We start from the raw sequence: 72,089 nt of genomic DNA on the forward strand, positions 1-72,089 counted from the left end.
AATATCTACAGCACCATGTATATCAACATGGAAATATCTACACCGCCATCTGTATAAGCATGGAAATATCTACAAAACCATCTGTAGAAAGATGTAAATATCTACACCGCAATCTTTGTAAACATGGAAATATCTACAACAATATCTGTAAAAACATGGAAATATCTACACCGCCATCTGTATAAACATGGAAATATCTACAATGCCATCTGTAGAAAGATGGAAATATCTACACCGCAATCTGTGTAAATATGGAAATATCTACACCAATGTCTGTAAAAACATGGAAATATCTACACCGCTATCTGTATAAACATGGAAATATCTACACCGCGATCTGCATAAACATGGAAATATCTACACCGCGATCTGTATAAACATGGAAATATCTACACCGCTATCTATAGAAACATGGAAATATCTACACCACGATCTGCATAAACATGGAAATATCTACACCGCGATCTGTATAAACTTGGAAATATCTACACCACTATCTGTAGAAACATGGAAATATCTACACAGCTATCTCTATAAACATGGAAATATCTACACCGCCATCTGTATAAACATGGAAATACCAACAAGTCATCTGTATAAACATGGAAATATCTACACAGCCATCTATATAAACATGGAAATATCTACACAGCCATGTGTACATATATGGAAATATCTACACCGCTCTCTATATAAACATGGAAATAACTACACCGCTATCTGTATATACATGGAAATATCTACACCGCCATCGAAATATCCATAGAAATATCTGCGCCACCATCTGTATAAACATGGAAATATCTACACGGTCATCTGTGTGTAGATGGAAATATCAACACCGCCATCTGTACAAACATGGAAATATCTGCACCGCTATATGTATAAACATGGAAATATCTACACTGTGGTCTGTATAAACATGGAAATATCTACACCGCTATCTGTATAAACATGGAAATATATACACCGCCATCTCTATAAACATGGAAATATCTACACCGTGATCTGTATAAACATGGAAATATTTACGATATCTGTATAAACATGGACATATCTACACCGCCATCTCTATAAACATGGAAATATATACACCGCCATCTGTATAAACATGGAAATATCTACACCGCTATCTGTATAAACCTGGAAATATCTACACCGTTATCTGTATAAACATGGTAATATCTACACCACCATCTATATAAACATGGAAATATCTACACCGCCATCTGTATAAACATGGAAATATCTACAATGCCATCTGTAGAAAGATGGAAATGTCTACACCGCAATCTGTGTAAACATGGAAATGTCTACACCAAAATCTGTAAAAACATGGAAATATCAACACCGCGATCTGCATAAACATGGAAATATCTACACCGCGATCTGTATAAACATGGAAATATCTACACCGCTATCTGTAGAAACATGGAAATATCTACACCGCGATCTGCATAAACATGGAAATATCTACACCGCGATCTGTATAAACATGGAAATATCTACACCGCTATCTGTAGAAACATGGAAATATCTACACAGCTATCTCTATAAACATGGAAATATCTACACCGCCATCTGTATAAACATGGAAATACCTACAAGTCATCTGCATAAACATGGAAATATCTACACAGCCATCTGTATAAACATGGAAATATCTACACAGCCATTTGTATATACATGGAAATATCTACACCGCTATCTGTATAAACATGGAAATAAGTACACCGCTATTTGTATAAACAAGGAAATATCTACACCGTGATCTGTATAAACATGGAAATATCTACACTGCTATTTGTATAAACAAGGAAATATCTACACCGCCATCTGTATAAACATGGAAATAACTACACCGCTATTTGCGTAAACAAGGAAATATCAACACCGTGATCTGTATAAACATGGAAATATCTACAACGCCATCTCTATAAACATGGAAATATCTACACCCCTATCTGTATAAACATGGAAATATCCAAATCGCTATCTCTATAAACATGGAAATAACTACACCGCGATCAGTTTAAACGTGGAAATATCTACACCGCTATCTCTATAAACATGGAAATATCTCCACTGCTATCTCTATAAACATCGAAATATCTACACAGCCATCTGTATAAACCTGGAAATATCTACACAGCCTTCTGTATATACATGGAAATATCTACACCGCTATCTGTATAAACATGGAAATAACGACACCGCTATTTGTATAAACAAGGAAATATCTACACTGTGATCTGTATAAACATGGAAATATCTACTCTGCTATTTGTATAAACGAGGAAATATCTACACCGCTATCTGTATAAACATGGAAATACCTACACCGCTATTTGCATAAACAAGGAAATATCTACACCGTGATCTGTATAAACATGGAAATATCTACAACGTCATCTCTATAAACATGGAAATATCTGCACCCCTATCTGTATAAACATGGAAATATCCACACCGCTATCTCTAGAAACGTGGAAATAACTACACCGCGATCAGTATTAACGTGGAAATATCTGCACCGCTATCTCTATAAACATGGAAATATCTCCACAGCTATCTCTATAAACATGGAAATATCTACACCGCCATCTGTATAAACATGGAAATATCTACACAGCCATGTGTACATATATGGAAATATCTACACCGCTCTCTATATAAACATGGAAATAACTACACGGCTATCTGTATATACATGGAAATATCTACACCGCCATCGAAATATCCATAGAAATATCTGCGCCACCATCTGTATAAACATGGAAATATCTACACGGTCATCTGTGTATAGATGGAAATATCAACACCGCCATCTTTACAAACATGGAAATATCTGCACCGCTATCTGTATAAACATGGAAATATCTACACCGTGGTCTGTATAAACATGGAAATACCTACACCGCTATCTGTATAAACATGGAAATATATACACCGCTATCTCTATAAACATGGAAGTATCTACACCGTGATCTGTATAAACATGGAAATATTTACAAAGATATCTGTATAAACATGGAAATATCTACACTGCCATCTCTATAAACATGGAAATATCTACACCGCCATCTGTATAAACATGGAAATATCTACAAGTCATCTGTATAACCATGGAAATATCTACACAGCCATCTGTATAATCATGGAAATATCTACACAGCCATCTGTATATACAAGGAAATATCTACAGCGCTATCTGTATAAACATGGAAATAACTACACCGCGATCAGTACAAACGTGAAAATATCTACACCGCTATCTCTATAAACATGAAAATATCTCCAATGCTATCTCTATAAACATCGAAATATCTACACCGCCATCTGTATAAACAAGGAAATACTTACGAAGTTATCTGTATAAACATGGAAATATCTACAACGCCATCTGTATAAACATGGAAATATCTACACGGTCATCTGTGTATAGATGGAAATATCAACACCGCCATCTGTACAAACATGTAAATATCTGCACCGCTATCTGTATAAACATGGAAATATCTACACCGTGGTCTGTATAAACATAGAAATATCTACACCGCTATCTGTATAAACATGGAAATATATGCACCGCTATCTGTATAAACCTGGAAATATCTACACCACTGTCTGTATAAGCATGGTAGTATCTACACCACCATCTATATAAACATGGAAATATCTACACCGCCATCTGTATAAACATGGAAATATCTACAATGCCATCTGTAGAAAGATGGAAATATCTACACCGCAATCTGTGTAAATATGGAAATATCTACACCAATGTCTGTAAAAACATGGAAATATCTACACCGCTATCTGTATAAACATGGAAATATCTACACCGCGATCTGCATAAACATGGAAATATCTACACCGCGATCTGTATAAACATGGAAATATCTACACCGCTATCTGTAGAAACATGGAAATATCTACACCACGATCTGCATAAACATGGAAATATCTACACCGCGATCTGTATAAACTTGGAAATATCTACACCACTATCTGTAGAAACATGGAAATATCTACACAGCTATCTCTATAAACATGGAAATATCTACACCGCCATCTGTATAAACATGGAAATACCAACAAGTCATCTGTATATACATGGAAATATCTACACAGCCATCTATATAAACATGGAAATATCTACACAGCCATGTGTACATATATGGAAATATCTACACCGCTCTCTATATAAACATGGAAATAAATACACCGCTATCTGTATATACATGGAAATATCTACACCACCATCGAAATATCCATAGAAATATCTGCGCCACCATCTGTATAAACATGGAAATATCTACACGGTCATCTGTGTATAGATGGAAATATCAACACCGCCATCTTTACAAACATGGAAATATCTGCACCGCTATCTGTATAAACATGGAAATATCTACACCGTGGTCTGTATAAACATGGAAATACCTACACCGCTATCTGTATAAACATGGAAATATATACACCGCTATCTCTATAAACTTGGAAGTATCTACACCGTGATCTGTATAAACATGGAAATATTTACAAAGATATCTGTATAAACATGGAAATATCTACACTGCCATCTCTATTAACATGGAAATATCTACACCGCCATCTGTATAAACATGGAAATATCTACACCGCTATCTGTATAAACCTGGAAATATCTACACCGCTCTCTGTATAAACATGGTAATATCTACACCACCATCTATATAAACATGGAAATATCTACATCGCCATCTGTATAAACATGGAAATATCTACAATGCCTTCTGTAGAAAGATGGAAATAGGTACACCGCAATCTGTGTAAACATGGAAATATCTACACCAAAATCTGCAAAACATGGAAATATCAACACCGCTATCTGTATAAACATGGAAATATCTACACCGCGATCTGCATAAACATGGAAATATCTACACCGCGATCTGTATAAACATGGAAATATCTACACCTCTATCTGTAGAAACATGGAAATATCTACACCGCGATGTGCATAAACATGGAAATATCTACACCGCGATCTGTATAAACATGGAAATATCTACACCGCTATCTGTAGAAACATGGAAATATCTACACAGCTATCTCTATTAACATGGAAATATCTACACCGCCATCAGTATAAACATGGAAATACCTATAAGTCATCTGTATAAACATGGAAATATCTACACAGCCATCTGTATAATCAAGGAAATATCTACACAGCCATCTGTATATACATGGAAATAGCTACACCGCTATCTGTATAAACATGGAAATATCTACACCGCCATCTGTATAAACATGGAAATATCTACACGGTCATCTGTGTATACATGGAAATATCAACACCGCCATCTGTACAAACATGTAAATATCTGCACCGCTATCTGTATAAACATGGAAATATCTACACCGTGGTCTGTATAAACATGGAAATATCTACACCGCTATCTGTATAAACATGGAAATATATGCACCGCTATCTGTATAAACCTGGAAATATCTACACCACTGTCTGTATAACCATGGTAGTATCTACACCACCATCTATATAAACATGGAAATATCTACACCGCCATCTGTATAAACATGGAAATATCTACAATGCCATCTGTAGAAAGATGGAAATATCTACACCGCAATCTGTGTAAACATGGAAATATCTACACCAATGTCTGTAAAAACATGGAAATATCTACACCGCTATCTGTATAAACATGGAAATATCTACACCGCGATCTGCATAAACATGGAAATATCTACACCGCAATCTGTATAAACATGGAAATATCTACACCGCTATCTGTAGAAACATGGAAATATCTACACCGCGATCTGCATAAACATGGAAATATCTACACCGTGATCTGTATAAACTTGGAAATATCTACACCACTATCTGTAGAAACATGGAAATATCTACACAGCTATCTCTATAAACATGGAAATATCTACACCGCCATCTGTATAAACATGGAAATAGCAACAAGTCATCTGTATAAACATGGAAATATCTACACAGCCATCTATATAAACATGGAAATATCTACACAGCCATCTGTATATACATGGAAATATCTACACCGCTAACTGTATAAACATGGAAATAACTACACCGCTATTTGTATAAACAAGGAAATAACTACACCGTGATCTGTATAAACATGGAAATATCTACAATGCTATTTGTATAAACAAGGAAATATCTACACCGCTATCTGTATAAAAATGGAAATTACTACACCGCTATTTGCATAAACAAGGAAATATCTACACCGTGATATGTATAAACATGGAAATATCTACAACGCCATTTCTATAAACATGGAAATATCTACACCCGTATCTGTATAAACATGGAAATATCCACACCGCTATCTCTATAAACATGGAAATAACTACACCGCGATCAGTATAAACGTGGAAATATCTACACCGCTATCTCTATAAACATGAAAATATCTCCACTGCTATCTCTATAAACATCGAAATATCTACACCGCCATCTGTGTAAAGATGGAAATACTTACAAAGTTATCTGTATAAACATGGAAATATCTACACCGCCATCTGTATAAACATGGAAATATCTACACAGCCTTGTGTACATATATGGAAATATCTTCACCGCTCTCAATATAAACATGGAAATAACTACACCACTATCTGTATATACATGGAAATATCTACACCGCCATCTACATATCCATAGAAATATCTGCGCCGCCATCTGTATAAACATGGAAATATCTACACGGTCATCTGTGTATACATGGAAACATCAACACCACCATCTGTACAAACATGGAAATATCTGCACCGCTATCTGTATAAACATGGAAATATCTACACCGTAGTCTGTATAAACATGGAAATATCTACACTGCTATCTGCATAAACATGGAAATATATACACCGCTATCTCTATAAACATGGAAATATCTACACCGTGATCTGTATAAACATGGAAATATTTACAACGATATCTGTATAAACATGGAAATATCTACACCGCCATCTCTATAAACATGGAAATATCTACACCGCCATCTGTATAAACATGGAAATATCTACACCGCTATCTGTATAAACATGGAAATATCTACAATGCCATGTGTAGAAAGATGGAAATATCTCTACCGCAATCTGTGTAAACATGGAAATATCTACACCAATATCTGTAAAAACATGGAAATATCTACACCGCTATCTGTATAAACATGGAAATATCTACACCGCGATCTGCATAAACATGGAAATATCTACACCGCGATCTTTACAAACATGGAAATATCTACACCGCTATCTGTAGAAACATGGAAATATCTACACAGCTATCTCTATAAACATGGAAATATCTACACCACCATCTGTATAAACATGGAAATACCTACAAGTCATCTGTATAATCATGGAAATATCTACACCGCGATCTGTATAAACATGGAAATATCTACACAGCCATCTGTATATACATGGAAATATCTACACCGCTATCTGTATAAACTTGGAAATAAGTACACCGCTATTTGTATAAACAAGGAAATATCTACACCGTGATCTGTATAAACATGGAAATATCTACACTGCTATTTGTATAAACAAGGAAATATCTACACCGCCATCTGTATAAACATGGAAATAACTACACCGCTATTTGCATAAACAAGGAAATATCAACACCGTGATCTGTATAAACATGGAAATATCTACAACGCCATCTCTATAAACATGGAAATATCTACACCGCTATGTGTATAAACATGGAAATATCCACACCGCTATCTCTATAAACATGGAAATAACTACACCGCGATCAGTTTAAACGTGGAAATATCTACATCGCTATCTCTATAAACATGGAAATATCTCCAATGCTATCTCTATAAACATCGAAATATCTACACAGCCATCTGTATAAACATGAAAATATCTACACAGTCATCTGTATATACATGGAAATATCTACACCGCTATCTGTATAAACATGGAAATAACTACGCCGCTATTTGTATAAACAAGGAAATATCTACACTGTGATCTGTATAAACATGGAAATATCTACTCTGCTATTTGTATAAACAAGGAAATATCTACACCGCTATCTGTATAAACATGGAAATAACTACACCGCTATTTGCATAAACAAGGAAATATCTACACCGTGATCTGTATAAACATGGAAATATCTACAACGCCATCTCTATAAACATGGAAATATCTACACCCCTATCTGTATAAACATGGAAATATCCACACGGCTATCTCTATAAACATGGAAATAACTACACCGCGATCAGTATAAACGTGGAAATATCTACACCGCTATCCCTATAAACATGGAAATATTTCCACAGCTATCTCTACAAACATCGAAATATCTACACCGCCATCTGTATAAACATGGAAATATTACAAAGTTATCTGTATAAACTTGGAAATATCTACACCGCCATCTGTATAAACATGGAAATATCTACACAGCCATGTGTACATATATGGAAATATCTACACCGCTCTCTATATAAACATGGAAATAACTACACCGCTATCTGTATATACATGGAAATATCTACACCACCATCTACATATCCATAGAAATATCTGCGCCGCCATCTGTATAAACATGGAAATATCTACACGGTCATCTGTGTGTAGATGGAAATATCAACACCGCCATCTGTACAAACATGGAAATATCTGCACCGCCATCTGTATAAACATGGAAATACCTACAAGTCATCTGTATAAACATGGAAATATCTACACCGCGATCTGTATAAAATTTAAATATCTACACAGCCATCTGTATATACATGGAAATATCTACACCGCTATCTGTATAAACATGGAAATAAGTTCACCGCTATTTGTATAAACAAGGAAATATCTACACCGTGATCTGTATAAACATGGAAATATCTACACTGCTATTTGTATAAACAAGGAAATATCTACACCGCCATTTGTATAAACATGGAAATAACTACACCGTTATTTGCATAAACAAGGAAATATCAACACCGTGATCTGTATAAACATGGAAATATCTACAATGCCATCTCTATAAACATGGAAATATCTACACCCCTATCAGAATAAACATGGAAATATCCACATCCCTATCTGTATAAACATGGAAATATCCACACCGCTATCTCTATAAACATGGAAATAACTACACCGCGATGAGTTTAAACGTGGAAATATCTACATCGCTATCTCTATAACCATGGAAATATCTCCACTGCTATCTCTATAAACATCGAAATATCTACACAGCCATCTGTATAAACATGGAAATATCTACACAGCCATCTGTATATACATGGAAATATCTACACCGCTATCTGTATAAACATGGAAATAACTACTCCGCTATTTGTATAAACAAGGAAATATCTACACTGTGATCTGTATAAACATGGAAATATCTACTCTGCTATTTGTATAAACAAGGAAATATCTACACCGCTATCTGTATAAACATGGAAATAACTACACCGCTATTTGCATAAACAAGGAAATATCTACACCGTGATCTGTATAAACATGGAAATATCTACAACGCCATCTCTATAAACATGGAAATATCTACACCCCTATCTGTATAAACATGGAAATATCCACACCGCTATCTCTATAAACATGGAAATAACTACACCGCGATCAGTATAAACGTGGAAATATCTACACCGCTATCTCTATAAACATGGAAATATCTCCACAGCTATCTCTACAAACATCGAAATATCTACACCGCCATCTGTATAAACATGGAAATACTTACAAAGTTATCTGTATAAACATGGAAATATCTACACCGCCATCTGTATAAACATGGAAATATCTACACAGCCATGTGCACTTATATGGAAATATCTACACCGCTCTCTATATAAACATGGAAATAACTACACCGCTATCTGTATATACATGGAAATATCTACACCGACATCTACATATCCATAGAAATATCTGCGCCACCATCTGTATAAACATGGAAATATCTACACGGTCATCTGTGTGTAGATGGAAATATCAACACCGCCATCTGTACAAACATGGAAATATCTGCACCGCTATATGTATCAACATGGAAATATCTACACTGTGGTCTGTATAAACATGGAAATATCTACACCGCTATCTGTATAAACATGGAAATATATACACCGCCATCTCTATAAACATGGAAATATCTACACCGTGATCTCTATAAACATGGAAATATTTACAACGATATCTGTATAAACATGGACATATCTACACCGCCATCTCTATAAACATGGAAATATATACACCGCCATCTGTATAAACATGGAAATATCTACACCGCTATCTGTATAAACGTGGAAATATCTACACCGTTATCTGTATAAACATGGTAATATCTACACCACCATCTATATAAACATGGAAATATCTACACCGCCATCTGTATAAACATGGAAATATCTACAATGCCATCTGTAGAAAGATGGAAATGTCTACACCGCAATCTGTGTAAACATGGAAATGTCTACACCAAAATCTGTAAAAACATGGAAATATCAACACCGCGATCTGCATAAACATGGAAATATCTACACCGCGATCTGTATAAACATGGAAATATCTACACCGCTATCTGTAGAAACATGGAAATATCTACACCGCGATCTGCATAAACATGGAAATATCTACACCGCGATCTGTATAAACATGGAAATATCTACACCGCTATCTGTAGAAACATGGAAATATCTACACAGCTATCTCTATAAACATGGAAATATCTACACCGCCATCTGTATAAACATGGAAATACCTACAAGTCATCTGTATAATCATGGAAATATCTACACCGCGATCTGTATAAACATGGAAATATCTACACAGCCATCTGTATATACATGGAAATATCTACACCGCTATCTGTATAAACATGGAAATAAGTACACCGCTATTTGTATAAACAAGGAAATATCTACACCGTGATCTGTATAAACATGGAAATATCTACACTGCTATTTGTATACACAAGGAAATATCTACACCGCCATCTGTATAAACATGGAAATAACTACACCGCTATTTGCATAAACAAGGAAATATCAACACCGTTATCTGTATAAACATGGAAATATCTACAACGCCATCTCTATAAACATGGAAATATCTACACCGCTATGTGTATAAACATGGAAATATCCACACCGCTATCTCTATAAACATGGAAATAACTACACCGCGATCAGTTTAAACGTGGAAATATCTACATCGCTATCTCTATAAACATGGAAATATCTCCACTGCTATCTCTATAAACATCGAAATATCTACACAGCCATCTGTATAAACATGGAAATATCTACACAGCCATCTGTATATACATGGAAATATCTACACCGCTATCTGTATAAACATGGAAATAACTACGCCGCTATTTGTATAAACAAGGAAATATCTACACTGTGATCTGTATAAACATGGAAATATCTACTCTGCTATTTGTATAAACAAGGAAATATCTACACCGCTATCTGTATAAACATGGAAATAACTACACCGCTATTTGCATAAACAAGGAAATATCTACACCGTGATCTGTATAAAGATGGAAATATCTACATCGCCATCTCTATAAACATGGAAATATCTACACCCCTATCTGTATAAACATGGAAATATCCACACCGCTATCTCTATAAACATGGAAATAACTACACCGCGATCAGTATAAACGTGGAAATATCTACACCGCTATCCCTATAAACATGGAAATATTTCCACAGCTATCTCTACAAACATCGAAATATCTACACCGCCATCTGTATAAACATGGAAATATTACAAAGTTATCTGTATAAACTTGGAAATATCTACACCGCCATCTGTATAAACATGGAAATATCTACACAGCCATGTGTACATATATGGAAATATCTACACCGCTCTCTATATAAACATGGAAATAACTACACCGCTATCTGTATATACATGGAAATATCTACACCACCATCTACATATCCATAGAAATATCTGCGCCGCCATCTGTATAAACAGGGAAATATCTACACGGTCATCTGTGTGTAGATGGAAATATCAACACTGCCATCTGTGCAAACATGGAAATATCTGCACCGCCATCTGTATAAACATGGAAATACCTACAAGTCATCTGTATAAACATGGAAATATCTACACCGCGATCTGTATAAAATTTAAATATCTACACAGCCATCTGTATATACATGGAAATATCTACACCGCTATCAGTATAAACATGGAAATAAGTTCACCGCTATTTGTATAAACAAGGAAATATCTACACCGTGATCTGTATAAACATGGAAATATCTACACTGCTATTTGTATAAACAAGGAAATATCTACACCGCCATTTGTATAAACATGGAAATAACTACACCGCTATTTGCATAAACAAGGAAATATCAACACCGTGATCTGTATAAACATGGAAATATCTACAATGCCATCTCTATAAACATGGAAATATCTACACCCCTATCAGAATAAACATGGAAATATCCACATCCCTATCTGTATAAACATGGAAATATCCACACCGCTATCTCTATAAACATGGAAATAACTACACCGCGATGAGTTTAAACGTGGAAATATCTACATCGCTATCTGTATAACCATGGAAATATCTCCACTGCTATCTCTATAAACATCGAAATATCTACACAGCCATCTGTATAAACATGGAAATATCTACACAGCCGTCTGTATATACATGGAAATATCTACACCGCTATCTGTATAAACATGGAAATAACTACTCCGCTATTTGTATAAACAAGGAAATATCTACACTGTGATCTGTATAAACATGGAAATATCTACTCTGCTATTTGTATAAACAAGGCAATATCTCCACCGCTATCTGTATAAACATGGAAATAACTACACCGCTATTTGCATAAACAAGGAAATATCTACACCGTGATCTGTATAAACATGGAAATATCTACAACGCCATCTCTATAAACATGGAAATATCTACACCCCTATCTGTATAAACATGGAAATATCCACACCGCTATCTCTATAAACATGGAAATAACTACACCGCGATCAGTATAAACGTGGAAATATCTACACCGCTATCTCTATAAACATGGAAATATCTCCACAGCTATCTCTACAAACATCGAAATATCTACACCGCCATCTGTATAAACCTGGAAATACTTACAAAGTTATCTGTATAAACATGGAAATATCTACACCGCCATCTGTATAAACATGGAAATATCTACACAGCCATGTGCACATATATGGAAATATCTACACCGCTCTCTATATAAACATGGAAATAACTACACCGCTATCTGTATATACATGGAAATATCTACACCGCCATCGAAATATCCATAGAAATATCTGCGCCACCATCTGTATAAACATGGAAATATCTACACGGTCATCTGTGTGTAGATGGAAATATCAACACCGCCATCTGTACAAACATGGAAATATCTGCACCGCTATATGTATAAACATGGAAATATCTACACTGTGGTCTGTATAAACATGGAAATATCTACACCGCTATCTGTATAAACATGGAAATATATACACCGCCATCTCTATAAACATGGAAATATCTACACCGTGATCTGTATAAACATGGAAATATTTACAACGATATCTGTATAAACATGGACATATCTACACCGCCATCTCTATAAACATGGAAATATATACACCGCCATCTGTATAAACATGGAAATATCTACACCGCTATCTGTATAAACCTGGAAATATCTACACCGTTATCTGTATAAACATGGTAATATCTACACCACCATCTATATAAACATGGAAATATCTACACCGCCATCTGTATAAACATGGAAATATCTACAATGCCATCTGTAGAAAGATGGAAATGTCTACACCGCAATCTGTGTAAACATGGAAATGTCTACACCAAAATCTGTAAAAACATGGAAATATCAACACCGCTATCTGTATAAACATGGAAATATCTACACCGCGATCTGCATAAACATGGAAATATCTACACCGCGATCTGTATAAACATGGAAATATCTACACCGCTATCTGTAGAAACATGGAAATATCTACACCGCGATGTGCATAAACATGGAAATATCTACACCGCGATCTGTATAAACATGGATATATCTACACCGCTATCTATAGAAACATGGAAATATCTGCACAGCTATCTCTATAAACATGGAAATATCTACACCGATATCAGTATAAACATGGAAATACCTACAAGTCATCTGTATAAACATGGAAATATCTACACAGCCATCTGTATAATCATGGAAATATCTACACAGCCATCTGTATATACATGGAAATATCTACACCGCTATCTGTATAAACATGGAAATAACTACACCGCGATCAGTATAAACGTGAAAATATCTACACCGCTACCTCTATAAACATGAAAATATCTCCAATGCTATCTCTATAAACATCGAAATATCTACACCGCCATCTGTATAAACATGGAAATACTTACAAAGTTATCTGTATAAACATGGAAATATCTACACCGCCATCTGTATAAACATGGAAATATCTACACCGTGGTCTGTATAAACATGGAAATATCTACACCGTTATCTGTATAAACATGGAAATATATACACCGCTATCTCTATAAACATGGAAATATCTACACCGTGATCTGTGTAAACATGGAAATATTTACAACGATATCTGTATAAACATGGAAATATCTACACCGCCATCTCTATAAACATGGAAATATCTACATCGCCATCTGTATAAACATGGAAATATCTACACCGCTATCTGTATAAACCTGGAAATATCTACACCACTGTCTGTATAAGCATAGTAGTATCTACACCACCATCTATATAAACATGGAAATATCTACACCGCCATCTGTATAAACATGGAAATATCTACAATGCCATCTGTAGAAAGATGGAACTATCTCCACCGCAATCTGTGTAAACATGGAAATATCTACACCTATATCTGTAAAAACATGGAAATATCTACACCGCTATCTGTATAAACATGGAAATATCTACACCGCGATCTGCATAAACATGGAAATATCTACACCGCGATCTGTATAAACTTGGAAATATCTACACCGCTATCTGTAGAAATATGGAAATATCTACACAGCTATCTCTATAAACATGGAAATATCTACACCGCCATCTGTATACACATGGAAATACCTACAAGTCATCTGTATAAACATGGAAATATCTACACCGCGATCTGTATAAACATGGATATATCTACACAGCCATCTGTATATACATGGAAATATCTACACCGCTATCTGTATAAACATGGAAATAAGTACACCGGTATTTGTATATACAAGGAAATATCTACACCGTGATCTGTATAAACATGGAAATATCTACACTGCTATTTGTATAAACAAGGAAATATCTACACCGCCATCTGTATAAACATGGAAATAACTACACCGCTCTTTGCAATAAACAAGGAAATATCTACACCGCTATCTGTATAAACATGGAAATAACTACACCGCTATTTGCATAAACAAGGAAATATCTACACCGTGATCTGTATAAACATGGAAATATCTACAACGCCATCTCTATAAACATGGAAATATCTACACACCTATCTGTATAAACATGGAAATATCCACACCGCTATCTCTATAAACTTGGAAATAACTACACCGCGATCAGTATAAACGTGGAAATATCTACACCGCTATCGCTATAAACATGGAAATATCTCCACAGCTATCTCTACAAACATCGAAATATCTACACCGCCATCTGTATAAACATGGAAATAATTACAAAGTTATCTGTATAAACATGGAAATACCTACACCGCCATCTGTATAAACATGGAAATATCTACACAGCCATGTGTACATATATGGAAATATCTACACCGCTCTCTATATAAACATGGAAATAACTACACCGCTATTTGTATATACATGGAAATATCTACACCGCCATCGAAATATCCATAGAAATGTCTGCGCCGCCATCTGTATAAACATGGAAATATCTACACGGTCATCTGTGTATAGATGGAAATATCAACCCCGCCATCTGTACAAACATGGAAATATCTGCACCGCTATCTGTATAAACATGGAAATATCTACACCGTGGTCTGTATAAACATGGAAATATCTACACCGCTATCTGTATAAACATGGAAATATATACACCGCTATCTCTATAAACATGGAAATATTTACACCGTGATCTGTATAAACATGGAAATATTTACAACGATATCTGTATAAACATGGAAATATCTACACCGCCATCTCTATAAACATGGAAATATCTGCACCGCCATCTGTATAAACATGGAAATATCTACACCGCTATCTGTATAAACCTGGAAATATCTACACCGCTATCTGTGTAAACATGGTAATATCTACACCACCATCTACATAAACATGGAAATATCTACACCGCCATCTGTATAAACATGGAAATATCTACACCGCGATCTGTGTAAACATGGAAATATCTACACCAATATCTGTAAAAACATGGAAATATCTACACCGCTATCTGTATAAACATGGAAATATCTACACCGCGATCTGCATAAACATGGAAATATCTAAACCGCGATCTGTATAAACATGGAAATATCTACACCACTATCTGTAGAAACATGGAAATATCTACACAGCTATCTCTATAAACATGGAAATATCTACACCGCCATCTGTATAAACATGGAAATACCTACAAGTCATCTGCATAAACATGGAAATATCTACACAGCCATCTGTATAAACATGGAAATATCTACACACCATCTGTGTATACATGGAAATATCTACACCGCTATCTGTATAAACCTGGAAATATCTACACCGCTATCTGTATAAATATGGAAATATCTACACCGTGGTCTGTATAAACATGGTAATATCTACAGCACCATGTATATCAACATGGAAATATCTACACCGCCATCTGTATAAGCATGGAAATATCTACAAAACCATCTGTAGAAAGATGTAAATATCTACACCGCAATCTGTGTAAACATGGAAATATCTACAATATCTGTAAAAACATGGAAATATCTACACCGCTACCTGTAGAAACATGGAAATATCTACACCACGATCTGCATAAACATGGAAATATATGCACCGTGATCTGTATAAACATGGAAATATCTACACCGCTTTCTGTAGAAACATGGAATTATCTACACAGCTATCTCTATAAACAGGGAAATATCTACACCACCATCTGTATAAACATGGAAATACCTACAAGTCATCTGTATAAACATGGAAATATCTACACAGCCATCTGTATAAACATGGAAATATCTACACAGCCATCTGTATATACATGGAAATATCTACACCGCTGTCTGTATAAACATGGAAATAACTACACCGCTATTTGTATAAACAAGGAAATATCTACACCGTGATCTGTATAAACATGGAAATATCTACACTGTTATTTGTATAAACAAGGAAATATCTACACCGCTCTCTCTTTAAACATGGAAATATCTACACCGCCATCTGTATAAACATGGAAATATCTACACCGCTATCTGTATAAACCTGGAAATATCTACACCGCTATCTGTATAAACATGGTAGTATCTACACCACCATCTATATAAACATGGAAATATCTACACCGCCATCTGTATAAACATGGAAATATCTACAATGCCATCTGTAGAAAGATGGAAATGTCTACACCGCAATCTGTGTAAACATGGAAATGTCTACACCAAAATCTGTAAAAACATGGAAATATCAACACCGCTATCTGTATAAACATGGAAATATCTACACCGCGATCAGTATAAACATGGAAATATGTACACCGCGATCTGTATAAACATGGTAATATCTACACCGCTATCTGTAGAAACATGGAAATATCTACACCGCGATGTGCATAAACATGGAAATATCTACACCGCGATCTGTAGAAACATGGAAATATCTACACCGCTATCTGTAGAAACATGGAAATATCTACACAGCTATCTCTATAAACATGGAAATATCTACAACGCCGTCAGTATAAACATGGAAATACCTTCAAGTCATCTGTATAAACATGGAAATATCTACACCGCGATCTGTATAAACATGGAAATATCTACACCGCTATCTGTAGAAACATGGAAATATCTACACAGCTATCTCTATAAACATGGAAATATCTACACCGCCATCTGTATAAACATGGAAATACCTACAAGTCATCTGTATAAACATGGAAATATCTACACAGCCATCTGTATAAACATGGAAATATCTACACAGCCATCTGTATATACATGGAAATATCTGCACCGCTATCTGTATAAACATGGAAATAACTACACCACTATTTGTATAAACAAGGAAATATCTACACTGTGATCTGCATAAACATGGAAATATCTACTCTGCTATTTCTATAAACAAGGAAATATCTACACCGCTCTCTGTATAAACATGGAAATAACTACACCGCTATTTGCATAAACGAGGAAATATCTACACCGTGATCTGTATAAACATGGAAATATCTACACCGCTATCTGTATAAACATGGAAATATATACACCGCCATCTCTATAAACATGGAAATATCTACACCGTGATCTGTATAAACATGGAAATATTTACAACGATATCTGTATAAACATGGACATATCTACACCGCCATCTCTATAAACATGGAAATATATACACCGCCATCTGTATAAACATGGAAATATCTACACCGCTATCTGTATAAACCTGGAAATATCTACACCGTTATCTGTATAAACATGGTAATATCTACACCACCATCTATATAAACATGGAAATATCTACACCGCCATCTGTATAAACATGGAAATATCTACAATGCCATCTGTAGAAAGATGGAAATGTCTACACCGCAATCTGTGTAAACATGGAAATGTCTACACCAAAATCTGTAAAAACATGGAAATATCAACACCGCTATCTGTATAAACATGGAAATATCTACACCGCGATCTGCATAAACATGGAAATATCTACACTGCGATCTGTATAAACATGGAAATATCTACACCGCTATCTGTGGAAACATGGAAATATCTACACCGCGATGTGCATAAACATGGAAATATCTACACCGCGATCTGTAGAAACATGGAAATATCTACACCGCTATCTGTAGAAACACGGAAATATCTACACAGCTATCTCTATAAACATGGAAATATCTACACCGCCATCAGTATAAACATGGAAACACCTACAAGTCATCTGTATAAACATGGAAATATCTACACAGCCATCTGTGTAATCATGGAAATATCTACACAGCCATCTGAATATACATGGAAATATCTACACCGCTATCTGTATAAACATGGAAATAACTACACCGCGATCAGTATAAACGTGAAAATATCTACACTGCTATCTCCATAAACATGAAAATATCTCCAATGCTATCTCTATAAACATCGAAATATCTACACCGCCATCTGTATAAACATGGAAATACTTACAAAGTTATCTGTATAAACATGGAAATATCTACACCGCCATCTGTATAAACATGGAAATATCTACACGGTCATCTGTGTATAGATGGAAATATCAACACGCACATCTGTACAAACATGGAAATATCTGCACCGCTATCTGTATAAACATGGAAATATCTACACAGCCATGTGTACATATATGGAAATATCTACACCGCTCTCTATATAAACATGGAAATAACTACACCGCTATCTGTATATACATGGAAATATCTACACCGCCATCGAAATATCCATAGAAATATCTGCGCCGCCATCTGTATAAACATGGAAATATCTACACGGTCATCTGTGTATAGATGGAAATATCAACCCCGCCATCTGTACAAACATGGAAATATCTGCACCGCTATCTGTATAAACATGGAAATATCTACACCGTGGTCTGTATAAACATGGAAATATCTACACCGCTATCTGTATAAACATGGAAATATATACACCGCTATCTCTATAAACATGGAAATATCTACACCGTGATCTGTATAAACATGGAAATATTTACAACGATATCTGTATAAACATAGAAATATCTACACCACCATCTCTATAAACATGGAAATATCTGCACCGCCATCTGTATAAACATGGAAATATCTACACCGCTATCTGTATAAACCTGGAAATATCTACACCGCTATCTGTGTAAACATGGTAATATCTACACCACCACCTACATAAACATGGAAATAGCTACACCGCCATCTGTATAAACATGGAAATATCTACACCGCGATCTGTGTAAACATGGAAATATCTACACCAATATATGTAAAAACATGGAAATATCTACACCGCTATCTGTATAAACATGGAAATATCTACACCGCGATCTGCATAAACATGGAAATATCTATACCGCGATCTGTATAAACATGGAAATATCTACACCGCCATCTGTATAAACATGGAAATACCTACAAGTCATCTGCATAAACATGGAAATATCTACACAGCCATCTGTATAAACATGGAAATATCTACACACCATCTGTATATACATGGAAATATATACACCGCTATCTGTATAAACATGGAAATAAGTACACCGTTATTTGTATAAACAAGGAAATATCTACACCGTGATCTGTATAAACATGGAAATATCTACACTGCTATTTGTATAAACAAGGAAATATCTACACCGCCATCTGTATAAACATGGAAATAACTACACCGCTATTTGCATAAACAAGGAAATATCAACACCGTGATCTGTATAAACATGGAAATATCTACAACGCCATCTCTATAAACATGGAAATATCTACACCCCTATCTGTATAAACATGGAAATATCCACACCGCTGTCTCTATAAACATGGAAATAACTACACCGCGATCAGTTTATACGTGGAAATATCTACACCGCTATCTCTATAAACATGGAAATATCTCCACTGCTATCTCTATAAACATCGAAATATCTACACAGCCATCTGCATAAACCTGGAAATATCTACACAGCCATCTGTATATACATGGAAATATCTACACCGCTATCTGTATAAACATGGAAATAACTACACCGCTATTTGTATAAACAAGGAAATATCTACACCGCTCTCTGTATAAACATGGAAATAACTACACCGCTATTTGCATAAACAAGGAAATATCTACACCGTGATCTGTATAAACATGGAAATATCTACAACGCCATCTCTATAAACATGGAAATATCTACACCCCTATCTGTATAAACATGGAAATATCCACACCGCTATCTCTAGAAACGTGGAAATAACTACACCGCGATCAGTGTTAACGTGGAAATATCTACACCGCTATCTCTATAAAAATGGAAATATCTCCACAGCTATCTCTATAAACATCGAAATATCTACACCGCCATCTGTATAAACATGGAAATACTTACAAAGTTATCTGTATAAACATGGAAATATCTACACCGCCATCTGTATAAACATGGAAATATCTACACAGCCATGTGTACATATATGGAAATATCTACACCGTTCTCTATATAAACATGGAAATAACTACACCGCTATCTGTATATACATGGAAATATCTACACCACCATCGAAATATCCATAGAAATATCTGCGCCGCCATCTGTATAAACATGGAAATATCTACACGGTCATCTGTGTATAGATGGAAATATCAACACCGCCATCTTTACAAACATGGAAATATCTGCACCGCTATCTGTATAAACATGGAAATATCTACACCGTGGTCTGTATAAACATGGAAATATCTACACCGCTATCTGTATAAACATGGAAATATATACACCGATATCACTATAAACATGGAAGTATCTACACCGTGATCTGTATAAACATGGAAATATTTACAACAATATCTGTATAAACATGGAAATATCTACACCGCCATCTCTATAAACATGGAAATATCTACACCGCCATCTGTATAAACATGGAAATATCTACACCGCTATCTGTATAAACCTGGAAATATCTACACCGTTATCTGTATAAACATGGTAATATCTACACCACCATCTATATAAACATGGAAATATCTACACCGCCATCTGTATAAACATGGAAATATCTACAATGCCATCTGTAGAAAGATGGAAATATGTACACCGCAATCTGTGTAAACATGGAAATATCTACACCAAAATCTCTAAAAACATGGAAATATCAACACCGCTATCTGTATAAACATGGAAATATCTACACCGCGATCTGCATAAACATGGAAATATCTACACCGCGATCTGTATAAACATGGAAATATCTACACCGCTATCTGTAGAAACATGGAAATATCTACACCGCGATGTGCATAAACATGGAAATATCTACACCGCGATCTGTATAAACATGGAAATATCTACACCGCTATCTGTAGAAACATGGAAATATCTGCACAGCTATCTCTATAAACATGGAAATATCTACACCGCCATCAGTATAAACATGGAAATACCTACAAGTCATCTGTATAAACATGGAAATATCTACACAGCCATCTGTATAATCATGGAAATATCTACACAGCCATCTGTATATACATGGAAATATCTACACCGCTATCTGTATAAACATGGAAATAACTACACCGCGATCAGTATAAACGTGAAAATATCTACACCGCTACCTCTATAAACATGAAAATATCTCCAATGCTATCTCTATAAACATCGAAATATCTACACCGCCATCTGTATAAACATGCAAATACTTACAAAGTTATCTGTATAAACATGGAAATATCTACACCGCCATCTGTATAAACATGGAAATATCTACACCGTGGTCTGTATAAACATGGAAATATCTACACCGTTATCTGTATAAACATGGAAATATATACACCGCTATCTCTATAAACATGGAAATATCTACACCGTGATCTGTGTAAACATGGAAATATTTACAACGATATCTGTATAAACATGGAAATATCTACACCGCCATCTCTATAAACATGGAAATATCTACATCGCCATCTGTATAAACATGGAAATATCTACACCGCTATCTGTATAAACCTGGAAATATCTACACCACTGTCTGTATAAGCATAGTAGTATCTACACCACCATCTATATAAACATGGAAATATCTACACCGCCATCTGTATAAACATGGAAATATCTACAATGCCATCTGTAGAAAGATGGAACTATCTCCACCGCAATCTGTGTAAACATGGAAATATCTACACCTATATCTGTAAAAACATGGAAATATCTACACCGCTATCTGTATAAACATGGAAATATCTACACCGCGATCTGCATAAACATGGAAATATCTACACCGCGATCTGTATAAACATGGAAATATCTACACCGCTATCTGTAGAAATATGGAAATATCTACACAGCTATCTCTATAAACATGGAAATATCTACACCGCCATCTGTATACACATGGAAATACCTACAAGTCATCTGTATAAACATGGAAATATCTACACCGCGATCTGTATAAACATGGATATATCTACACAGCCATCTGTATATACATGGAAATATCTACACCGCTATCTGTATAAACATGGAAATAAGTACACCGGTATTTGTATAAACAAGGAAATATCTACACCGTGATCTGTATAAACATGGAAATATCTACACTGCTATTTATATAAACAAGGAAATATCTACACCGCCATCTGTATAAACATGGAAATAACTACACCGCTCTTTGCAATAAACAAGGAAATATCTACACCGCTATCTGTATAAACATGGAAATAACTACACCGCTATTTGCATAAACAAGGAAATATCTACACCGTGATCTGTATAAACATGGAAATATCTACAACGCCATCTCTATAAACATGGAAATATCTACACACCTATCTGTATAAACATGGAAATATCCACACCGCTATCTCTATAAACTTGGAAATAACTACACCGCGATCAGTATAAACGTGGAAATATCTACACCGCTATCGCTATAAACATGGAAATATCTCCACAGCTATCTCTACAAACATCGAAATATCTACACCGCCATCTGTATAAACATGGAAATAATTACAAAGTTATCTGTATAAACATGGAAATACCTACACCGCCATCTGTATAAACATGGAAATATCTACACAGCCATGTGTACATATATGGAAATATCTACACCGCTCTCTATATAAACATGGAAATAACTACACCGCTATCTGTATATACATGGAAATATCTACACCGCCATCGAAATATCCATAGAAATGTCTGCGCCGCCATCTGTATAAACATGGAAATATCTACACGGTCATCTGTGTATAGATGGAAATATCAACACCGCCATCTGTACAAACATGGAAATATCTGCACCGCTATCTGTATAAACATGGAAATATCTACACCGTGGTCTGTATAAACATGGAAATATCTACACCGCTATCTGTATAAACATGGAAATATACACACCGCTATCTCTATAAACATGGAAATATCTACACCGTGATCTGTATAAACATGGAAATATTTACAACGATATCTGTATAAACATGGAAATATCTACACCGCCATCTCTATAAACATGGAAATATCTGCACCGCCATCTGTATAAACATGGAAATATCTACACTGCTATCTGTATAAACTTGGAAATATCTACACCGCTATCTGTGTAAACATGGTAATATCTACACCACCATCTACATAAACATGGAAATATCTACACCGCGATCTGTATAAACATGGAAATATCTACACCGCGATCTGTGTAAACATGGAAATATCTACACCAATATCTGTAAAAACATGGAAATATCTACACCGCTATCTGTATAAACATGGAAATATCTACACCGCGATCTGCATAAACATGGAAATATCTAAACCGCGATCTGTATAAACATGGAAATATCTACACCACTATCTGTAGAAACATGGAAATATCTACACAGCTATCTCTATAAACATGGAAATATCTACACCGCCATCTGTATAAACATGGAAATACCTACAAGTCATCTGCATAAACATGGAAATATCTACACAGCCATCTGTATAAACATGGAAATATCTACACACCATCTGTGTATACATGGAAATATCTACACCGCTATCTGTATAAACCTGGAAATATGTACACCGCTCTCTGTATAAACATGGTAATATCTACACCGACATCTATATAAACATGGAAATATCTACACCGCCACCTGTATAAACATGGAAATATCTACAATGCCATCTGTAGAAAGATGGAAATGTCTACACCGCAATCTGTGTAAACATGGAAATGTCTACACCAAAATCTGTAAAAACATGGAAATATCAACACCGCTATCTGTATAAACATGGAAATATCTACACCGCGATCAGTATAAACATGGAAATATCTACACCGCGATCTGTATAAACATGGAAATATCTACACCGCTATCTGTAGAAACATGGAAATATCTACACCGCGATGTGCATAAACATGGAAATATCTACACCGCGATCTGTAGAAAGATAGAAATATCTACACCGCTATCTGTAGAAACATGGAAATATCTACACAGCTATCTCTATAAACATGGAAATATCTACACCGCCATCAGTATAAACATGGAAATACCTACAAGTCATCTGTATAAACATGGAAATATCAACAAAGCCATCTGTATAATCAAGGAAATATCTACACAGCCATCTGTATATACATGGAAATATCTACAACGCTATCTGTATAAACATGGAAATAACTACACCGCGATCAGTATAAACGTGAAAATATCTACACCGCTATCTCTATAAACATGAAAATATCTCCAATGCTATCTCTATAAACATCGAAATATCTACACCGCCAACTGTATAAACATGGAAATACTTACAAAGTTATCTGTATAAACATGGAAATATCTACACCGCTATGTGTATAAACATGGAAATATCTACACGGTCATCTGTGTATAGATGGAAATATCAACACCGCCATCTGTACAAACATGGAAATATCTGCACCGCTATCTGTAAAAACATGGAAATATCTACACCGTGGTCTGTATAAACATGGAAATATGTACACCGCTATGTGTATAAACATGGAAATATATACACCGCTATCTCTATAAACATGGAAATATCTTCACCGTGATCTGCATAAACATGGAAATATTTACGATATCTGTATAAACATGGAAATATCTCCACCGCCATATCTATAAACATGGAAATATCTACACCGCCATCTGTATAAACATGGAAATATCTACACCGCTATCTGTATAAATATGGAAATATCTACACCGAGGTCTGTATAAACATGGTAATATCTACAGCACCATGTATATCAACATGGAAATATCTACACCGCCATCTGTATAAGCATGGAAATATCTACAAAACCATCTGTAGAAAGATGTAAATATCTACACCGCAATCTGTGTAAACATGGAAATATCTACAACAATATCTGTAAAAACATGGAAATATCTACACCGCTACCTGTAGAAACATGGAAATATCTACACCACGATCTGCATAAACATGGAAATATATGCACCGTGATCTGTATAAACATGGAAATATCTACACCGCTTTCTGTAGAAACATGGAATTATCTACACAGCTACCTCTATAAACAGGGAAATATCTACACCACCATCTGTATAAACATGGAAATACCTACAAGTCATCTGTATAAACATGGAAATATCTACACAGCCATCTGTATAAACATGGAAATATCTACACAGCCATCTGAATATACATGGAAATATCTACACCGCTGTCTGTATAAACATGGAAATAACTACACCGCTATTTGTATAAACAAGGAAATATCTACACCGTGATCTGTATAAACATGGAAATATCTACACTGTTATTTGTATAAACAAGGAAATATCTACACCGCTATCTCTTTAAACATGGAAATATCTACACCGCCATCTCTATAAACATGGAAATATCTACACCGCCATCTGTATAAACATGGAAATATCTACACCGCTATCTGTATAAACCTGGAAATATCTACACCGCTATCTGTATAAACATGGTAGTATCTACACCACCATCTATAGAAACATGGAAATATCTACACCGCCATCTGTATAAACATGGAAATATCTACAATGCCATCTGTAGAAAGATGGAAATGTCTACACCGCAATCTGTGTAAACATGGAAATGTCTACACCAAAATCTGTAAAAACATGGAAATATCAACACCGCTATCTGTATAAACATGGAAATATCTACACCGCGATCAGTATAAACATGGAAATATCTACACTGCGATCTGTATAAACATGGTAATATCTACACCGCTATCTGTAGAAACATGGAAATATCTACACCGCGATGTGCATAAACATGGAAATATTTACACCGCGATCTGTAGAAACATGGAAATATCTACACCGCTATCTGTAGAAACATGGAAATATCTACACAGCTATCTCTATAAACATGGAAATATCTACACCGCCGTCAGTATAAACATGGAAATACCTTCAAGTCATCTGTATAAACATGGAAATATCTACACCGCGATCTGTATAAACATGGAAATATCTACACCGCTATCTGTAGAAACATGGAAATATCTACACAGCTATCTCTATAAACATGGAAATATCTACACCGCCATCTGTATAAACATGGAAATACCTACAAGTCAACTGTATAAACATGGAAATATCTACACAGCCATCTGTATAAACATGGAAATATCTACACATCCATCTGTATATACATGGAAATATCTACACCGCTATCTGTATAAACATGGAAATAACTACACCACTATTTGTATAAACAAGGAAATATCTACATTGTGATCTGCATAAACATGGAAATATCTACTCTGCTATTTCTATAAACAAGGAAATATCTACACCGCTCTCTGTATAAACATGGAAATAACTACACCGCTATTTGCATAAACGAGGAAATATCTACACCGTGATCTGTATAAACATGGAAATATCTACAACGCCATCTCTATAAACATGGAAATATCTACACCCCTATATGTATAACATGGAAATATCCACACCGCTATGTCTAGAAACATGGAAATAACTACACCGCGATCAGTATAAACGTGGAAATATCTACACCGCTATCTGTATAAACATGGAAATATCTCCACTGCTATCTCTATAAACATCGAAATATCTACACAGCCATCTGTATAAACATGAAAATACTTACAAAGTTATCTGTATAAACATGGAAATATCTACACCGCCATCTGCATAAACATGGAAATATCTACACTGCCATGTGTATATACATGGAAATATCTACACCGCTATCTATATAATCATGGAAATAACTACACAGCTATCTGTATAAACATGGAAATATCTACACAGCCATCTACATATCTATGGAAATATCTGCGCCACCATCTGTTTAAACATGGAAATATCTACACGGTCATCTGTGTATAGATGGAAATATCAACACCGCCATCTGTACAAACATGGAAATATCTGTGCCGCAATCTGTATAAACATGGAAATATCAACAGCGTGGTCTGTATAAACATGGAAATATCTACACCGCTATCTCTATAAACATGGAAATATCTACACGGTGATCTGTATAAACATGGAAATATTTACACCGCCATCTGTATAAACATGGAAATATCTACACCGTTATCTTTATAAACATGGAAATACCTACAACGCCATCTGTAGAAACATGGAAATATCTACACCACCATCTGTATAAACATGGAAATATCTACAATGCCATCTGTATACACTTGGAAATACCTACACGGCAATCTGTGTATAGATGGAAACATCAACACCGCCATCTGTACAGACATGGAAATATCTACACCGGTATCTGTATAAACATGGAAATATCTACACCGCTATCTCTATAAACATTTAAATATCTACACCGCCATCTCTATAAACATGGAAATATCTACACCGCCATCTGTATAAACATGGAAATATCTACAGCGCTATCTATATAAACATGGAAATATCTACACCACGATCTGTATAAACATGGAAATATTTACACTGCTATCTGTGAAAACATGGAAATATCTACACCGCTATCTCTATAAACAAGGAAATACCTGCAAATCCATCTGCATAAACATGGAAATAACTACACAGTCATGTGTAGGAACATGGAAATATCTCCACTGCCATCTGAATAAACATGGAAATATCTACACAGCCCTCTGTATAAATATGGAAATATCTGCGTAGGCATCTGTATAAACATGGAAATATCTGGACCGCTATCTGTATAAACATGGAAATACCTACAACGCTGTCTCTATAAACATGGAAATGTGTACACCGCTATGAGTATAAACATGGAAATATCTCCACTGCTGTCTGTATAAACATGGAAATATCTACACCGCGCTCTGTATAAACATGGAAATATCTACACCGCCATCTGTATTAACATGGAAAAACCTGCAATGCCATCTGTAGAAAGATGGAAATATGTACACTGCAAACTGTGTAAACATGGAAATATCTACACTGATATCTGCAAAAACATGGAAATATCTACACCGCTATTTGTATAAACATGGAAATATCTACACCACGATCTGTATTAACATGGAAATATCTACACCGCATTCTGTATAAACGTGAAAATATCTACACCGCTATCTGTATAAACATGGAAATGTCTACACAGATATCTCTATAAACATGGAAATATCTACAGCGCCCTTTGTGAAAACATGGAAATACCTACGAAGTCATCTGTATAAACACGGAAATATCTACACAGCCATCTGTATATACATGGAAATATCTACACTGCGATCTGTAAAAACATGGAAATAACTACACCGCTATTTGTATAAACAAGGAAATATCTACACCGTGATCTGTATAAACATGGAAATATCTACACCGCCATCTCTATAAACACGGAAATATCTACACCCCTATCTGTATAAACATGGAAATATCCACACCGCTATCTCTATAAACATGGAAAAATCAACACCGCTATCTCTATTAACATGGAAATATCAACACCGCCATCTCTATAAACATGGAAATATCTACACCACGATCAGTATAAACATGGAAATATCTAAACTGCTATCTGTGTAAACATGGAAATATCTCCACTGCTATCTCTATAAACATCGAAATATCTACACCGCTATCTGTATAACTATGGAAATATCTACACCGCTATCTCTATAAACATGGAAATGTCTACACCGCTGTCTGCATAAACATGGAAATATCTTCATGGCTATCTCTCTGAACATGGAAATACCTACACAGTCATCTGTATAAACATGGAAATATCTACCCCACTATCTGTATAAACATGGAAATATCTACACTGCAATCTGTATAAACATGGAAATAACTATACAAAAATCTCTATTAACATGGATATATCTACATCGCTATCTGTATAAGCATGGAAATATCCACACCGCTATCTGCGTAACATGGAAATATTTACACCGCCATCTGTAAAAAACATGGAAATATCTACACATTCATCTGTATAAACATGGAAATATCTACACTGCCACCTGTATACACATGGAAATATCTACACAGCCATCTGTATAAACATGGAAATATCTACACCGCTATCTCTATAAACATGGAAATATCTGCAATGCTATCTGTATAAACACGGAAATATCTACACCACTATCTGTATATACTTGGAAATATCTACACCGCCATCACTATAAACATGAAAATACGTCCACCGCTATCTGTATAAACGTGAAAATAACTCCACCGCTATCTGTATAAACATGGAAATATCTACACCGCTATCTGTATAAACATGGAAATATCTAGACCGCTATCTGTATAAACATTCAAATATCTACATTGCTATCTGTATAAATATGGAAATATCTCCACCGCTATCTGTATAAACTTGGAAATATCTACACCGCTATATATATAAACCTGGAAATATCTACACTGCAATCTCTATAAACATGGAAATACCTACAACAATATCTGTGTAAACAGGGAAATACCTACAAAGCTGTCTGTGTAAACATGGAAATATGTACATCGCAATCTGTGTGAAGATGGAAATATCTACACCTCTGTCTCTGTAAACATGGAAATATCTACACCACTATGTGTATAACCATGGAAATATCTACGCCGCTATCTATATAAACATGAAAATACAACACAGTCTGTGTAAACATGGATATATCTACACAGCTATCTGTATAAACATGGAAATATCTACACTGCTATCTGTATAAACATGGAAATGTCTACTCCGCTATCTGTATAAATATGGAAATATCTACACCACAATCTCTATAAACATGGAAATGACAACACCGCTGTCTGTATATACATGGAAATATCTACATGGCTATCACTAAAAACATGGAAATATCTTCACCGTATACAGATCTACAATGCTATCTGTATGAACATGGAAAAAGCTACACCGCGATCTCTATAAACATGGATATGTCTACACCGCTATTTTTATAAACATGGAAATATCTACACTCCCATCTGTATAAACATGGATATACCTACACTGCCATCTGTATACACATGGAAATATCTACACAACCATCTGTATAATCATGGAAATATCTACACCATTATCTCTATAAACATGGAGATAACTGCACCACTATCTGTATAAACATGGAAATATCTACACTGCCATTTACATAAACATGGAACTATGTACACCACCATCTGTATAAACATGGAAATATCTACACCACTATCAGTATACACATGGAAACACCTACAACGCCATCGGTATAAACATGGAAATATCTACACAGCCATCTGTATAAACATGGAAATATCTATTCAGCCATCTCTATAAACATGGAAATATCTACACCACCATCAGCATAAACATGGAAATAACTACACCGCCATCTGTATAAACATGAAAATATCTTCACCACCAACTCAATAAACATAGAAACATCTACACTGTCATCTGTAGAAAGACGGAAATATCTACACAGACATCTGCATAAACATGGAAATATCTACATCTCTATCTGTATAAACTTGGAAATATCTACACCACAATCTGTATAAACATGGAAATATCTACACTGCAGTCTGTATAAACATGGAAATATCTACACAGCTGTCTCCATAAACATGGAAATATTTACACTGCTATCTCTATAAACATGGAAATATCTGCACTGCCATCTGTATATACATGGAAATATTTTAACTGCCATCTCTATACACATGGAAATACCTACACAGCTATATGTATAAGCATGGAAATATCTACACCGCTGTCTCTATTAACATGGAATTAGCTACACAGCAATCTGTATAAACATGGAAATATCTACACCCTTCTCTGTATAAACATGGAAATAAGTACACCGCTGTCTGTATAAACATGGAAATATCTACACCGCTATCTTTATAAACATGAAAATATCTTCACCGTTATCTGTATAAATATGGAAATGTCTACAACAATATCTGTGTAAACATGGAAATATCTACACAGCTATCTGTGTAGACATGGAAATATGTACAATGCTATCTGTGTAAAGATGAAAATACGTACACCCCAATCTGTGCAAATATCAAAATATCTACACCGCTATCTCTGTAAACATGGAAATATCTACCCCATTATCTGTATAAACATGGAAATATCTACACCGCTATCAGTATAAACATGGAAATATCTACACGGTCATCTGTGTATAGATGGAAATATCAACACCTTCATCTGTACACACATGGAAATATCTGCTCCGCTATATCTATCAACATGGAAATATCTACACCGCGGTCTGTATAAACATGGAAATATATATAACCGCTATCTGTATAAACTTGGAAATATCTACATTGCCATCTGTACAAAGCTGGAAATATCCACACCGCAATCTGTGTAAACATGGAAATATCTACACCGATTTCTGTAAAAACATGGAAATATCTACACTGCTATCTGTATAAACATGGTAATATTTGCACCACCATCTATATAAACATGGAAATATCTACACCGCCATCTGTATAAACATGAAAATATCTGCAATGCCATCTGTAGAAAGATGGAAATATCTACACTGCAATCTGTGTAAACATGGAAATATCTACACCGATATCTGTAAAAACATGGAAATGTCTACACCGCTATCTGTATAAACATGGAAATATCTACACCGCGATCTGTATAAACATGGAAATATCTACACCGCGATCTGTATAAACATGGAAATATCTACACCGCTATCTGTATAAACATGGAAATATCTACACAGCTGTCTGTATAAACATGGAAATATCTCCACCTTTATCTGTATGAACCTGGAAATATCTACAGCGCCATCTCTATAAACATTGTAATATCTACACTGCCATCTGTAAAAACATGGAAATACCTACACAGTCATCCGAATAAACATGAAAATATCTGCACCACCATCTGTATAAACATGGAAATACCTACAATACCATCTGTATACACATGGAAATATCTACACAGACATCTGTATAAATAAGGAAATATCTACACCGCCATCTGTATAAACATGGAAATATCTACACCACGATCAGTATAAACATGGAAATATCTACACCGCTATCTGTGTAAACATGGAAATATCTCCACTGCTATCTGTATAAACATCGAAATATCTACACCGCCATCTGTATAAACATGGAAATACAAAGTTATCTGTATAAACATGGAAATATCTACACCGCCATCTGTATAAACATGGAAATATCTACACAGCCATGTGTATATACATGGAAATATCTACACCGCCATCTGTATAAACATGGAAATATCTACACAGCCATGTGTATATACATGGAAATATCTACACCGCTATCTGTATAAACATAGAAATAACTACACCGCCATCTGTATAAACATGGAAATATCTACACAGCCATGTGTATATACATGGAAATATCTACACCAGTATCTGTAAAAACATGGAAATATTTACACCGCCATCTGCATGTCCGTGGAAATATCTACGCCGACATCTGTATAAACATGGAAATATCTACATCGCTATCTGTATAAACGTGGAAATACCAACACAGCTATCGGTATAAACATGGAAATATCTACGACGCCATCTATATATACATGGAAATATCTACACCACTATGTCTATAAACATGGAAATACCTACACCACTATCTGTATAAACATGGAAATATCTGCACCGCTATCTGTATAAACATGGAAATATCTACACCGCTATCTGTATAAACATGGAAATATCTACTCCGCGATCTGTATAAACATGGAAATATCTACACCGCGATCTGTATAAACATGGAAATATCTAGACAGCTATCTCTATAAACATGGAAATAGCTACACTGCTATCTGTATAAACATAGAAATAGCGACAACGCTACCTCTATAAACATGGAAATATCTACTCCGCCATCTGTAAAAACATGAAGATATCTACAGAGTCATCTGTATAAACATGGAAATAACTGCAACGCTATCTGTATAAACATGGAAATATCTACACAGCCGTCTACATATCCATAGAAATATCTGTGCCGCCATCTGTATAGACATGGAAATATCTACACGGTAATCTGTGTATAGATGGAAATATCAAAACCGCCATCTGTACAAACATGGAAATACCTGCACCGCTATCTGTATAAACATGGAAATATCTACACCGCAGTCTGTATAAACATGGAAATATCTACACCGCTATCTGTATAAACACGGAAATATCTACACTGCTATCTCTATAAACCTGGAAATATCTACACCATGATCTGTATAAACATGGAAATATTTACACCGCTATCTGTATAAACATGGAAATATCTACACTGTTATCTGTATAAATATGGAAATATCTACTCCGCTATCTCTATAAATATGGAAATATCTACACCGCCATCTGTATAAACATGGAAATATCTACACAGCTATCTCTATAAACATGGAAATCTCTACAATGCCATCTGTAAAAACATGGAATACCTATAGAGTCATCTGTATAAACATGGAAATATCTACACCACCATCTGTATAAACATGGAGATATCTACAATGCCATCTGTATACACATGGAAATACCTAGACGGCAATCTGTGTATAGTTGGAAACATCAACACCGCCATCTGTACAAACATGGAAATATCTACACCGCTATCTTTATAAACATGGAAACACCTACACTGCGGTCTGCATAAACATGAAAATACCTACACCGGTATCTGTATAAACATGGAAATATCTACACCACGATCTGTATAAACAAGGAAATATTTACACCGCTATCTGTTTAAACATGGAAGAATCTGCACCGCTATCTCTATAAACATGGAAATATCTACAAAGCCATCTGTATAAACATGGAAATACCTACACAGCCATGTGTATAAACATGGAAATATCTACACTGCAATCAGTATAAACATGGAAATATCTACACCGCTATTTGTATATATATGAAATATCTAAACCGTTATCTCTATAAAAATGGAAATATCTACACTGCTATCTGTATAAACATGGAAATATCCTCACTGCTATCTCTATGAACATGGATATATCTACACCGCCATCTCTATAAACATGGAAATATCTACACCGCCATCTCTATAAACATGGAAATATCTATACCGCCATCCATATAAACATGGAAATATCTACATCGCTATCTGTATAAACATGGAAATATCTACACCGTGATCTCTATAAACATGGAAATAACTTCACCACGATCTGTATAAACATGGAAATATCTACACCGCTATCTGTATAAACATGGTAATATCTACACCACCATCTATATAAACATGGAAATATCTACAATGCCATCTGTGGAAAGATGGAAATATCTACACCGCAATCTGTGTAAAAATGGAAATATCTACACCGATATCTGTAAAAACATGGAAATATCTACACCGCTATCTGTATAAACATGGAAATGTCTACACCGCGATCTGTATAAACATGGAAATATCTACAAAGCCGTCTGTATAAACACGGAAATATCTACAATGCCATCTGTAGAAAGATGGAAATATCTCCACCGCCATCTGTGCAAACATGGAAATATCTACACCGATATCTGTAAAAACATGGAAATATCTACACCGTTATGTGTATAAACATGGAAACATATACACCGCGATCTGTATGAACATGGAAATATCTACACTGCGATCTGTATGAACATCGAAATATCTACACAGCTATCTCCATAAACATGGAAATATCTACACCGCCATCTGTATAAACATGGAAATACTTACAGAGTCATCGGTATAAACATGGAAATATCTACACAGCCATCTGTATAAACATGGAAATATCTACACAGCTATCTGTATATACATGGAAATATCTACACCGCTATCTGTATAAACATGGAAATTACACCGCTAGTTGTATAAACAAGGAAATATCTACACCGTGATCTGTATAAACATGGATATTGCACCGCTATTTGTATAAACAAGGAAATATGTACACCGTGGTCTGTATAAACATGGAAATATCTACACCGCCATCTCTATAAACATGGAAATATCCACATCCTTATCTGTATAAACATGGAAATATCCACACCGCTATCTCTATAAACATGGAAAAATCAACACCGCTATCTCTATGAACATGGAAATGTCTACACCGATATCTGTAAAAACTTGGAAATATCTACACCGCTATCTGTATAAACATGGAAATATCTCCACTGCTATTACTATAAATATCGAAATATCTACACCGCCATCTGTATAAACTTGGAAATACTTACAAATTTATCTGTATAAACATAGAAATACCTACACCGCCATCTGTATAAACATGGAAATATCTACACAGCCATGTGTACATACATGGAAATATGTACACCGCTATCTATATAAACATGGAAATAAATACACCGCTATCTGTATAAACGTGGAAATATCTGCACCGCAATCTACATATCCATGGAAATATCAACGCCGCCATCTGTATAAACTTGGAAATATCTACACGGTCATCTGTGCATAGATGGAAATATCAACACCGCCATCTGTACAAACATGGAAATATCTGCACCGCTATCTGTATAAACATGGAAATATCTACACCGTGGTCTGTATAAACATGGAAATATCTACACCGCTATCTGTATAAACATGGAAATATCTACACCGCTATCTCTATAAACATGGAAATATCTACACCATGATCTGTATAAACATGGAAATATTTACACCGCTATCTGTATAAACATGGAAACTTCTACACCGTTATGGGTAGAAATTTGGAAATATCCACACAGCTATCTCTATAAACTTGGAAATATCTACACCGCCATCTGTATAAACATGGAAATAGCTATACAGTCAGCTGTGTAAACATGGAAATATCTACACCACCATCTGTATAAACTTGGAAATATCTACAATGCCATCTGTATACACATGGAAATACCTACACGGCAATCAGTGTATAGATGGAAACATCAACACCGCCACCTGTACAAACATGGAAATATCTACACTGCTATCTCTATAAACATGGAAATATCTACACTGCGGTCTGTATAAACATGGAAATATCTACACCGGTATCTGTTTAAACATGGAAATATCTACAGCGCCATCTCTATTAACATTGAAATATCTACACTGCCATCTGTAAAAACATGGAAATATATACACAGTCATCTGAATAAACACGGAAATATCTACACCACCATCTGTATAAACATGGAAATTCCTACAATACCATCTGTATACACATGGAAATATCTACACAGACATCTGTATAAATATGGAAATATCTACACGGCCATCTGTATAAACATGGAAATATCTACACTGCCATCTGTAGAAAGATGGAAATATCTACACCGCTATCTCTATAAATATGGAAATATCTACACCGCCATCTCTATAAACATGAAAATATCTACACTGCCATCTCCATAAAGATGGAAGTATCTACTCCGCCATGTGTATAAACACGGAAATATCTGCACCACCATCTGCGTAAACGTTGAAATATCTACACCGTTATCTGTATAAACATGGAAATATCTACACCGCCATCTGCATGTCCATGGAAATGTCTACACCGCCATCTGTATAAACATGGAAATATCTACACTGCTATCTCAATAAACATGGAAATATCTACACCGCCATCTCTATAAACATGAAAATATCTACACTACCAACTCCATAAACATGGAACTAACTACTTCGCCATCTGTATAAACATGGAAATAACTACACCGCTATTTGTATAAACAAGGAAATATCTACACCGTGATCTGTATAAACATGGAAATATCTACACCGCCATCTCTATAAACATGGAAATATCCAAAACCCTACCTGTATAAATATGGAAATATCCACACCGCTATCTGTATAAACATGGAAAAATGAACAATGCTATCTCTATAAACATCGAAATATCTACACCGCCATCTGTATAAACATGGAAATACCTACAAAGTCATCTGTATAAACATGGAAATATCTACACCGCTATCTGTATAAACATGGAAATATCTACACCGCCATCTGCATGTCCATGGATATATCTACGCCACCATCTGTATAAACATGGAAATATCTACACGGCCATCTGTGTATATATGGAAATATCAACTCCGCCATCTGTACAAACATGGAAATATCTACACCGCTATCTCTATAAAGATGGAAATATCTGCACTGCCTTCTGTAAAAACTTGGAAATACCTATACAGTCATCTCTATAAACATGGAAATATCTACAATGCCATCTGTATACACATGGAAATATCTACACAGCCATCTGTATAAACATGTAAATATCTACACTGCTATCTCTATAAACATGGAAATATCTACACCGCTATCTGTATAAACATGGAAATATCTACACCGACATCTGTTTAAACATGGAAATATCTGCACCGCAATCTGTATAAACATGGAAATATCTACACAGCTATCTCTATAAACATGGAAATATCTACACGTCTATCTGTATAAACATGGAAATATCTACAACGCCATCTATATAAACATGGAAATATCTACACCACTATGTCTATAAACACGGAAATACCTACACCGCTATCTCTATAAACATGGAAATATCTACACCGCTATCTGTATAAACATGGAAATATCTACACCGCTATCTGTATAAACATGGAAATATCTACACCGTGATGTGTATAAACATGGAGATATCTACACCACGATCTGTATAAACATGGAAATAACTTCACCACGATCTGTATATACATGGAAATATCTACACCGTTATCTGTACAGACATGGTAATATCTACACCACCATCTATATAAACATGGAAATATCTACACCGCCATCTATATAAACATGGAAATATCTACAATGCCATCTGTAGAAAGATGGAAATATCTACACCGCAATCTGTGTAAACATGGAAATATCTACACCGATATCTGTAAAAACATGGAAGTATCTACACCGCTATCTGTATAAACATGGAAATATATTCACCGTGATCTGTATAAACATGGAAACATCTACAACTCGATCTGTATAAACATGGATATATCTACACAGCTATCTCTATAAACACGGAAATATCTTCACCACCATCTGTATAAACATGGAAATACCTACAAAGTCATCTGTATAAACATGGAAATATCTACACAGCCATCTTTATAAACATGGAAATATCTACACAGCCTTCTGTATATACATGGAAATATCTACACTGCTATCTGTATAAACATGGAAATATCTCCACTGCAATCTCTATAAACATCGAATTATCTACACCACAATCTCTATAAACATGGAAATTCTTACAAAGTTTTCTGTATAAACATGGAAATATCTGCAAAGCCATCTGTATAAACATGGAATTATCTACACAGCCATATGTACATACATGGAAATATCTACACCGCTATCTATATAAGCATGGAAATAACTACACCGCTATCTGTATAAACATGGAAATATCTACACCGCCATCTACATATCCATGGAAATATCTGTGCCGGCATCTGTATAAACTTGGAAATATCTACACGGTCATCTGTGTAAAGATGGAAATAACACCGCCATCTGTACAAACATGGAAATATCTGCACCGCTATCTGTATAAACATGGAAATATCTACACCGCTATCTGTATAAACATGGAAATATCTACACCGCTATCTCTATAAACATGGAAATACCTACACCGTGATCTGTATAAACATGGATATATTTACACCACTATCTGTATAAACATGGAATCTTCTACACCGTTATCTGTATGAATATGGGAATATCTACACCGCTATCTCTATAAACTTGGAAATATCTACACCGCAATCTGTAAAAACATGGAAATACCTACACAGTCATCTGAATCAACATGGAAATATATACGCCACCATCTGTATATACATGGAAATACCAACAATACCATCTGTATACACATGGAAATATCCACACAGACATCTGTATAAATATGGAAGTATCTACACGGCCATCTGTATAAACATGGAAATATCTACACTGCCATCTGTAGAAAGATGGAATTAACTACACCGCTATCTCTATACATATGGAAATATCTACACCGCCATCTCTATAAACATGAAAATATCTACACTGCCATCTCCATAAAGATGGAAGTATCTACTCCGCCATGTGTATAAACACGGAAATATCTACACCACCATCTGTGTAAACATGGAAATATCTACACCGCTATCTGTATAAACATGGAAATATCTACACCGCCATCTGCATGTCCATGGAAATATCTACACAGCCATCTGCATTGACATGGAAATATCCTCACCGCCATCTCTATAAACACGGAAATACCTACACCGCTATCTCTATAAACATGGAAATATCTACACCGCCATCTCTATATACGTTGAAACATCTACACCGTTATCTCTATAAACCTGAAAATATCTGCACCGTGATATCCATAAACATGGAAATATCTACACCACCATCTGTATAAACACGGAAGTGTCTACACTGCTATCTGTAAAAACATGGAATTATCAACACTGCCATCTCTACAAATATGGAAATAACAACAACACGAGCTGTATAAACATGGAAATATCTACAATGCTAGTTGTATAAACATGGAAGTACCAACACCACTATCTGTATAAACATGGAAATAGCCACACCGCTATCTGCACAAACATGGAAATATCTACACTGCCATCTGTAAACACATGGAAATATCTACACAGTCATCTGTATAAAGATGGAAATATCTACACCGTTATCTGTATAAACATGGAAATATCTACACCACTATCTGTATAAAGGTGGAAATACCTACACCACAATCTGTTTAAATATAGAAATATGTACACATCTATCTCTGTAAATATGGAAATATCTACTCCGCTATCTATATAAACATGGAAATATCTACACCGCTGTCTGTATAAACACGGAAATATCTACACCATGATCTGTATAAACATGGATATATCTACACCGCTATCTGTATAAACATGGAAACATCTACACCGCTATCTGTATAAACATGGAAATATCTACACCGCTATCTGTATAAACATGGAAATATCTTCATGGCTATTTCTATAAATATGGAAATATCTACACCGCCATTTGTATTAACATGGAAATAGCTTCACAGTCATCTGTATAAACATAGAAATATCCACATCACTATCTGTATAAACACGGAAATATCTACACTGCCATCTGTATAAACATGGAAATATCTACACAGCCACCTCTATAAACATGGAAATATCTACATCGCTATCTGAATAAACATGGAAATAGCTAAACCGCTATCTGTATAAACCTGGAATTATCTACACCGCCATCTGTAAAAATATGGATATATCTACACAGTCGTCTGTATACACATGGAAATATCTCCACTGCTATCTGTATAAACATGGAAATATCTACACCGCTATCTGTATAAAAATGGAAATATCTACACCGCTATCTGTATAGACATGGAAATATCTACACCGCAATCTGTACAAACATGGAAATATCTACACTGCTATCTGTATAAATATGGATATATCTACACCGCTATCTCTATAAACATGGAAATATCTACATCGCCATCGGTATAAACATGGAAATATGTACACAGTCATCTGTATAAACATGGAAATAACTACACCACTATCTGTATAAACATGGAATTACCTACACCGCTATCCGTATAAACATGGAAATATCTACACCGCTATCTGTATTAATATTGAAATATCCACACCGCTATCCCTATGAACATGGAAATGTCTACACTGCTATCTGTATAAACATGGAAATATCTACATGGCAATCTCTATAAACATGGAAATATCAACACCGCTATCTGCATAAACACGGAAATATCTACACCGCTATATGCATAGACATGGAAAAATCTACTTCGTTATCTGTACAAACATGGAAATATCTCCTTCGCTATCTCTATGAACATGGAAATATCTCCACCGCTATGTCTATAAACTTGGAAATATCTTCACTGCTATCTTTAAAACCATGCAAATATCTACTCCACTATCTGTATAAACATGGATATATCTACATTGCCATCTCTATAAACATGGTAATAGCCACACCGCTATCTGTATAAACATGGAAATATCTACACCACCATCTGAATAAACATACAAATATCTAAACCGCTCTCTGTATAAATATGGAAATATCTACACGGCTATCTCTGTAAACTTGGAAATATCTACAGCGCTACCTGTATAAACATGGACATATCTACATTGCTATCTCTATAAACATGGAAATATCTGCACCGCTACCTGCATAAACTTGGAAATATCTACACCACCATCTCTAGAAACATGGAAATATCTCCTCCACTCTCCGTATAATCATGGAAATATCTACAACGCTGCCTATATAAACATGGAAATATCTACACCGCTATCTGAATAAACATGGAAATATCTACACCACTATCTTTATAAACATGTAAATATCTACACCGCAATCTGTATAAACATGGAAATATCTACAACACTATCTGTATAAACAAGGAAATATCTACTCCGCTATCTGTATAAACATGGAAATATCTACATGACCATCTCCATAAACATGGAACTATCTCCACCGACATCTGTATAAACATGGAAATACCTACACCACTATCTGAATAAACATGGAAATATCTACACCACTGTCATTATAAACATGGAAACACCTAAACCACCATTTCTATACACATGGAAATATTTACACCGCTATCTCTATAAACATATAAATATCAACACCGCCATCTCTGTAATCATGGATATATCTATACCGCCTTCTGAATGAACATGGAAATATCTACACCGCCATCTGTATAAACATGGAAATATCTAAACTGCCATCTGAGGAAAATGGAAATATCTACCATACCATCTTTATAAACATGGAAATATGAACACCGCTACCTGTATAAACATGGAAATATCTACACGGCTCTCTGCATAAACATAGAAACATCCACAACACGATCTCTATAAACAAGGAAATATCTCCACCGCTATCCGTATAAACATGGAAATATCTACACCGACATCTGTATAAACATGGAAATATCTACACAGTCATCTCTATAAAAATGGAAATATCTACACCACCATCTCTATAAAAATGAAATTACCTACACCGTCATCTCCATAAAGATGGTACTATCTACACCGCTATCTGTATAAACATTGAAATAACAACACAGCTATCTGTATACATGGAAATACCTAAACCACTATCTCTATAAACATGGCAATATCTATAATGCTATCTGTGTAAACATGGAAATGTCTACAGAGCTATCTGTGTAAACATAGAAACATCTACAACGCTATCTGAATAAACATGGAAATATCCACACCGCAATCTGTTCAAAGATGGAAATATCTACACCGCTATCTGTGTAAACATGGTAATATCTACACCGCTATCTGTATAAACATGGAAATATCTACACCGATATCTGTATAAACATGGAAATATCTACACTGCAATCTGTATAAACATAGAAATATCTACAAAGCTATCTTTATAAATATGGAAATATATGCACCGCTATCTCTATAAACATGGAAATACCTACACCGCTATCTGTATAAACATGGAAATATCTACACCACTATGTCTATAAACATGGAAATACCTACACCACCATCTGTATAAACATGGAAATATCAACACAGTCATCTCTATAAACATGGAAATATCAACACCAACATCTGCTTAAACATGGAAATATCTACACTGCCATCTGTATGCACATGGAAATATCTACACAGCCATCTGCACTGATATGGAAAAATCCCAACGCCATCTCTCTAAACACGGAAATACCTACACCGCTATCTGTATAAACATGGAAATATCTACACTGCCATCTCTATATACGTGGAAATATCTACACCGCCATCTCTATAAACGTCAAAATATCTGCACCGTGATCTCCATAAACATGGAAATATCTACACCACCATCTGTATAAACACGGAAGTATCTACACTGCCGTCTGTAAAAACATGGAATTATCTACACTGCCATCTCTATAAAGATGGAAATAACAACACCGCGAGCTGTATAAACATGGAAATATCTACAATGCTAGTTTTATAAACATGGAAATACCATCACCACTATCTGTATAAACATGGAAATATCTACACCGCTATCTGTATAAACATGGATATATCTACACCGTTATCTCTATAAACATGGAAATATCTACAACGCTATCTTTATAAATATGGAAATATCTCCACCGCTATCCGTATAAACATGGATATATCTACACTGCCTTCTGTATAAGCATGGATATATCTACACCGCCATCTGTATAAACATGGAAATATCTACACCGCTATCTGTATAAACATGGAAATATCTACACCGCCATCTCTATAAACTTCAAAATATCTACACGGCCATCTCCATAAACATGAAACTATCTACACCGCCCTGTGTATAAACATGGAAATAACTTCTACGCCATCTGAATAAACATGGAAATATCTACACCACTATCTCTATAAACATGGAAATACCTACACCACTATCTCTATACACATGGAAATACCTACACCGCTATCTCTATAAACATACAAATATCTAAACCGCCATCTCTGTAAACATGGAAATATCTACACCGCCTTCTGAATGAACATGGAAATATCTACACCGCTGTCTGTATAAACATGGAAATTTCTACACATCCATCTGTATAAACATGGAAATATCGAAACTGCCATCTGAGGAAAATGGAAATATCTACACAACGATCTGTATAAACATGGATATATTTACACTGCTACCTGTATAAACATGGAAATATCTACACGGCTGTCTTTATAAACATAGAAATATCTACACGATGATCTGTATAAACAAGGAAATATCTCCACCTTTATCTGTATAAACATGGAAATATCTACACCACCATCTCTGTATACATGAAAATATTTACATCGCCATCTCCATAAATGTGGAACAATCTACACCGCTATCTGTATAAACATGGAAATAACAACACAGCTATCTGTATAAACATGAAAATATCTAAACTGATATCTGTATAAATATGGAAATATCTACACCGCCATCTGTACAAACATGGAAATATCTACACTGCCATCTCTATAAAGATGGAAATATCTACACCGCGAGCTGTATAAACATAGAAATATCAACAACGCTAGTTGTATAAACATGGAAATACCAACACCGCCATCTGTATAAAGATGGAAATATCTACACCGCAATCTGTATAAATATGGAAATACCTACACCGCTATCACTATAGACATGGAAATATCTACACCGCTATCTGTATATACATGGAAATATCTACACTACCATCTGTATAAAGATGGAAATATACACACCGCGAGCTGTATAATCATGGAAATATCTACACCACTATGTGTATAAACATGAAAATAGTTACACCACCATCTCTGTAAAAATGGAAATATTTACACAGCTATCTCTATAAACATAGAAATAACTACACAGCCATCTGTATAAACATGGAAATATCTACACCGCCATCTGCATAAACATGGAAATATCTCAACAGAAATCTGTAGAAAGATGGAAATGTCTACAAAGCGATCTGTATAACAAGGGAATTTCTACACCGCTATCTGTATAAACGTGGAAATATCTACACCGCTATCTGTATCAACATGGAAATAACTACACCGCAATCTGTATTAACATGGAAATATCTACAATGCTATCTCTGTAAACATGGAAATATCTACACAGCTATCTGTGTAAACTTGTAAATATCTACACCGCTATCTGGGTAAATTTGGCAATACCTACAGCACAATCTGTGTAAAGATGGAAATATTTACACCGCTATCTCTGTAAACATGGAAATATCTACACCGCTATCTGTATAAACATGGAAATATCTACACTGCCAACTGTATACACATGGAAATATCCACAATGCCATCTGTATAAACATGGAAATATCTACACCGCCATCTGTACACTCATGGAAATATCTAAACAGCCATCTGTATAAACATGGAAATATCTACACCGGTATCTCTATAAACATGGAAATGACTACATCGCTATCTCTATAAACAGGGAAATATCTCCACCGCTATCTGTATAAACACGGAAATATCTACACCGCTATCTGTATAAACTTGGAAATATCTATAACGATATCTGTGTAAACATGGAAATACCTACACAGTCATCTGTATAAACATGGAAACATCTACACCACTCTCTGTATAAACATGGAAATATCTACACTGCCATCTGTATAAACAGGGAAATATCTACACCGCTATCTGTACAAACATGGGAATATCTACAAAGCTATCTCTATAAACATGGAAATATCTACACTGCTGTCTGTATAAACATAGAAATAGCGACACCGTATCTCTATAAACCTGGAAATATCAACACCGCCATGTGTAAAAACATGAAAATATCTACACAGTCATCTGTATAAACCTGGAAATATCTACACTGCCATCTGTATAAACATGGAAATATCTACACAGTCATCTGTATAAACATGGAAATGTCTACACCGCTATCTCTATAAACATAGAAATACCTGCACCGCAATCTGTATAAACATGGAAATATCTACACCGCTATCTGTATAAACTTGGAAATATCTACACTGCCGTCTGTATAAAGATTGAAATATCTACACCGCGAGCTGTATAAAAATGGAAATACCAACACCGATATCTGTATAAACATGGAAATATCTGCACCGCTATCTGTATAAACATGGAAATATCTACACTGCTATGTGTATAATCAAGGGAATCACTACTCCACCATCTGTATAAACATGAAAATATCTACAACGCCATCTGTATAAACATGGAAATATCTACACCGCTATCTGTATAAACATGGAAATATCTACATGGCTATCTCAAAAACATAGAAATATCTACACCGCCATATGTATAAACATGGAAATAACTAGACAATCACTATAAAAATTGAAATAACTACACCACCATCTGTATAAACATGGAAATATCTACACCGCTACCTGTATAAACATGGAAATATCTACACCACTATCTGTATAAACATGGAAATATCTGCGCCAATATCTGAATAAACATGGAAATATCTACACTGCTATCTTTATAAATATGGAAATATCCACACCACTATCTCTATAAACATGGAAATGTCTACACCGCTATCTGTATAAACATGGAAATACCTACATGGCTATCTCTATAAACATGGAAATATCTACCCCACCATCTGTATTAACATGGAAATAACTACACAGTCATCTGTATTAACATGGAAATATCTACCTCACAATCTTTATAAACATGGAAATATCTACACTGCCATCTGTATAAACATGGAAATATCTACACCGATTTCTGTATGAATATGGAAATATCTACAACGCTATCTCTATGAACTTGGAAATACCTACACCGCCAGCTGCATAAACATCTAAATATCTACAACGCCATCTTTATAAACATGGAAATATCTACACCGCCATCTGTATAAACATGGAAATATCAACACCGCCATCTCTATAATCATGGAAATAACCACCCTGCCATCTGTGTGAACATGGAAGTATCTACACCGCCATCTTTAAAACGTGGAAATGTGTACACCGCCATCTGTATAAACATGGAAATATCTACAATGCCATCTGTAGAAAGATGGAAATATCTACACCGCAATCTGTGTAAACATGGGAATATCTACACCGATATGTGTAAAAACATGGAAATATCTACACCGCTATTTGTATAAACATGGAAATATCTACACCGCGATCTGTATAAACATGGAAATATCTACACCGCTGTCTGTATAAACATGGAAATATCTACACAGCTATCTCTATAAACATGGAAATATCTACACCGCCATGTGTATAAACATGGAAATACCTACAAAGTCATCTGTATAAACATGGAAATATCTACAAAGCCATCTGTATAAACATGGAAATATCGACAAAGCCATCTGTATATACATGGAAATATCTACACCGCTATCTGTATAAACATGGAAATAACTACACCGCTATTTGTATAAACAAGGAAATATCTACACCGTGATCTGTGTAAACATGGAAATATCCACACCACCATCTTTATAAACATGGAAATATCTACACCGCGATCAGTATGAACATGGAAATATCTACACCGCTATCTGTATAAACATGGAAATATCTACACTGCTATCTCTATAAACATCGAAATATCTACACCGCCACCTGTATAAATATGGAAATACTTACAAAGTTATCTGTATAAACATGGAAATATCTACACCGCCATCTGTATAAACATGGAAATATGTACACAGCCATGTGTATATACACGGAAATATCTACACCTCTATCTATATAAACATGGAAATAACTACACCGCTATCTGTATAAACATGGAAATATCTACACTGCCATCTACATATCCATAGAAATATCTGTGCCGCCATCTGTATAAACATGGAAATATCTACACGGTCATCTGTGTATAGGTGGAAATATCAACACCGCCATCTGTACAAACATGGAAATAACTGCACCGCTATCTGTATAAACATGGAAATATCTACACCGCGGTCTGTATAAACTTGGAAATATCTACACCGCTATCTGTACAAACATGGAAATATCTACACCGCTATCTCTATAAACATGGAAATATCTACATCATGATCTGTATAAACATGGAAATATCTACACAGTTATCTGTATAAATATGGAAATATCTACACCGCTATCTCTATAAACATGGAAATATCTACACCGCCATCTGTATGAACATGGAAATATCTACACTGCTATCTCTATAAAGATGGAAATATCCACAATACCATCTGTAAAAACATGGAAATACCTATACAGTCATCTGCATAAACATGGAAATATCTACACCACCATCTGTATAAACATGGAAATATCTACAATGCCATCTGTATACACATGGAAATACCTACACAGTCATGTGTATAAACATGGAAATATCTACACCGCAATCTGTATAAACATGGAAATACCTTCACTGCTATCTCTATGAACATGGATATATCTACACCGCTATCTCTATAAACATGGAAATATCTACACCGCCATCTCTATAAACATGGAAATATCTACACCGCCATCTCTATAAACATGGAAATATCTACAGCTCTATCTGTATAAACATGGAAATATCTACACCGCTATCTCTATAAACATGGAAATATCTACATCATGATATGTATAAACATGGAAATATCTACACAGTTATCTGTATAAATATGGAAATATCTACACCGCTATCTCTATAAACATGGAAATATCTACACCGCCATCTGTATAAACATGGAAATATCTACACTGCTATCTCTATAAAGATGGAAATATCCACAATACCATCTGTAAAAACATGGAAATACCTATACAGTCATCTGTATAAACATGGAAATATCTACACCACCATCTGTATAAACATGGAAATATCTACAATGCCATCTGTATACACATGGAAATACCTACACGGCAATCTGTGTATAGATGGAAACATCAACACCGCCAACTGTACAAACATGGAAATATCTATACCGCTATCTCTATAAACATGGAAATACCTACACTGCGGTCTGTATAAACATGGAAATATTTACACCGCAATCTGTATAAACATGGAAATATCTGCACCGCTATCTCTATAATCATGGAAATATCTACAAAGCCATCTGTATAAACATGGAAATACCTACACAGTCATGTGTATAAACATGGAAATATCTACACCGCAATCTGTATAAACATGGAAATACCTTCAATGCTATCTCTATGAACATGGGTATATCTACAGCGCTATCTCTATAAACATGGAAATATCTACACCGCCATCTCTATAAACATGGAAATATCTACACCGCCATCTCTATAAACATGGAAATATCTACAGCTCTATCTGTATAAACATGGAAATATCTACACCGCTATCTGTATAAACATGGAAATATCTAACCTGCGATCTACATTAACATGGAAATATCTACACCGCGATCTGTATACACATGGAAATATCTACACCGTGATCTGTATAAACATGGAAGTATCTAAACCGCTATCTGTATAAACATGGAAATATCTACACAGCTATCTGTATAAACATGGAAATATCTACACCGCTATCTGTATAAACATGGAAATATCTACACCGCTATCTGTATAAACATGGAAATATCTACACCGCGATCTGTATAAACATGGAAATATCTACACGGTGATCTGTATAATCATGGAAATAACTGCACCGCTAATTGTATAAACAAGGAAATATCTACACCGTCATCTGTTTAAACATGGAAATATATACACAGACATCTGTTTATACATGGAAATATCTACACCGCTATCTGTATAAACATGCTAATAACTACACCGCTATCTGTATAAATGTGGAAATATTTTCACCACTATCCCTATAAACATTGTAATATCAACACCACGATCTGTATAAACATGGAAATATCTACACCATGATCTGTATAAACATGGAAACATCTACACCGTGATCTGTATGAACATGGAAATACTTACACTGCTGTCTCTATAAACATGGAAATATGTACACCGCTATGTGTATAAACATGGTAATATCTCCACTGCTGTCTGTATAAACATGGAAATATCTCCACCTTTATCTGTATAAACGTGGAAATATCTACAGCGCCATCTCTATAAACATTGAAATATCTACACTGACATCTGTAAAAACATGGAAATATCTACACAGTCATCCGAATAAACATGGAAATAACTACACCACCATCTGTAAAAACGTGGAAATAGCTACAATACCATCTGTATACACATGGAAATATCTACACAGAAATCTGTATAAATATGGAAATATCTACACCGCCATCTGTATAAACCTGGAAATATCTACACCGCGATCAGTATGAACATGGAAATATCTACACCGCTATCTGTATAAACATGGAAACATCTCCACTGCTATCTCTATGAACATGGATATATCTACACCGCTATCTCTATAAACATGGAAATATCTACACCGCCATCTCTATAAACATGGAAATATCTACACCGCCATCTGTATAAACATGGAAATATCGACATTGTGATCTGTATAAACATGGAAATATCTACACCGAGATCTGTATAAACATGGAAGTATCTACACCGCGATCTGTATAAACATGGAAATATCTACACCGCTATCTGTATAAACATGGAAATATCTACACAGCTTTCTCTATGAACATGGAAATATCTACACCGCCATATTTATAAACATGGAAATACCTACAAAGTAGTCTGTATAAACATGGAAATATCTGCACCGCCATCTGTATAAACATGGAAATATCTACACAGCCATCTGTATACACATGGAAATATCTACACCGCTATCTGTATAAACATGGAAATAACTACACCACTATTTGTATAAACAAGGAAATATCTACACCGTGATCTGTATAAACATGGAAATATCTACACCGCCATCTCTATAAACACGGAAATATCTACACCCCTATCTGTATAAACATGGAAATATCCACACCGCTATCTCTATAAATATGGAAAAATCAACACCGCTATCTCTATGAAAATGGAAATATCTACACCGCCATCTCTATAAACATGGAAATATCTACACCGCCATCTTTATAAACATGGAAATACTTAGAAAGTTATCTGAATAAACATGGAAATATCTACACCGCCATCTGTATAAACATGGAAATATCTACACCACGATCTGTATAAAACATGGAAATATTTACACCGCTATCTGTATAAACATGGAAATATCTACACCGCTATCTCTATATGCAAGGAAATACCTGTAAAGCCATCTGCATAAACATGGAAATAACTACACAGTCATGTGTAGGAACATGGAAATATCTTCACTGACATCTCTATAAACATGGAAATATCTACACAGCCCTCTGTATGAATATGAAAATATCTGCATAGGCATCTGTAAAAACATGGAAATATCCGCACCGCTATCTGTATAAACATGGAAATACTTACACTGCTGTCTCTATAAACATGGAAATATGTACACCGCTATGTGTATAAACATGGTAATATCTCCACTGCTGTCTGTATAAACATGGAAATATCTCCACCTTTATCTGTATAAACGTGGAAATATCTACAGCGCGATCTCTATAAACATTGAAATATCTACACTGCCATCTGTAAAAACATGGAAATATCTACACAGTCATCCGAATAAACATGGAAATAACTACACCACCATCTGTAAAAACGTGGAAATAGCTACAATACCATCTGTATACACGTGGAAATATCTACACAGACATCTGTATAAATATGGAAATATCTACACCGCCATCTGTATAAACCTGGAAATATCTACACCGCGATCAGTATGAACATGGAAATATCTACACCGCTATCTGTATAAACATGGAAATATCTCCACTGCTATCTCTATGAACATGGATATATCTACACCGCTATCTCTATAAACATGGAAATATCTACACCGCCATCTGTATAAACATGGAAATATCTACACAGTCATATGTAGGAACATGGAAATGTCTGCACCACCGTTTGTATAAAGATGGAAATATCTACAACGTTATCTGTATAAACATGGAAATATCTACACAGTGATCGGTATAAACATGAAAATATGTACAGCACTCTCTGAATAAAGATGGAAATATCTACACCGCAATCTGTATAAATATGGAAATACCTACACCGCTATCTCTATAGACATGGAAATATCTACACCGCTATCTGTATAAACATGGAAATATCTCCACTCCCATCTGTATAAAGATGGAAATATCTACACCGCGAGCTGTATAAACATGGAAATATCTACAACGCTATCTGTATAAACATGGAAGTAGCAACACCACTATCTGTATAAACATGGAAATATCTAAACCGCAATCTCTATAAACATGAAAATACTTACACCACCATCTCTATAAACATGGAAATATTTACACCGCTATCTCTATAAACATAGAAATAACTACACCGCCAACTCTATAAACATGGAAATATCTACACCGCCAGCTGCATAAACAATGAAATATATACACAGACATCTGTATAAACTTGGAAATATCTACACTGACATCTGTAGAAAGATGGAAATATCTACAAAGTGATCTGTATAAACATGGGAATTTCTACACCGCTGCCTGCATAAACATGGAAATATCTACACCGCTATATGTATCAACATGGAAATAACTACACCGCAATCTGTATAAACATGGAAATATCTACACAGCAATCTGCGCAAAGATGGAAATATCTACACTGCAGTCTCTATAAACATGGAAATATCTACACCGCTATCTGTATAAACATGGAAATAACTACTCCGCTGTCTGTATAAACATGGATATAACTACTCCGCTATCTGTATAAACATGGAAATTTTTACACCGCTATCTGTATAAACATGGAAATATCTCCACCGCTATCTTTATAAGCACGGAAATACCTACACCGGTATCTTTAAAAACATGGAAATACCTACACCGCTATCTCTATAAACAATGAAATATCTACAATGCTATCTGTGTAAACATGGAATTATCTACACAGCTATCTGTGTAAACTTGGAAATATCTACACCGCAATCTGTGTAAGCATGGAAATATCTACAACGCCATCTGTGTAAACATGGAAATATTTACAACGCTATCTGTGTAAACAGGGAAATATCTACACAGCTATCTGTAAAACGTGGAAATATCTACACCACTATCTGCATAACCCTGAAAATATCTACACCGCTATCTGTATCAACATGTAAATAACTACACCGCTATCTGTATAAACATAGAAATATCTGCAATGATATCTCTGTAAACATGCAAATATCGACAGAGGTATCTGTGTAAACTTGGAAATATCTACACCGCTATCTGTGTAAAGTTTGCAATGTCTACACCGCAATCTGTGGAAAGAAGGAAATATCTTTACCGCTATACCTGTAAACATGGAAATATCTACACCGCTATATGTATAAACATGGAAATATCTACACCGCCATCTGTATACACATGGAAATATCTACACAGCCATCTGTATAAACATGGAAATATCTACACCGCTATCTCTAAAAACATGGAAATATCTACACCGCTATCTGTAAAAACATGGAAATAGCTACATCGCTATCTGTATAAACAGGGAAATATCTCCACCGCTATCTGTGTAAACATGGAAATATCTACACCGCTATCTGTATATACATGGAAATAACTACACCGCTATCTGTATAAACAAGGAAATATCTACACCGCCATCTTTAGAAACATGGAAATATCTACACCGCCATCTGTATAAACGTGGAAATACCTACACCGCTACCTGTATAAATATGAAAATGTCCACACCTCTATCTCTATACACAAGGAAATACCTACATCACTTGCACTATAAACATGGAAATATCTACACCGCAATCTCTGTAAACATGGAAGTATCTACACCGCCATCTATGTAAACCTGAAAATATGTACACTGCCATATTCAGAAACATGGCTGTATTGACACCGCCATCTGTATAAACTTGGGAATATCTACACCACTATCTATATAGAGATGGAAATATTTCAACCGCTATCTCTATAAACATGGAAATATCTACACCGCTATCTCTATAAACATGGAAATATCTACACCGCCATCTGTATTAACATGGAAATATCTACACAGTCATTTGTATAAACCTGGAAATATCTACACTGTCATCTATATAAACATGGAAATATCTACAGAGAACTCTGTATAAACATGGAAATATCGTCACAGCCATCTGTATAAACATGGAATTATCTACACCGCTATCTGTATAAACATGGAAAATCTACACCGCTATGTGTATTAACGTGGAAATATCTCCATTGCTATCTGTATAAACATGGACGTATCTCCACCGCAATCTGTATAAACATGAAAATCTCTACACCGCTATCTCTATAAACATGGAAATGTCTACACTGCCATCTGTACAAACATGGAAATATCTACACAGTCATCTGTAGAAACATGGAAATATCTACACCGCTATCTCTATAAACATGGAAATAACTACACCGCTATCTTTATAATCATGGAAATATCTACAGCGCTATCTCCATCAACATGGAAATATACACACCGCCATCTCTTTAAACATGGAGGTATCTACAACGCCATCTACATAAACAAGAAAATATCTACACTGTCATGTATATAAACTTGGAAATATCTACACCGCCATCTCTATAAACATGGAAATATCTACACTGCCATTTGTAGAAAGATGGAAATATCTACACCGCCATCTTCATAAATGTGGAAATATCTACACCGCGATCTGTATAAACATGGAAATATCTAGACCTCTATCTGTATAAACATGGAAATATCTACACAACTATCTCTATAAACATAGAAATATGTACACCGCCATCTGTATAAACATGGAAATAGCTACAAAGTCATCTGTATAAACATGGAAATATCTACACAGCCATCTGTATAAACATGGAAATATCTACACAGCCATCTGTATATACATGGAAATATCTACACCGCTATCTGTATAAACAGGGAAATATCTACACCGCTATTTGTATAAACAGGGAAATATCTACACCACCGTCTGTTTAAACATGGAAATATGATACACAGACATCTGTTTATACATGGAAATATCTACACCACTGTCTGTATAAACATGCTAATAACTACAACGCTATCTGTATAAATGTGGAAATATTTGTGCCGCTATCCCTATAAACATGGTAATATCTACACTGCAATCTGTATAAACATGGAAATATCTACACCATGATCTGTATAAACATGGAAATATCTACACCGCGAGCTGTTTAAACTTGGAAATATCTACACGGTGATATCTATAAACATGGAAATATCTACACCGCCATCTCTATAAACAAGGAAATATCTACACCCCTATCTGTATAAACATGGAAATATACACACAACTATCTCTATAAACATGGAAAAATCAACACCGCTATCTCTATGAACATGGAAATATCTACACCACCATCTCTATAAACATGGAAATGTCTACACCGCGATCAGTATAAACATGGAAATATCTACACCGCTATCTGTATAAACATGGAAATATCTCCACTGCTATCTCTATAAACATGGAAATATCTACACCGCAATCTGTATAAACTTGGAAATACTTACAAAGTTATCTGTATAAACATGGAAATATCTACACAGCCATGTGCATAAACATGGAAATAACTACACCGCTATCTATATAAACATGGAAATAACTACACCGCTATCTGTATAAACATGGAAGTATCTACACCGCCATCTACATATCCATAGAAATATCTGTGCCGCCATCTGTATAAACATGGAATTATCTACACGGTCATCTGGGTATAGATGGAAATATCAACACCGCCATCTGTACAAACATGAAAATATCCGCACCGCTATCTGTATAAACATGGAAATATCTACACCGGTTCTGTATAAACATGGAAATATCTACACCGCTATCTGTATAAACATGGAAATATCTACACCGCTATCTCTATAAACATGGAAATATCTACACTGCCATCTGTATAAACATGGAAATATCTACACAGCCCTCTGTATAAATATGGAAATATCTGCATAGGCATCTGTATAAACATGGAAATATCTGCACCACTATCTCTGTAAACTTGAAAATACCTACACCGCTGTCTCTATAAACATGGAAATATGTACACCGCTATGTGTATATACATGGAAATATCTCTACTGCTGTCTGTATAAACATAGAAATATCTACACCGCGATCTGTATAAACATGGAAACACCTACACCGCTATCTGTATAAACATGGAAATATCTACACAGTTATCTCTATAAACATGGAAATACCTACACCGCCATCTGTATAAACATGGAAATACCTACAAAGTCATCTGTATAAACATGGAAATATCTACACAGCCATCTGTATAAACATGGAAACATCTACACAGCCAACTGTATATACATGGAAATATCTGCACCGCTATCTGTATAAACATGGAAATAACTACACCGCTATTTGTATAAACAAGGAAATATGTACACCGCCATCTGTTTAAACACGGAAATATATACACAGACATCTGTTTATACATGGAAATATCTACACCGTTATCTGTATAAACATGCTAATAACTACACCGCTATCTGTATCAATGTGGAAATATTTGCACCGCTATCCTTATAAACATGGTAATATCAACACAGCAATCTGTATAAACATGGAAATATCTACACCATGATCTGTATAAACATGGAAATATCTACAACGCGATCTGTATAAACATGGAAATATCTACACCGCCATCTCTATAAACATGGAAATATCTACACCGCCATCTCTATCAACATGGAAATATCTACACCAGGATCAGTATAAACATGGAAATATCTACACCGCTATCTGTATCAACATGGAAATATCTCCACTGCTATCTCTATAAACATCAAAATATCAACACCGCCATCTGTATCAACATGGAAATACGTACAAAGTTATCTGTATAAACATGGAAATATCTACACCGCCATCTGTATAAACATGGAAATATCTACACAGCCATGTGAATATAGATGGAAATATCTATGCCGATATCTATATAAACATGGAAAGATCTACACCGCTATCTTTATAAACATGGAACTATCTCCACTGCTATCTCTATAAACATGGAAATATCTACACCGCCTTCTGTAAAAACATGGAAATATCTACACAGTCAATTGAATAAACATGGAAATATCTACACCACCATCTGTATAAACATGGAAATACCTACAATACCATCTGTATACACATGGAAATATCTACACAGACATCTGTATAAATGTGGAAATATCTACAGCGCCATCTGTAGAAAGATGGAAACATCAACACCGCCAAATGTACAAACATGGAAATATCTACACTGCTATCTCTATGAACATGGAAATATCTACACTGCGGTCTGTATAAACACGGAAATATCTACACCGGTATCTGTATAAACATGGAAATATCTACGCCACGATCTGTATAAACATGGAAATATATACATTGCTATCTGTATAAACATGGAAATATCTGCACCGCTATCTCTATAAACATGGAAATATCTACAAAGACATCTGTATAAACATGGAAATACCTACACAATCATGTGTAGGAACATTTAAATATCTACACTGCCATCGGTATAAACATAGAAATATCTACAAAGCCCTCTGTATAAATATGGAAATATCTGCATAGGCATCTGTATAAACATGGAAATATCTGCACCGCTATCTGTATAAACATGGAAATACCTACACCGCTGACTCTGTAAACATGGAAATATGTACACCGCTATGTTTATAAACATGGAAATATCTCCACTGCTCTCTGTATAAACATGGAAATATCTCCACCTTTATCTGTATAAACATGGAAATATCTACAGCGACATCTCTATAAACATTCAAATATCTACACTGCCATCTGTAAAAACATGGAAATATCTACACATTCATCTGAATAAACATGGAAATATCTACACCACCATCTCTATAAACATGGAAATACCTACAATACCATCTGCATACACATGGAAATATCTACACAGACATCTGTATAAATGTGGAAATACCTACACCGCCATCTGTATAAACATGGACATATCTACACTGCCATCTGTAGAAAGATGGAAATATCTACACCACTATCTCTATAAATATGGAAATATCTACACCGCCATCTCAATAAACATGAAAATATCTACACTGCCATCTCCATAAAGATGGAAGTATCTACTCCGCCATGTATATAAACACGGAAATATCTACACCACCATCTGTGTAAACATGGATATATCTACACTGCCATCTTCATGTCCATGGAAATATCTACGCTGCCATCTGTATAAACATGGAAATATCCACACGGCCATCTGTGTATAGATGAAAATATCAGCACCGCCATCTGTACAATCATGGAAATATCTACACCGCTATCTCTATAAACATGGAAATATCTGCACTGCCATCTGTAAAAACATGGAAATACCTATACACTCATCTGTATAAACATGGAAATATCCACAATGCCATCTGTATACACATGGAAATATCTTCACAGTCATCTATATAAACATGTAAATATCTACACTGCTATCTCTATAAACTTGGAAATATTTACAAGGCCATCTCTATAAACATGAAAATATCTACACTACCATCTCCATAAACATGGGACTAACTACTCCGCCATCTGTATAAACATGGAAACATCTACACCGCCATCTGTGTGAATAAGGAAATATCTACAATGCCATCTGTATAAAGATATAAATATCTGCACCGCGAGCTGCATAAACATGGAAATATCTACATAGCTATCTGTATAAACTTGGAAATACCAACACCGCTATCGGTATAAACATGGAAATATGTACAACGCCATCTATATAAACATGGAAATATCTAAACGGCTATGTCTATAAACATGGAAATACCTACACCGCTATCTCTATAAACATGGAAATATCTACACCGCTATCTGTATAAACATGGAAATATCTACACCGCTATCTGTATAAACATGGAAATATCTACACCGCGATCTGTATAAACATGGAAATATCTACACCGCGATCGGTATAAACATGGAAATATCTTCACCACGATCTGTATAAACTTGGAAATATCTACACCGCTATCTGTATAAACATGGTAATATCTACACCACCATCTATATAAACATGGAAATAACTACACTGCCATCTGTATAAACATGGAAATATCTACAATGCCATTTGTAGAAAGACGGAAATATCTACACCGCAGTCTGTGGAAACATGGAAATATGTCCACCGATATCTGTAAAAACATGGAAATATCTACACCCCTATCTGTATAAACATGGAAATATCCACACCGCTATCTCTATAAACATGGAAAAACCAACACCGCTATCTCTATGTACATGGAAATACCTACACCGCCATCTCTATAAACATGGAAATATCTACACCACGTTCAGTATAAACATGGAAATATCTACACCGCTATCTGTATAAACATGGAAATATCTCCACTGCTATCTCTATAAACATCGAAATATCTACACCGCCATCTGTATAAACATGGAAATACTTACAAAGTTATCTGTATAAACATGGAAATATCTACACCGCCATCTGTATAAACATGGAAATATCTACACAGCCATGTGCATATACATGGAAATATCTACACCGCTATCTATATAATCATGGAAATAAATACACCGCTATCTGTATAAACATGGAAATATTTACACCACCATCTACATATCCATGGAAATATCTGTGCCGCCATCTGTATAAACATGGAATATCTACAGGGTCATCTGTGTATAGATGGAAATATCAACACCGCCATCTGTACAAACATGGAAATATCTGCACCTCTATCTGTATAAACATGGAAATATCTACACCGCGGTCTGTATAAACATGGAAATATCTACACCGCTATCTGTATAAATATGGAAATATCTACACCGCTATCTCTATAAACATGGAAATATCTACAACGTGATCTGTATAAACATGGAAATATTTACACCGCTATCTGTATAAACTTGGAAATTTCTACACTGTTATCTGTATAAATATGGAAATATTTACACCGCTATCTGTATAAACATGGTAATATCTTCACCACCATCTATATAAACATGGAAATATCTGCACCGCCATCTGTGTAAACATGGAAATATCTACAATGATATCTGTAGAAAGATGGAAATATCTACACCGCAATCTGTGTAAACATAGAAATATCTACACTGATATCTGTAAAAACATGAAAATATCTACACCGCTATCTGTATAAACATGGAAATATCTACACCGCTATCTGTATAAACATGGAAATATCTACACCGCGATCTGTATAAATATGGAAATATCTACACCGCTATCTGTATATACATGGAACTATCTACACAGCTATCTCTATAAACATGGAAATATCTACACCGCCATCTGTATAAACATGGAAATATCTACCCAGCCATTTGTATATAAATGGAAATATCTACACCGCTATCTGTATAAAAGTGGAAATAACTACACAGCTATTTGTATAAACAAGGAAATATCTACACCGTGATCTGTATAAAAATGGAAATATTTACACCGCTATCTGTATAAACATGGAAATTTCTACACCATTTTATGTATAAATATGGAAAAATCTACACCGCTATCTCTATAAACATGGAAATATCTACACCGCCATCTGTATAAACATGGAAATACCTATACAGTCGTCTGTGTAAACATGGAAATATCTACACCACCATCTGTATAAACCTGGTAATATCTACAATGTCATCTGTATACACATGGAAATACCTACACGGCAATCTGTCTATAGTTGCAAACATCAACACCGCCATCTGTACAAACTTGGATATATCTACACTGCTATCTCTGTAAACATGGAAATATCTACACTGCGGTCTGTGTAAACATGGAAATATCTACACCGGAATCTGCATAAACATGGAAATATCTACACCACGATTTGTATAAACCTGGAAATATGTACACCGCTATGTGTATAAACATGGAAATATCTGCACCGCTATCTCTATAGACATGGAAATATCTACAAAGCCATTTGTATAAACATGGAAATACCTACAAAGTCATGTGTAGGAACATGGAAATATCTTCACTGCCATCTGTATAAACATAGAAATACCTACACAGCCCACTGTATAAATATGGAGCTATCTGCATAGGCATCTGTATAAACATGGAAATATCTGCACCGCTATCTGTATACACATGGAAATACCTACACCGCTGTCTCTATATACATGGAAATATGTACACCGCTATGTGTATAAACATGGAAATATCTCCACTGCTGTCTGTATAAACATGGAAATATCTCCACAGTTATCTGTATGAACATGTAAATATCTTCAGCGCCATCTCTATAAACATTGAAATATCTACACTGCCATCTGTAAAAACATGGAAATATCTACACAGTCATCTGAATAAACATGGAAATATCTACACCACCATGTGTATAAACATGGAAATACCTTCCATACCATCTGTATACACATGGAAATATCTACAGAGTCATCTGTATAAATATGGAAATATCTACACCGCCATCTGTATAAACAAGGAAATATCTACACTGCCATCTGTAGAAAGATGGAAATATCTACACCGCTATCTCTATAAATATGGAAATATCTTCACCGCCATCTCTATAAACATGAAAATATCTACACTGCCATTTCCATAAAGATGGAAGTATCTACTCCGCCGTGTGTATAAACACGGTAATATCTACACCACCATCTGTATAAACATGGAAATACCTACAAAACCATCTGCATACACAGGGAAATATCTACACGGCCATCTGTGTATAGATGGAAATATCAACACCGCCATCTGTACAAACATGGAAATATCTAAACCGCTATCTCTATAAACATGGAAATATCTGCACTGCCATCTGTAAAAACATTGAAATAACTATAGAGTCACCTTTATAAACATGGAATTATCTACAATGCCATCTGTATACACATGGAAATATCTACACAGCCATCTGTATAAACATGTAAATATCTACACTGCTATCTCTATAAACATGGAAATATCTACACCGCCATCTGCATGTCCATGGAAATATTTACGCCGCCATCTGTATAAACATGGAAATATCTACACGGCCATGTGTGTATAGATGGAAATATCAACACCGCCATCTGTACAAACATGGAAATATCTACACCGCTATCTCTATAAACATGGAAATATCTGCACTGCCATCTGTAAAAACATGGAAATAACTATACAGTCATCTGTATAAACATGGAAATATCTACAATGCCATCTGTATACACATGGAAATATCTACACAGCCATCTGTATAAAAATGTAAATATCTACAATGCTATCTCTATAAACATGGAAATATCTACACCGCCATCTCTATAAACATGAAAATATCTACACTGCCATCTCCATAAACATGGAACTAACAACTCCGCCATCTCTATAAACATGGAAACATCTACACCGCCATCAGTGTGAATAAGGAAATATCTACAATACCATCTGTATAAAGAAATAAATATCTGCACCGCGAGCTGTATAAACATGGAAATATCTACATCGATATCTGTATAAACGTGGAAATAGCAACACCATTATCGGTATAAACATGGAAATATCTACAATGCTATCTCTGTAAACATGGAAATATCTACACCGCTATGTTTATAAACATGGAAATATCTACACCGCAATCACTATAAACATGGAAATATCTAAACCGCTATCTGTGTAAATATGGAAATATCTACACCGCTAGCTCCATAAACATGGAAATATCTACACTGCTATCTGTATAAACTTAGAAATTCTTCACCGTTATCTCTATAAACATAGAAATATCTACACTGCCATCTGTACAAACATACAAATATCTACAAATCATGTGTATAAACATGGAAATATGTACACCACCATCTCTATAAACATTGAAATATCTACACTGCCATGTATATACACATGGAAATATCTACACATCCATCTGTATAAACATGGAAATATCTCCACCGCTATCTCTATAAACATGGAAATATCTACACCTCCATCTGGGTAAACATGGAAATATCTACACTGCCATGTATAAACATTTAAATATCTACACAGCCATCTATATAAACATGGAAATATCTACACCGCTACCTCTATAAACATGGAAATACCTACAAAGCAATCTGTATAAACATGGAAATACCTTCTTCGCTCTCTGTATAAATATGGAAATATGATCACCGCTATCTGTTTATATATTGAAATATCTACACCGCTATCTGTATAAAAATGGAAATATCTACACAGTCAACTGTATATACATGGAAATATTTACACCACCATCTCTATAAACATGGAAATATCTACACTGCCATCTGTAAACATGGAAATATCTACAAATTCATCTGTGTATAAATGGAAATATCTACACCACCAGCACTATAAACGTGGAAATACCTACACTGCCGTCTGTATACACATGGAAATGTCTACAGAGCCATCAGTATAAACATGGAAACATCTGCACCAGTATCTCTATACACATGGAAATACCTACACTGCAATCTCTATAAACATGGAAATATGTACACCACAAACTCTATAAACATGGAAATATCTACACCGCCATTTCTATAAACATGAAAATGCCTACACTGGCATCTCAATAAACATGGAACTATCTACACCGCCATCTGTGTAAACATGGAAATATCTACACTGCCGTCTGTATAAAGATGGAAATATCTGCACCCCGAACTGTATAAACATGGAAATATCTACACTGCTATCTGTATAAACAGGGAAATACCAACACCACTATCTGTATAAACGTGGAAATATCAACACCACGATCTGTATAAACATGGAAATATCTCCAAGTCTCTCTGTAAAAACATGGAAATAAATACACCGCTGTCTGTATAAACATGGAAATACCTATACCGCCCTCTGAATAAACATGGAAATATCTACACTGCTATCTCTATAAAAATGGAAATATATTCACTGCTATCTCTATAAACATGGAAATATCTAGGCCGCCATCTGTATAAACATGGAAATATCTACACACCCATGTACATAAATATGGAAATAACTACACCGCTATCTCTATACAGATGGATATAATTACACAGGTATCTCTACAAACATGGAAATATCTACACCGCCATCTCTATAAACCTGGAAATATCTACACTGACATATTTATAAACATGGAAATATCTACACCGCTATCTCTATAAACATGGAAATATCTACACCGCCATCTGTATAAACGTGGAAATACCTACACATTCATCTGTATAAACATGGAAAAATCTACACCAATATCTGTATACACATGGAAACATCTACACCGCCATGGGTATAAACATGGAAATATCTACACAGCCATCTGTATAAACATGGAAATATCTACTCAGCCATCTCTATAAACATGGAAATATCTACACAGCTATCTGTATAAACATGGAAATAGCCACACCGCTATCTGCATAAACCTGGAAATATCTACACTGACATATTTATAAACATGGAAATATCTACACCGCTATCTCTATAAACATGGAAATATCTACACCGCCATCTGTATAAACGTGGAAATACCTACACATTCATCTGTATAAACATGGAAAAATCTACACCAATATCTGTATACACATGGAAACATCTACACCGCCATGGGTATAAACATGGAAATATCTACACAGCCATCTGTATAAACATGGAAATATCTACTCAGCCATCTCTATAAACATGGAAATATCTACACAGCTATCTGTATAAACATGGAAATAGCCACACCGCTATCTGCATAAACATGGAAATATCTACACTTCCATCTGGAAGAACATGTAAATATCTACACAGTCATCTGTATAAACATGGAAATATCTACATCTCCATGTGTATAAACATGGAAATATCTACACTGCCATGTGTATACACATGGAAATATCTACACTGCCATCTCTATACACATGGAAATACCTACACAACCATCTGTATAAACATGGAAATATCTACACCGCTATCTCCATAAACATGGAAATACCCACACCGCTAGCTATATAAACATGGAAATATCTACATGGATATCTCTATAAACATGGAAATATCTACACCGCCATCTGTATAAACAAGGAAATACCTACACAGTCAATTGCATAAACATGGAAATAACTACAACACTATCTGTATAAACATGGAAATATCTACACCGCTAACTGTATAAACATGGAAATACCTACACCGCTATCTGAATAAACATGGAAATACCTACACCGATATGTGTATAAACATGGAATTATCTACACTGCTATCTCTATAAACATAGAAATATGTAAAACGCCATCTTTGTAAACATGGAAACATCTACACCGCCATCAGCATAAACATGGAAATAACTACACCGCCATCTGTATAAACATGAAAATATCTTCACCACCTACTCTATAAACATAGAAACATCTACACTGTCATCTGTAGAAAGATGGAATTATCTACACAGAGATCTGAATAAACATGGAAATATCTACACCTCTACCTGTATAAACTTGGAAATATCTACTCCATTATCTTTATAAACTTGGAAATATCAACACCGCCTTGTGTATAAACATGGAAATATACCCACCGCTATCTGTATAAACATGGAAATATCTCCAACGCTATCTCTATAAACATTGAAATATCTACACCGCTATCTGTATAAACATGGAAATAACTCCACCGCTATCTGTATAAACATGGAAATATCTACACCGCTATCTGTATAAACATCGGAACATCTACATCGCTAAATGTATAAACATGGAAATATCCCCAGCGCTATATCTATAAACATGGAAATATCTACACCGCTACCTTTGTAAACATGGAAATATCTACACCGCTACCTGTATAAACATGGAAATATCTACAACAGTATCTGTGTAAACATGGGAATATCTTCACAGTTATCTGTGTAAACATGGAAATATGTACACCGCTATCTGTTTAAAGATGGAAATATCTTCACCGCAATATGCACAAATATGGAAATATCTACACCGCTATCTCTGTAAACATGAAAATATCTACACGGATATCTGTATAAACATAGAAATATCTGCACTGCTATCTGTATAAACATGGAAATATCTACATGGCTATCTCTATAAACATGGAAATATCTACACCGCCATCTGTATAAACATGGAAATACCTTCACAGTCATCTGTATAAACATGGAAAAATCTACACCACTATCAGTATACACATGGAAACATCTACAACGCCATCGGTATAAACATGGAAATATCTACACAGCCATCTGTATAAACATGGAAATATCTATTCAGCCATCTCTATAAACATGGAAATATCTACATCGCCATCAGCATAAACATGGAAATAACTACACCGCCATCTGTATAAACATGAAAATATCTTCACCACCAACTCTATAAACATAGAAACATCTACACTGTGATCTGTAGAAAGACGGAAATATCTACACAGAGATCTGCATAAACATGGAAATATCTACACCTCTATCTCTATAAACTTGGAAATATCTACACCACAATCTGTATAAACATGGAAATATCTACACTGCCGTCTGTATAAACATGGAAATATCTACACAGCTGTCTCCATAAACATGGAAATATTTACACTGCTATCTGTATAAACATGGAAATATCTGCACTGCCATCTGTATATACATGGAAATATCTACACTGCCATCTGTATACACATGGAAATACCTACACAGCTATATGTATAAGCATGGAAATATCTACACCGCTGTCTCTATTAACATGGAATTAGCTACACCACAATCTGTATAAACATTTAAATATCTACACCCTTCTCTGTATAAACATGGAAATAACTACACTGCTATCTGTATAAACATGGAAATATCTACACCGCTATCTTTATAAACATGGAAATATCTTCACCGCTATCTATATAAATATGGAAATATCTACAACAATATCTGTGTAAACATGGAAATATCTACACAGCTATCTGTGTAGACATGGAAATATGTACAATGCTCTCTGTGTAAAGATGAAAATATGTACACCCCAATCTGTGCAAATATCAAAATATCTACACCGCTATCTCTGTAAACATGGAAATATCTACCCCATTATCTGTATAAACATGGAAATATCTGCACCGCTATCAGTATAAACATGGAAATATCTACACCACGATCTGTATAAACATGGAAATGTCTACACCGCTATCTGTATTAACATGGAAATATCTACACCACTATCTGGATAAACATGGAAATATCTACACCGCTATCTCTATAAATATTGAAATACCTACAACGCTATCTCTATAAACATGGAAATGCCTACAGCGCTATCTTTATAAACATGGAAATATCTACATGTCTAACTCCACAAACATGGAAATATCTACACCACCACCTGTATAAACATGGAAATACCTACACAGTCATCTGTATAAACATGGAAACATCTACACCACTCTCTGTATAAACATGGAAATATCTACACTGCCATCTGTATAAACAGGGAAATATCTACACCGCTATCTGTACAAACATGGGAATATCTACAAAGCTATCTCTATAAACATGGAAATATCTGCACTGCTGTCTGTATAAACATAGAAATAGCGACACCGTATCTGTATAAACCTGGAAATATCAACACCGCCATGTGTAAAAACATGAAAATATCTACACAGTCATCTGTATAAACCTGGAAATATCTACACTGCCATCTGTATAAACATGGAAATATCTACACAGCAATCTGTATAAACATGGAAATGTCTACACCGCTATCTCTATAAACATAGAAATACCTGCACCGCAATCTGTATAAACATGGAAATATCTACACCGCTATCTGTATAAACTTGGAAATATCTACACTGCCGTCTGTATAAAGATTGAAATATCTACACCTCGAGCTTTATAAAAATGGAAATACCAACTCCGATATCTGTATAAACATGGAAATATCTACACCGCTATCTGTATAAACATGGAAATATCTGCACCGCTTTCTGTATAAACATGGATATATCTACAGCGCTATCTGTATAAACATGGAAACATCTACATGGCTACCTCTATAAACATGGAAATATATACACGGCCATCTGTATAAACATGGAAATACCTACACAGTCATCTGTATAAACATGGAAATATCCACACCTCCATCTGCATAAACATGGAAATATTTACACAGCCATCTGTATACACATGGAAATATCTACACCGCTATCTCTATAAACCTGGAAATACCTACACTTCAATCTGTATAAACATGGAAATAACTGCACTGCTATCTGTATAAAAATGGAAATATCTAAACCACTATCTGTATAAACTTGGAAATATCTACACTGCCATCTGTATAAACAAGGCAATATCTCCACCGCTATCTGTATAAACATGGAAATATCTCCACCGCTCTCTGTATAAACATGGAAATACCTACACCGCTATCTCTATAAACATGGAAATATCTACACTGCTATCTGTATAAATATGGAAATATCTACACCGCTATCTGTATAAATATGGAAATATCTACAACGCTATCTGTATAAATATGGAAAATCTACAATGCTATCTGTGTAAACATGGAAATATCAACACAGCTCTCTGTGTAAACATGGAAATATCTTCACCGCTATCTGTGTAAAAATGGAAACATCTACACCACAATCTGTGCAAAGATGGAAATATCTACACCGCTATCTGTGTAAACATGGAAATATCAACACCGCTACCTGTATAAACACGGAAATAACCACAAGGCTCTCTGTATAAACAGGGAAATATCTACACCGCCATCTCTATAAACATGGAAATATCTACACAGTGATCGCAATAAACATGGAAATATTTACACCGATATCTGTATAAATATTGAAATATATACAACGCTGTGTCTATAAACATGGAATTTTCTGCACCGCTATCTGTATAAACATGGAAATATCTGCACCACTATCTCTATAAACATGGAAATATTTACACCACCATCTGTATAAGTATAGAAATATCTTCACAGTCATCTGTATAAACATGGAAATATCTACACCAAAATCTCTATAAACATGAAAATATCTACACCGCCATCTCCATTAATATGGAACTATCTACACCACCAGCTCTGAAAACACGGAAATATCTACACCGCTATCTGTATAAACATAGAAATATCTACACTGTCATCTGTATAAAGATGGAAATATCTACACCGCGAGCTGTATAAACATGGAAATATCTACACCGCTATCTCTATAAACATGGAAATACCAACACCGCAAGCTGTATAAACATGGAAATATCTACACCGCTCACTGTGTAATCATGGAAATATCTACAGAGCTATCTGAGTAAACATGGAAATATCTACACCGCTATCTGTGTAAAGATGGAAATATCGACACCATGATCTGTATAAATATAGAAATATCAACACAACTATCTGTATAAAAAAGGAAATATCTACACCGCTATCTGTATAAACACGGAAATATCTACACCGCTATCTGTATAAACATGGAAATATCTACATCGCTATCCCTATAAACATGGATATGTCAACACCGCTATTTGTATCTACATGGAAATATCTACAACGCTATCTGTGTAATCATGGAAATATCTACGGAGCTATCTGAGTAAACATGGAAATATCTACACCGCCATCTGTGTAAAGATGGAAATATCTACACCGCAATCTGCGCAAAGATGGAAATATCTACACAGCTATCTGTGTAAACATGGAAATATCTTCACCGCTATCAGTATATTCATGGAAATATCTACACTGCTATCTGTATAAATATGGAAATTCCTACACCGCCATCTCTATAAACATGGAAATATCTACACAGCCATCTGCATAAACATGGAAATATCTACAATGCTATCTTTATAAATATGGAAATATCTACACCGATATCTCTATAAACATGGAAATAGCTACACCGCTATCTGTCTAAACATGGTAATAGCTACACAGCTATCTCGATAAACATGGAAATATCTACACCGCCATCGGTATAAACATGGAAATATCTACACAGTCATCTGTATAAGCATGGAAACATCTACACCACCATGTCTATAAACATGGAAATATCTGCACTGCCATCTGTATATACATGGAAATATCTACACCGCTAAATGTATAAACATGTTAATATCTACACAGCAATCTTTATAAACATGTAAATATCTACAACGCTATCTGTATAAACATGGAAATATCTACAACAATGTCTGTGTAAACATGGAAATATCTACACAGCTATCTGTGTAAACATGTAAATATGTACACCGCAATCTGTGCAAATATCAAAATATCTACACCGCTATCTGTGTAAACATGGAAATATCTACCCCGTTATCTGTATAAACATGGAAATATCTAAACTGATATCAGTATAAACATGGAAATATCTACACCACGATCTGTATAAACATGGAAATGTCTACACCGCTATCTCTATAAATTTTGAAATACCTACAACGCTATCTCTATAAACATGTAAATGCCTACACCGCTATTTTATAAACATGGAAATATCTACATGGTTTTCTCTATAAACAATGAAATATCTACACCGCCATCAGTATAAACGTGGAAATAACTAAACTGTCATCTGTATAAACATGGAAAAATCTACACCACTATCTGTATAAACATGGAAATCTCTACACTGCCATCTGTCTGAACATGGAAATATCTACACAGCCATCTGTATAAACATGGAAATATCTACACAGCCATCTCTATAAACATGGAAATATCTACACAGCTATCTGTATAAACATGGAAATAGCCACATCGCTATCTGTATAAACATGGAAATATCTACACCGCCATCTGTAAAAA

The sequence above is a fragment of the Pan troglodytes genome, chromosome 9 (assembly GCF_028858775.2).
Source record: "Pan troglodytes isolate AG18354 chromosome 9, NHGRI_mPanTro3-v2.0_pri, whole genome shotgun sequence".
NCBI classification, from domain to species: Eukaryota; Metazoa; Chordata; class Mammalia; order Primates; family Hominidae; genus Pan; species Pan troglodytes.